Source organism: Chiloscyllium plagiosum, unplaced genomic scaffold, assembly GCF_037043375.1.
Source record: "Chiloscyllium plagiosum isolate Xiang-an unplaced genomic scaffold, Cpla_swu_hap1 HiC_scaffold_3, whole genome shotgun sequence".
NCBI classification, from domain to species: Eukaryota; Metazoa; Chordata; class Chondrichthyes; order Orectolobiformes; family Hemiscylliidae; genus Chiloscyllium; species Chiloscyllium plagiosum.
In genome coordinates, this window is record NW_028270141.1 from 136,101,689 (window position 1) to 136,160,217 (window position 58,529).

Consider the following 58,529-nt stretch of genomic DNA (forward strand, 5'->3'; position numbering starts at 1 on the left):
CAAATTATTCCGATTCTAAATTCAAATTTTCATTCCTGCCTAACCCTGATTTTCACCACCTTGCTTTAGAAGAAACCTCAAACCACTGCCTTACGAGTCTTCAAGGCTCGGCTATCACCACCTTTTCAGAACGAGAGTTCCAAAACCTCTCAAGGCTCAGAGAGGAATGTTTTTAAAAATCACCTCGTCCATATGAGTGATACTCAGACTGCTGTTGCTGCTGCCCAGGTCATGTTGCTGATCCTCCTATGATGTGGAGGAGCCGCTGTTGGACAGCGTTGGACAAATCCCACAACGCCAGGTTATAGTCCAACAAGTCTATCTGGAAGTACTAGCTTTCGGAGCACTGCTCCTTTGTCAGGGCAAGTAATTGCTGGGGAAAAGGCAATTATGATGCAATTGAGCAAGATTTAGGATGGGGAAGGAAACTGCAGGGGATGGGCACAATTGAAATGTGGAGCTTATTCAAGGAACAGCTACTACGTGTCCTTGGAGGAAGGGTGCATGAGTAACACCCTGCCAAAAGTCAATAATGAGTTCCTTGGTTTTGCTGGCATTGAGAGCTAGGTTGTTCTCAGTGCACCATTTTTCCAGCTCTTCCACCTCCTGTTTGTAGTCTGTTTCATCGCCACCTGAGATTCGACCAAGCATGGCAGTGTCATCAGCGATCTTGTAAATGGCATTCGTCTGGTATCTGGTGACAATCATGGGTATGTAGTGAGTACAGTAGTGGGCTGAGTATGCACCCATGGGGGGCTCCAGTGTTGAATGTTAGTGACAATGAAATACTGATCCCAATCTTCACTGATTGGTCGGTGGGTCAGGAAACTGAGGATCCAGTTACAGAGAGTGGGGCTTAGTCTGAGATCACTAAGTTTAGTAATCAGTCTCAAGGGGATAAGTGTTGAAGGCTGAACTGTAGTCAATGAGTAGGATTCTTATGTAGCTGTTCTTGGTATCAAAATGTTCTAGGGAGGAGTGAAGGGCAAGTGATATGGCATCTGACGTGGATCTGTTAGTCTGATAGGCAAATTGGAGTGGCTCAAGAGTAGTGGGGAGGCTGGAGTTGATTAATGCCATGACCAGCCTTTCAAAGCACTTCATGACCACCAAAGTTAGGGCCACTGAGCAGTAGGTATTGAGACATAGAGTCAGAGATGTACAGCATGGGAACAGACCCTTCGGTCCAACCCGTCTATGCTGACCAGATATCCCAACCCAATCTAGTCCCACCTGCCAGCACCCAGCCCATATCCCTCCAAATCCTTCCTATTCATATACCCATCCAAATGCCTCTTAAATGTGGCAATTGTACTAGCCTCCACCACTTCCTCTGGCAGCTCATTCCATACACGTACCACCCTCTGTGTGAAAAAGTTACCCCTTGGGTCTCTTTTATATCTTTCCCCTCTCACCCTAAACCTATGCCCTCTAGTTCTGGATTCCACAACCCCAGGGAAAAGACTTTGCCTATTTACCAAGCTGCATGAGCCTTGAGGTACATTTAAAAGACATTTGAAAAGGTACATGAATAGGAAACATTTGGAGGGTTGTGGGTCAAATGCAGGCAAGAGGGACCAGTTTAGTTAGGGAAACATGGTCAGCATGGACAAGTTGGACCAAAGGGTCTGTTTCCATGCTGTATGACCCTTATGACTCCACAATCAAAGAAGGTAAATCTCTTGTCAAGAGGAAGGCGGCAACTTATGTTACGATGAGACGTGAAGATTCAGTTATGGCACTTGAGTGTTACAAGTTAGCCAGGAAAGACCTAAAGAGTTAGTTAAGAGCAGCCAGGGAGGCACATGAGAAGTCATGGGGAGATGGGATCAAGGAAAACCCTAAAACTTTTGATAGGTATATCAGGAATAAAAGAATGACAACAGTGAGATTAGGGCCAATCAAGGATAGTAGTAGGAAGTTGTGCATAGAGTCTGAGGAGATATGGGAAGCGCTAAATCAATATTTTTAGTTTGTATTCACACTGGAAAAAGACAATGTTGTTGAGTAGAATATGGAGATACAGGCTACTAAATTAGACTGGATTGAGGTTCTGGTTAGCTATTTTCACACTTTCCAGAACTGCTAAGTCCCTTGGGTTGGATGGATTTATCCTAGGATTCTCTGGGAAACCAGGGAGGAGATTGCAGAGCCTTTGGCTTTGATCTTTGTCATCATTGCCTACAGGAATAGTGCCAGAAAATTGGAGGATTGCAAATGTTATCCACATGTTCAAGGAGGGGAGTAGAGACAACCCTGGTAATTATAAACCAGTGAGCCTTACTTCAGTTGTGGAAAAGGTTATAAGAGAAAGGATTTATAATCATCTAAAGAGGAATAAGTTGATTAGGGATAGTCAACACTGTTTTGAGAAGGGTAGGTCATGCCTCTCAAACTTTAGAGTTCTACGAGATGGTGACCAAACAGATATACAAAGCAGTTAATGTGGTGTATAATGGTCTTCAGTAAGGCATTTGATAAGGTTCCCCACAGTAGGCTATTGCACATAGAGGCATGGGATTGAGGGTAATTTAGCATTTTGTTACAGAAATTGGCTGGCTGAAAGATGATACAGGATGGTGGTTGATGGGAAATATTCAGCCTGGTGTTCAGTTACTAGTGTGTACTGCAATTTTGGGGCCACCGCTGTTTGTCATTTTTATAAACAACCTGGATGAGGGTGTAGAAGGATGGGTTTGTAAATTTGCGCATGACAGGAAGGTCGGTGGAGTTGTGGATAATGCTGAAGTATATTGCAGGATACAGAGGGACATAGCTAAACTGCAGAGCTGGGCTGAGAGATGGCAAAAGAAGTTTAATGTGGAAAAGTGTGAGGTGATTCACTTTGGAAGGAGCAACAGGAATAAAGAATATTGGGCTATTGGTGTCCTTGTCATAGATCCCTGAAAGTTGCCACCCAGGTTAGTAGTGTTGTTAAGAAGGCATACTGTGCGTTAGCTTTTATTGATAGAGGGATTGAGTTTTGGAGCCAAGAGGTTATGCTGCAGCTGTACAAAACTCTGGTGCGGCCGAACTTGCGTATTGCATACGATTCTGGTCACTGCATTATAGGAAGGATGTGGAAGCTTTGGGAAGGGTGCACAGCAGACTTACTAGAATGTTGCCAGGTATGGAGGGAACGTCTTACGAGAAAAGGCTGAGGGACTTAACCTTCTTTTCTCTAACAAAAACAGCCTTGAGAGGTGACTTAATTGAGACATACAAGATAATCAGAGGGTTAGATAGGGTAGACAGTGAGAGCCTTTATCCTCGGATGGTGAGGGCTAGCATGAGGGGACGTCGCTTTAAATTAAGGAGTGATAATTTCAGACAGATGTCAGAGGTAGTTTCTTTATGCAGAGAGTAGTAGGGGTGTGGAACATACTGCCTGCAACAGTAGTAGACTTGCCAACTTTAAGGGCATTTACATTGGATAAACACATGGATGAAAATGAGAGTGTAGGATAGATAGACTTCAGATTGTTGCAATGACCATTGAGGGCCAAAGTGCCTGCACTGCGCTGTAATGTTCTAATTCCGGGGATAGACTGGCCACCATAACCCAGATAGTTATGGAGATGTATAGCATGGAAACAGACCCTTCAGTCCAACCCATCCATGCCAACCAGATATCCCAACACAATCTAGTCCCACCTACCCACACCCAGCCCATACCCCTCCAAATTCACTTCCTATTCTTTTATATGTTGCAACTGTACCAGCCTCCACAACTTCCTCTGGCAGCTCATTCCAAACATGTACCACCCTCTGCGTCAAAAGTTACCCATTAGGCCTCATATCATTTCCCTCACCCTAAACCTATGCCCTCTAGTTCTGGACTCCCCTGCCTGAGGGAAAAGACTTTGTCCATTTATCCTATCCATGCCCCTCATGATTTTGTAAACCTCTAGACAGTTACCTGGACTATACATCCTCACTCCCTGCTTTCTGTAAAGACTCTATTCTGTTTTCCCAGTTCCTCTGTCTCTGTTGCATTTGTTCCGATGATGCCAACTTGATAAGGGAGCCTCCAAAATGTCCACCTTCTTCCTCAACCAAGGATTCCATAGTACTGTTGTTGATCAGGCTTTCAGCTGTGACCAACCCATATCTCTCATTTCAGCCCTCATGCCCTCCCTTCCTGCAACGGTGAGATTCCCCTTTGTCCTTACCTACCATCCCACCAGCATCCACATCCAGAGGATCATTAGCTGCCATTTCCATCACCTCCAGCAAGATACCATGACCAAGACACACACTTCCCTCCCCTGAACAGCCTTCCAGAGGGACAATTCCTTCTGAGCCCTGGTCCACTCTTCTTTCACCCCCAACACCTCCCTACTCCAGCCCCATGGAACCACCTTCTGCAACCACAGAATGTGTAACACCTGTCTGTTTACTTTCTCCCATCTCAGTATCCAAGGGCCCAAACACAGCTTCCAGATGAAGTGCTTTACCTGCACGTCACACAATCTACTCTATTGCATTCATTGCTCAGAATATGGTCTCCTCTACCTTGGGAAAACTAAGCATAGACAGGGTGACCACTTCGCAGAACACTTTTGGTCTGTTTCCAAAAAAGACCCTAAACTTGTTAGGAAGGGGATTTACCCTGTGTCATAATTTAAACCAGCAACACAGAAAAGATTTACCCCGTGCAGTAATCTGTGAAAATTTGAGGCAAAGAACTATCTCTAAAGTCACTATTTTAAAAAATAAAGTTAATTTTTATTTTAAGTCTGAGAATAATTAACTAACAACTATTTGCAAGTCATTGAACTAAACCTATCGTTTACCTCTTCTCCTCCCCACCCCCCCAAAAAAACAACACTGGTCCAATAAAACCCCCAATTAAGATTTGCAGACAAGTTCAAATTTCAAGACCAGCCAGCTGTCAAATCTTCCCTTTGTATCTTCCTCTGTAAATTTGTTCTCCAGGTCGGTGTCAATGTTCTTTTTCTGTGCAAACCCCTTCTCCAGACAGATACTTCTGAGTTTTTACTAGCAGCCTACATTTGTTGGTCTTTTGGCGGTTCTCTCTCAACAGTTAAAACCAGAAAAAAAACTTATACCCCAAAACATCAGATCATTTTATTGGTTTTAATACTGTCAAAATACCAAATTCAAAATTGATTGGAATTTGGTATCTTGTGGCATAATTTAGACTGATTGGCCGAATTTGAATTTGTTTTTGTCTTGTAGTAGCCCAACCAGTGCTAGCTGTTCTGACCAAGCGTTACTTGTTCTGGACTCTCTGCCTCTCGAAATCCTTGCTAGCTTTTCAACTCTCTAAGGTACAGTACCCCTTACACCTTCATAACACTTCCAATTGCCTGCTACTTCAACACACCACCCTGTTCTCTGGCCAGTATCTGTCTCAGACTTGCTGCAGTGGTCCAGCAAAGCTCAGCACAAGCAGGAGGAATAGCACCTCATTTTCCACTTGGACCCTGCAGTTTTCCAGACTCTATATATAGTTCAATGTCTTTAGGGCTTGAGCTCTCCCATGTTGAAACTTTATTGCTGGAACAGCACAGCAGGTCAGGCAGCATCCAGGGAACAGGAGATTCGACGTTTCGGGCACAGGCCCTTCTTCAGGAATGAAGAAGGGCCTGTGCCCGAAACGTCGAATCTCCTGTTCCCTGGATGCTGCCTGACCTGCTGTGCTGTTCCAGCAATAACGTTTCAACTTTGATCTCCAGCATCTGCAGACCTCACTTTCTCCTCTCTCCCATGTGCTCAACCTAACCCCCCCCACACACCAGGCCTTGTTATCACGTTGCCTACTATTACACACTACCCATTGTTAGCCACCAACAGAACCCATTAACAGCCATTCACCCTCCTAGCCAGATTGTTATCCCCTCTGTCTGTCTAACTGCTCTTCTCTCTTTGGGAGGGTAAAACACCACCTATCGTTTACTCCTTATTGCCTCCCCCCACCCTATTTTCTGCATATAAACGGACATTTTCCTAGCTACCATAGGTTCTGAGGAAGTGTCGCTGGACTGAAAATGTTAAATGATTTCTCTGCACAAATGCTGCCAGATCTACTGAGCTTTTCCAGCGATTTCTATTTTTGTTTCAAATAAAGAGTGAACCTGGAGATCTGAAACAAAAGCAGAAATTGCTGGTGAAATTCAGCAGGCCTGGCAGCAGTTCCAATTAAGAGACACCAGCCGTGAAATGTTAACTCTGCTTTCTCCCCGCAGATGCTGCCAGACCTGCTGAGTTTTGCCAGCAATTTCTATGTTTGCTGCCAATCTGTGAATTTCACTGTCCTTTTTTTAAATTGATAAGATTCATATACATTCAGCATAGAGGGGAGAAACAATGAAACAATATTAGTCTGCTTAAAGCTTGCACACTATAAGAAAGCAGTTGAGAAATCATAAGGTGAATTGGCCAAGCTAAATTGCCCATAGTGTTCAGGGATGTGTAGGTTAGGTGCATTAGTCAGGGGTAAATGTAGAGTAATAGGGTAGCAGAAATAATGGCCTGTTTCCACACTGTAGGGATTCTATGATTCTAACCTGTATTAGAACCTACAGGGTGGATCCAGTGAAAGGAATAAGAATAGGAAGCATCAGGATAAATGTTATATTTTAAAAAATATAAATTATGCCAAAAAAGGTGGGAATAGGACATAAGTTATAAATCAGGGTTAATTTAGTATAAGTATCAGAGAAACATTCTTACCCAATGAAAAACATTTAAAATAATCTACCAAGCAATGTAGTGGAGGCAAACCACTCAAGTTATTTAAAATCCAGTTAGATACCCCTGAGTTTTCCTGTTATTGTAAAGGTCATAAAATTCAAAATGTAAACATTTTTCACTTATAAAGAACAACAGGTTAGAATTTTGTTCATTTGAATTTAATGGCTAATGTTCGCCATGATCTACACTTTTTTGGTCATAGTTTACAGGAGCAACCTAACTGAATTAACAAGTTAGGGGATAGGTCATTTTCTATGTACCAATCAATTGTCTGAAACCTTTTAGCTAATGGCCATGGAACAATTACTCATGATATCTGATGACTATTGTCTCCTTGCCACCTTAATCAGAGAGTTAGTTTTCCATTCTCTAAGAACGAATATTTATTTTCAAACAATACATTCAGGTCATAAAAACCAAAAGAACTGCAGATGCTATAAATCAGAAACAAACAAATTGCTGGAAAAGCTCAGCAGGTCTAGCAGCAGCTGTAGAGAGGAAGGATCACTCAACCAAAAACATTAACTGATTTCTCTCCACCCCTGCTGAGCTTTTCCACTGACAAGGTATGTTTGGCACCAGATAAACTGTTGACACTATTTCAATGGGTATTATGACCTTTTGTAATTTTTCACTTTTTCATCCATGAGAGCTTTGAAAATTTAGCTACTGCTGTACTAGCTGTTAAATGAAATCTTGTGCTGTACAGTAAATACTAGGTATATTCGGTTTTTCAATCATATTCAATCATCTGCACCAAGAAGGATATGTTCCTCCCTTCACTATGGGGCTGTTAATGATCATTTCTACAAACTGTTGTATTGCATTTGAGTATTGTTAAATTTGGGCTTGATGACATACATTCATGTTAGCACCTTTAATGTAATAAAACATCCCAACTCACTTCACAGGATTTCATTAAACAAAATTTGACCCTAAGCTATGCAAGGAGATACGAAACCAGGTGAGAAAAAGATAAGTTGAAAATACCATATTAAAAGGTTGTGGAGCAATTTAGAGGGGGGGAGTTCCAGACATCAGATATTAGGTGGCGAAAGGCACAGCTGGGGAAATGGAAGGTTTGCTCCTTGGAGTTGCAGAGTCAGAAGAATGTCCACATGGGTACAAATCAAGGCAAATGTTTATACATATCTCAATTTATTTCAGTTATACATACCAGGAAAATTCTAACTTGGATCTACATAGTTAGCTGACTCAGGATAATAGTGAACGTGTAAAGTAGCATATGTTCCTGGCTCATGGAACAGAAAAAGAACAGGTTGCCCACTAACCAGTATTGAATGGAAGATGCTATATAGAAGTTGAATTTTATTGTAAATTCTACAATGTTCAAGTGGATATTTTTTATAGTTCTTTAATCAATTTTTTAAAGTATAACTTTTGGGAACAAAAATGTAGTCTCATAACTCAGTAGAAACTGGTGTATAGTGAAAAGTTTATTTCAATTGCACTTTCTAAAATTTTCAATTTGAAATATCTTGTCGTTAGAGTATACATTCCATGTTGGCACATAGCCCAAGTACAAAGGGTCCCCAAGTTATGAACTTTCATGCTTATACTTACGAACACCGTCCAATACAGGGGTATTATTTTTAAAGCCTTGACATTTAACCAATTCCTATATTGACAAATGGCTGCAGTACATTGTCCTGCATAGTGTTCTGACTTGCATACAAATCAAATTGCAAACAGACTCTAGACCTATTCACAGCTCAGAGACTGTTAATATTAAGGCCATCATAACTGTATAGAGTCACCCAGGAGTGAAACATGATGTGTGAAGACATGTTGAATATTATAGAATTCGCAACAAAATTCAAGTGGAATTGTATTTAAGCTTGTATTGAAATTGTAATCTATAAAATTTATAAATTTTGGTGAAAATAAGTTCTGTTAGAAGTCTGAATGGATGCAAATCTTGCATTGTGATCATTCTCAGTTCCTTAGCTGTTTGATGACATTTATGCATTTTGTTGCAACAATATTCTTATAGGATTAGGATGACTTGGCTGTCAAATGTTACTTTCTAAGTATTATTAAGAATAATTAACAATTAGGGCGATAAAAAAATAAAGACGAGATAATCAGCAATTCTGTTTATTTTCATGATATTGTTTTGAAGTTAGATATGGAGAAACATGCACTAATAGCAACATGTCATCACAATAATCTGCCTGTGATGAGTGGTGAAGGATAACACTACAGTGCACTCTCCAGAAGCTAGCAAGTATTCTGGGAGAAAAACACCTTAAAAATGGAACAGCACTCGACAAATACCCTGGGAAAACAACCAGTTTGTCCCACATAGTTAACATATTAAATAGTAACATACCTCCTTCCTCAGTGCACTGAATCTTTCTCAGTTATGAAATAGAATGATAAATAGAAGAACAAAATATTTGATCAATTTTAAAAAATCATGCATTTGGCAGGTAACCATAAAATAATTGCAGCAAGATAACCATTCAGATGGTGAACTGGCAGGGAAATAAATTGAAAAACATATATAATAATCGGTATCTCAACTTACAGAACAAAAAAAATAGAAAAGCAAATTTCAGATAGGACGACAATTTCGGTGATGTACATATATAATGAGTCAAGACAAAATGCATTTAGTGCATGCTACCATTTTCCAATCTGTCATATTAATGCTCATAGCTCTATTCAGGCCGCATATGGGCTGCAAACAGAATGAACTAAACTTTTTAATAGTGCATAAAAACTAGTTCTGAGGAAGGGTCACTGGACCCGAAACATTAACTCTTGATTTCTCTCCATTGATGCTGCCAGACCTGCTGAGCTTTTCCAGCAACTTCTGTTTTTGTGTTTGTAATAGTGCATTTCATTCTGCACAGCTCCCAACACAATCCCAACTAAGAAAAAAAATGCAAAAGGAAATGATTCTTTACCCTTCATAAAATTAGCATTTTAAAAATACTATTGGTTTGCCCCACCCCAAAAACTCCTCTCAGAGGATTAAGTGTCTGCAAATATAATAAAAACAATAAGCAGAATCCTTTGCTTTCTTCACATCCATAACATCAGCTATATTTCAAAAAGAAGCTGAGTATATAATCAGAACGAAAGCAGTTCATGGCCGCTTTCTTTCCTGGTTTCTGAAGTACTTAGCGTTCACAACTGGTAAACATACTAGTTACATGGTATGAAATGTACAGTGAGTTGGTTTGTGCCAGGTCACAGTGATATCCATCTTTATGCACCATTATACAAGTGATATTAGCAGAATACAGCAGATTATGAAAGTTTGCTACACATTAAGGATGGTGCCAAAATTTTAATCAAGTCAAAGTACCGTTCAATACTTTAATAACCTTTTCAGGATGCAGATCAATACTTCTAATCGCATAACCATGATGCACAATCCCTGCTATCCATACGTAATAAACAGAGCATATTCTTGCAGCATTTCTGCAGAGTTTAAAGCAACATGTATCAGTTTACAGCAATTCCCATTGTCATGGTCTGATTGTAATTTTCCAAAAGGCATCTTAATGCTGTACATTAAGTAAGCTGTTGATTTATAGAAGTAACCAATCTTAATAGCTCCACAGTTTTCATAATTATCCTTCACCATGGATGCGATGGTCTTTTAATAGACTTCTAAGGACTATGGATTGAGTTTGTATGCATGATTCACAGTGTTCAGCTGATACTGATACATACAGCTAATCGGATTATGAAATGTAGTGAAGTGGAAGAACGAGCATGAAAATTCTATTAACTTCCCAATTTAACGAAGACAGATTGTTGGCTCGGTTTCTGCGGTGAGTCACTTAATGGGAAGACTGAGGAAATGGCTACATCTACTATGCCTTGACAAAGTTCAGCATAGAGTTTCCTGAAAATAGCAAAACATGGTTTAATAAAATATTTCATAACCTAATTACAGTTACCAAAACAAAATGTTACAGATATAGCAAATATGAAATAAACACAAAATACTGAAAATAATCAGGATGGACAGCATCTGTAGAGAGAGAGTCATTGACTCAAACATTAACTGTCTCCCCCAGATGCCGATTGATGCACTGAGCATGGCCAACATTTTATTGACCTACAGAAAACTTAATTATCTGCATAATGTTTGTTGTGCTTGAAGCAGTTTGTCAAATTAGTTGTTCATATTCCCCATCATTGTTTTATAAAATTGCAATGATTATATAAGCATGATGAAACAGAGGAATTAACTAATCATTAGTAGTATGGGTATAGTCTCACTACTAATTTGATGTCTACATCAGACTGCTTCAGATACTATGATAGAACAGTATAACTTGGGTTGGTGATTAGATTCAATGAAGTAATAGCTGTAGAATGGCCTGATGGGCAGTCTCACAAAACCTGGGCTTCACAATGCATGCAGTGAACCCTAAACCTGATATTTCATTTCTAAGAAAAGGTCCACTTAGCCTCTCAAGAAAAAAATCCTGATTTGGAATATCATGTGAAAACTAACACTACCATGGCACAAAGTGAGATGACATGGATAAGTATCACTTTCCTCCAAAAGCAAAAACTTTCCACCCAGGAAATCATGCTTTGTGCATTCATTTCAATAGATTATTTCCTGGTAGACACAATACACAAAGGGTTAAAGTTAGTTGCTGAGAGTTAGCATATTAAGCTCTATATTAACAGTGACTACACTTTAAAATTACTGATTGGCCATAAAGCACTTTAGCATCTCCTGAGGGCATGAAAGGTACTATGCAGTACAAATTCCTTTCTTTCTACATAGAATAAACTTAACTGTCTGGCTGTATTCAAACCTCAGGATGAGGCAGAGAGATGAGCAATTCAGTACAGTACATCTACAAACAATGCTATTTATCAGAGGGTGACATTCACCAATCAGCAGTCTGTCGAAGATCATGCGTGGTTTGATTTCTTTCATCATGCTTGAAATGGAACCCATCTAACTGATCATTCAGAACACATGGCACAGGTCAATCAATCAACACTATTCGCGCACTCTGTAATTGACAATGTGAAAAGCTGTCACTCTAGTTGAGTAAATTATAGATTTAAAATCTTTCAGCATATCTAAAGAAAGAAATATTCTATATGATACATTCCAAGGCTCATTTGCCCTAACTAAATACTTAGAAGCCATCAGGTGCTTAAAAAAAGGGGAAATTTTACATTGAGAGAAGTGACCCTTGGACAAAGGAAATCCAACTCAACTTATGTTTACAACACAGGTTAAGAACTGGAGGAAGTCCTGATGTGTGCACATCCAAAGAGTTACATAGAAAGTTTAAAGTACCGATTGCTGGTCTTACTCTGCCAAGATTGCTCCTGGATTCCAAGGACAGTAGAATAAGGCACCCAGGATCACACAAACCTGGGCTATTTGCCATATACTTACCCTGGCTCTTAATATATATTTTTTCACTGTAAAGCCTGCATGGGAACATAGCTTTCAAATCAAATTACTACTAGTGACTGTTTACAATGAGCTTGTGATCATCTTCTGAAAAGGGAGAATCAATTGTGAGATGAAGTAAGGTGGCAGTAGGTTTGTAAGGAGTGTAAACATCAGGATTGATCTTTTGGATCGAATATCCTATTTCTATTCTATAAATACTAATAACATCTCACATTTCTTCTTGAACTTCACGCAATAACCTTATTAAATTTTAAAAACAACAGGCTTTTAATTTCAACATGCATGGCACACTGGAGGAAAATGTGTCACAACAGCGCCGCCAGTGTGGAAAAAAGTTGGCAGAAACAAAATGTAGTGTTTTTAATTGGATGATTTAGGGCATATCATGAACCTTGTTTTCAAAAATACATTTGACAAAAGGATCACACAAAGTACAGCACAGAAACAGACCATAAAGCCCCATAGTTTATCCTCCTTGGAAGCTCTTCCTAACCCTCCTTATCCAATTCTTTTAGCATAATGGAATGGAGGAGAAAATGCTGTAGTAGTTAGTATCACTGGACTAGTAATACAGAGGTCCAGATTGATGCTCTAGGACATGAGGTCAAATCCTAACTTGACAACTGCTGAAATTTAAATAAATAAGATCTGGAATTGAAAGTCAATCTCAGTAAATGGTTACCATGTCAACTATAATGAATTGTTGTAAAACCCATTGAGCCTGCATGTGAATCCAGATGCACAGTAATGTGGTTGATTCTACTACTCTGAAACAGTCCAGCAATTTAAGGGTAATTAGGGATGGACAAAATACACTGACCTTGCCAATGACACCCATATCGCAGGGAAAAAATAAAGGAAAAACAAACCGTCCATTTATCAGAATTAAAACATTTATCTTGAAGTGCTTTAGAGTATTAAGGTTTCTTTAGAATAACCTAGAAAATGACTACTTAATTATTCAAAGCTCGATACTGAAATATCCATAAGCACAATAGAATTAAGCCATGTATCTAGCATCAACAAGCAGCAAACTTACTGAGCACAGGCAGGAGCTCCATTCACTTCAATTAGCCAAACCTTGAGATCTTCATCAACCATAAAATCAAACCCAAACAGTTGAAAGCTATGGTATGGAAGCAGCTTAGTGCCAATTGCAGGTTCTATACACATAAGGCAGCTTCTAAAGATAAAACAAAGACAAGAGTTGAAGGTTTCACAAGTTAAAAAAAATCATCAAAATCAAGCAAGAATGAAAACTAGAAAACAGATGAATTTTTAAAACTATCAAATAGCCCATTTGACTTGTTAATCACACATTTTACATCCTTTAGTTTTCCCACCCATAGAGAGTTAATTTGGCAAGTTCTTATCCAGTTCTAGGGTTGCTAACCTTGCAGGGTAGCACTGGACTCTTCAAAAAATTCAAGGGCAATGCTGAAAGCCACAGAGAAACACGCAGCATTAAAGTAAAATTGATATTTCTACTTCTTATGAACACTTCCATTTGACAATTATAAAAATATTGGAAATGGAGACAAGGTCTTGTGAGTAGCAAGGCTAATCTAACAAAGTAATAAATCCAATAAACTGGATAAGAAATTCCTCTTCCAGTTGGAGTGGAATGTCAGTGTGTTGAGGATCAACCAATTGTAGACACATGGGAGAGGGTAGTTCAAGCCAGAGGCATGTAGTGATATCTCCAGGAATGCACACAACTAAAATGGCCATAGCCAATCACACCGTACACCACCAGAAAAGAAACACAGGTGGGTGAAGTTACCAACCACATCAGTGGCAAATTGTTCAACAGAGTTTAAACTGTAATGCAGTTAATTCAATTTATCTGGATTTTCAAAATGCCTTTAATAATAATGTCCCATAATATACTGACCTGATTAACTAGTTTTTGTGGTGTCAGGGGACAAGCGGAAGAATAGATTTCTTGCTGCTTTCATTAGAGGAAGAGGAGAATGGGAGCAAAGCAAAATTATTAAAAATGGCAGACGGTGAGCTGTGCTGCTCCACAAGGATCAGTGCTGCACCCACTGGCTGTCCATAATTTCCATCAACAATTTGGACTTTGACATTGAAAATTTCTAATTTTGTGGATGACAGCAAATTGCATGGGATAGTCATTAACAAAGAACTATGACAAGTTAAAGGTGGATATCAATAAACTTGCAAAAATGGGCAAATCGTTGCAAAATTACATTCAAAACAGACGAATGAGGTAAATTCTGGTAGGCAGAATAGAGGTTTCACACTACTTGGAAGGTGCAACTGAAGAGTTGCAAAAATGACTGTAAAAATACATCACTTTCTCAATGTTGCAACACAGGTTATAAGCCATTTTTAAAAAAAACAAGCACGAAGATTTATTTCTAAAAGGAGAAAAGTAGAAGCTAAACCTGTATCAAACTCTGGATAGGCCACACTACATGTAATTCTGAACTTTGTAAAAAATCTGTTCATGGAATTTGAGCAATGCTGGTTTGGCCAGCCTTTACTGCCCATCCCAATTTCCCTACAGTGGACAGTGAACAGCATTCCTGAACCACTGCAGTCTTTAGGTTGTAGTGGCAAACAATGTTGTTAGGAAGAAAGTTCCAGAATTTAGGCCCAGCAACAGTGAAGAAATGGCAATACAGTTCCAAGTCAGGGTGCTGTAAGCCTTTAAAAAGGGAACTTGTAGGTGGTAGTATACTTTGCATCAGCTATTCCTGTCCTTCTAAGTGGTTGAAGTCAGGGTTTGTAAGGTACTGTTGAAGGAGCCTTGGTGAATTACTGTACTGCATTGAGTAGATAGTAGACCCTGCTGCCATTGCTCATTGTTGAGCGTCAAAGGGGCTGCTTTGCCCCGGATGGGTTCAAGATACTTGACAGTATTCTTAATCAAGCGTCATTGCAGAAAGACAAGAAAGTTGAGTTTAGGGTGATCAGATCACTCTCTAAATGGTGGAGCAGACTCGATGGGCCGAATTGCCCAATTGTGCTCTCAGGACTTATTGGAGCTTCACTCATCCAGCCAAGTGGAATGAATTTCATCAGACTACATTGCTAGTTCCAAAGAAAAGTCATATGAGATTCAAAATATTACAATGCTTTCTTTCTCTCCCAAGATGTGTTTGTCTGTCTGTGTGTGTGGTCAACAACAGTAATGCCATAGAATGTCAAATGGTGATGGTTAAATCATTTTTTACTAGAGAGGGTCATTCACTGGCACTTACATTGTGCAAAGCTCACTTGTCATTTCTCAGCCCAGCTATGGACTTTGCATTTAGACATGGACAGATTCAGTTTTTGAAGAGTCACTTATGGCACTGAAAATTGTGCAATCAGCAGCAAACCTCCTCATGAAGGCAGGAAAGTCATTAATGAAGCAGCTGAAGATGGTTTGGCACCTAAAACGCTACCCTGAGAAGGTCCTGCAATGTGGTCCTGTTCAAAAGGAAACAGGCATAAGAGAGGTGTAGACAGGATTTTGTTGAAATGTGTGGGTATTATACCATACAGAGAAAACTAAGATATTAAAGTAAATACTGGTTTCCACAGATTGGTGAATCAGTAACAAGAGGATATATTGAAGCATTTTAAGAACAAAAATCAAGAATGTTTCCCTCTGAGGGTTCTATTGATACGGAATATTTTATCAAAGTAGTATTGATACAGCAAACACAAAAGGATAACGGAAGGGCAATTGAGTACAATCTACATGATGTACTGCAGAAACTTATCAGTCTCCTTCAATTTCACCGACGCCTAGAGTTTCTGACACCTAGAAGGATAAGGGAAGTAGATGCACAAGAAAGGCACCCACCAAGTCACATCATCCTGACTTGGAGCTACATCGTCATTCCTTTACTACCACTGAGTAAAAGTCCTTAAACACTTTTTTTAAACAAGCTGTTGGTGTAAACTTTCCAGAAGTTTGACACCATCCAGGGCCAAGTAGCTCACTTAATTGGCATCCCATCCACCACCCTCAACATTCACTCCCTTCACCACCAATAGTGGCAGTGCCACATTTCATCTACAAGATGCAGTGCAGTAATTCACCAAGGATCCTTCGACAGCAGATTCCAAACCCACAACCTCCACCACCTAGAAGGGCAAGAGTAGCAGATGCCAACATATAAGTAAGAAAAAAGGAACATTTGACCCTTGAATCCTGCTACCACCATTCATTAGAACAAAGAACAAAGAAAATTTATAGCCCAGGAACAGGCCCTTCAAGCCTGAGCCGATCCAAATGTACTGTCTAAACCTGTCGGTCAATTCCTAAGCATTTGTAACCCTCTGCTCCCCACCTACTCATGCATCTGTCCAGACTCATCTTAAAATGAATCTACCATGCCTTCCTCTACCACCTCTGCTGGCAATGCGTTCCAAATGCCTACCACCCTCTGAAGTACTAGCCGCGTGTATCCCCCTTAAACTTTCCATCTCTCACCTTGAAAGCATGACCTCTGGTTATTGAATCCTTCACCCTGGGGAAAAAGCTTGTCTTTATCCACCCTGTCCAGACCCTTCACGATTTTGTAAACCTCAAATCAGGTCCCCCCTCAATCTCCTTTTTTCTAGTGAAAATAAATCTAACCTACTCAACCTCTCTTTGTAGCTAGCACCTTCCATACCAGGCAACATCCTCGTAAACCTTCTCTGCACTGTCTCCAAAGCGTCCACATCCTTTTGGTAATGTGGCGACCAGAACTGTACACAATATTCTAAATGCAGCCGAACCAATGTCTTGTACAGTTGTAACATGACTTGCCAGCTCGTACTCAATACCCCGTCCAATGAAGGCAAGCATACTATATGCCTTCTTGACCACTCTATCCACCTGTACAGCAACCTTCAGGGTACAATGCACTTCCAGATCTCTCTGCCCATCAACTTTTTGCAAGGCTCTTCCATTCATTGTATAATTTGCTCTAGAATTAGACTTGCCTAAATGCATCACCTCACATTTGTCTGGATTGAAAGCCATCTGCCACTTTTCCACCCAACTGTCCAGTCTATTTATATCCTCCTGTATTTGGACAGTCCCTTATGTTTTCTGCTATTCCACCAATCTTTGTGTCATCTGCAAACTTGCTGATCATACCAACAGTGTCTCTTCTAGATCATTTATGTATATTACAAACAACAGTGGCCCCAATACTGAGCCCTGTGGAACACCATTGGTCACCTTTCTCCATTTCGAGAAACTCCCTTCAACTACTACTACTTCTCCTGTTGTTCAACCAGTTCTTTATCCACCGAGCGAGAACACCTTGCACACCATGTGACTTCACGTTCTCCATTAGTCTACAATGGGGAACCTTATCAAACACCTTACTAAAGTCAATGTATATGATATCAACAGCCCTTCCTTCATCTAATAACTTGGTCACTTCCTCAAAGAACTCTATTAAGTTGGTAAGGCACGATCTCCCCTGCACAAAACCATGTTGCCTATCACTGATAGGATCTGTTTATATTTAGAAAAGAATGAGTTTATCTCCGAGTACCCTCTCCAGCAACTTCCCCACCATCACTGGTCTGTAGTTACCCGGAATATCCCTACTACCCTTCTTGTATAGGGGGACAAGATGAGCAACCCTCCAGTCCTCCGGCACCTCGCCTGTATTTAAGGATGCCACAAAGATATCTGTCAGCTATTTCCTCTCTCGCCTCCCTCAGTAATCTGGGATAGATCCCATCCGGTTCTGGGGATTTGTCCACCTTAATAACCTCTAGCCTACCCAACACATTTTCCCTACTTATGGCAACGTGATCCAGACTAATCAAACTTCTATCTCTAACCTCAAGATTCATCGTGTTCCTCTCCTCAGTGAGCACTGGGTGAGATTCTGAATGATTACTTTGCATAATTCTCTCAGGTTCGGCACACAGCTTTCCTTCATTATCTTTTAGTGGACCAATCCTTTCTCTAGTTACCCGCTTGCTTCTTATACATGAATAAAATGCTTTGGGATTTTCCTTAATTCAGGGTTGCTAAAGCTATTACATGACCTCTTTTAGCCCGCTTGATTCCTTGTTTAAGACTTGTCCTACTCTTCAGATATTCCTCCAGGCCTGTTCTGTTCTTAGCTGCCTAGACCTTATGTACGTTTCCCTTTTCCTCTTGACTTGTCGTAGAATTTCTCCTGTCATCCACGATTCACGAATCTTGCCCTTCCTATCCTTTGCCTTCAACGGAACATGCCTATCCTGCACTACTGTTAACCTATCTTTGAAAGCCTCCTACATCTCAAATGTGGACTTCCCTTCAAATAGCTGTGTCCAATCCACATTTCCCAGCTCCTGCCTAATTTTGATACAATTGGCTTTGACCCAGTTTAGCACTCTTCCCGGAGGACCACTCTCTTCTCTATCTACAAGTATTCTAAAACTTACAGAATTATGGTCACTGTTCCCAAAGAAATCCTCCACCGCAACTTCTACCACTTGTCCTGGCTCGTTCCCCAGTACCAGGTCCAATATGTCCCCTTCCCTCATCAGATTATTGACAAACTGCTCTAGAAAACTCTCCTGGACTCTTTGTACAAATTCTATCCCATCCAGACCTCTGACGCTAAGTGTATCCCAGTCAACATTGGGAAAATTAAAAATCTCCCATCACCACTACCCTATTGCCTCTACATCTATTCATAATCTGTTTACCTATTTGTTCTTCTACCTCACGCTCACTGTAGGGAAGCCTGTAATACAGCCCCAACAATGTAACTGCACCCTTCTTACTTCTCAGCTCTACCTCACTACCCAAGACTGCCATAGTGTCCTCCTTTAGCACAGCCGTGATATCATCCCTGACCAGCAATGCAACTCCACCCCCTCCCTTACTTCCCTCCCTGTCTTGTCTGAAGCGTTTATAACCTGGAACATTTAGTTGCCAATCAGCATGCCCTTCCTTCAACCAAGTCTCTGTGACGGCAGTAATGTCATACTCCCAGGCACCAATCCAAGCCCTAAATTCATCTGCCTTACACACTATACTCCTTGCATTAAAATAGATGCATTTCAGGCCACCAGTTCTTTTGCGCTTACCTGCTCTCTGCCTATTCTTCCCTTTATTAATGTTACCTTTATAATTCTTACAGTCTCCAGCTCACTGCCTACTTGTTTTTTCTTCTGGTTCCCAGTCCCCTGCCACATTAGTTTAAAATCTCCCCAACAGCAGTAGCAAAATCTCCCCCACGGACATTGGTTCAAGTCTGGTTCAGATGTAGACCGTCCCTTTTGTAATAATCCCACGGTCCCAATGTCCAACAAATCTGAACCCCTCCCTCCTACACCATCTCTGAAGCCACGTGTTCATCCTGCCTATTTTTTCATTCCTACACTGGTTAGCACGTGGCACTGGTAGTAATCCCGAAATCACTGCCTTTGAGGTCCTCCCCTTTAAGTTCTTTCCTAGCTCCCTGAATTCTTCTTTCAGGACCTCATCTCGCTTTCTACTAATATTGTTGGTGCCTATATGCACCAAGACAACTGGCTGTTCACCCTCCCCTTTTAGAATGCTCTGCAGCCGATCGGTGACATCCCTGACCTGAACACCTGGGAGGCAACATACCACCCGGGAGTCCTGTTTTTGGCCACAGCTCCGCCTATCTACTCCCCTCACAATAGAATCCCCTATGTCTATGGCCCTACGAGTCTTTTTCCCGCCCTTCTGAACAGCAGTGCCTGCCATGGTGCCATGATCTTGACAACTGCTGCCCTCCCCTGGTGAGCCATCTCCCCCAAAAGTATCCAAAACGGTACACCTGTTTTGGACGGAGATGACCGCAGGAAACACTTGCACTGCCTTCCTACTCTTTTTCTGTCTTTTGGTCACCCATTCACTGTTTCCCTCAGCAATCCTAACCTGTGGTGTGACCAACTCACTAAACGTGCTATCCACGACCTCCTCAGCATCGCGAATGCTCCAAAGTGAGTCCATCCGCAGCTCCAGAGCCATCATGCAGTCAAACAACAGGTGCATCTCTGGCAAAATAAAGATTGTGGTTGATCTGTTTAGAACCTCAACTCTGTATTCCTGCGTATCCCAGAGGATCTTTCATTGCCCTTGATGCATGGGAACACTATCACCTGCAAGTTCCCTCTAAGCCGTACATCACCTTGACTTGCAACAATATCACAACTCCTTCACTGTGTCTGGGTCAAAATCCTGGAGTTCCCTTTCTAATCATATTGTGGGTGCATCTACATCCTGTGGACTGCAGCAGTTCAAAAAGGCAACTCATCACCATCTCAAGGACATTTAGGGATCTGTAACAAATGCTGGTCTTGCCAGCAATGGCCACACACTGTAGAAGAATAAATAAAAAAGGTTTGGAATAGAGAATTCCAACTGAAGAACTAACACTGGGGGCATCAGTGCTGAAATTTCTATGCTCATAATATAAACTGCATAGTCCAAGGGAAGCAAAATCAACATACCTCATTCATGTAACTTTTATGGAAGGAATTCAGACAGTATGCATACTATTGATAAACTACTCTTGCCCAAGTAATCAGAAACTTTGACAGGCTAGGTAATCATTCTTCATCCCAACATTACAGTCGAGAAGGAAATATTCCTCCCTCAAAGGATTAACTATGCAAACCTGTATTAAGAATTACCTCATGTTCTAAGTTTATTAATCTGATAGTTACAGGAAACTGATAAAGATTTTATTTTTCCCATTACCTCCTGCTGCTCAAATACTTCCTATACTAAAGTCATTGAGCAAGCATCTTTAACTAGTGCCTATGCCAAATGACCATTTCTTCACAACTCAACCTTGACAATGAACATAATAACAATAAGAATGACTGACTGTTAGGAGCGTCAAAACTTGTTTGCATCTAACAAAAGCACAAACAGCTCATTAATGATGTAGGGGAGAAATATGCTGTTACTTCCATTTCTGAGTCCATATTATATCTGACATACTGCTGGGAATTGATGACATAGTAGAAGAATCTTACTTACAATTTCCAGCAAATTTGACAATTTCAAAGCAAAATAAACTTATTGCCAATCAATAAGTGTTAAATTGATAACTTCAGTGAGTTATTAGCTTCTAACACAAATAATTGATACATTTTTAGGGTTAGTATTGCAGAAAATGAATGGCCCACCAGGACTTTATTTAAACTGAAGATGCAAGCAGTTCTTAGGAGACAATTTAGCAGTGATCATGTAACAAGCCAGAGATCTTATAGTCTGTGTGATGCAGATACACACAGAGCAGTGCAATTACTCATCACATTCAAAAATGGAGATAGCTTTACTTGGAGTTGTCTAAAATGAATTAAATTCTATTTGAGATATTTACAAACTTCTCCAGTGCATCAGTGCCTGGTGTGATGGACGTGTAATTTGCAACCAGCTACTAAACAGAAAAAGCAATTTATCATAACCAGCCATCTCTGAATATTTTCTCAATGAACAAACTGAGCTCAGGAAGTTGTGCCAAAAACAATAGGGGGCAGGAAAACCTGCTTACAACCAATGACAAACAATAACTACAGTGCAACAATAAACAGCCCAGTGCCCCTGCCTCTAGTCTTCCTGCAGAGAATATACACTGGTTATTAATTTAAAATCAATAGAACACCAATTAAATAAAGATAAATGAGCCCAAATAAAAGTCAAAACAGAAATTCAAAACAGTTCAAAATGCACCTTATGATTTGCTTGATTTGTGGTAAAATAGTGTTTTCCAAGTTAACATTGTGAGTGTTCATTAAATACTGATTGAAATCTTCAAAGAACATTTCATTGCCTTCTTCATATTTCCCATAATTCTTGGAGTATTCTTTCTGAATACAATGATTTGTCAGATGACTGGTTTTGTCTTGAAAATCAGTGCTATTGTATGGATCAGAGGAAGTCCGCAATACACCTTCCTTGTAGAGGTAAATATTATACTGGTGATCAAGAAGTACCCAGCTTCTGGAAGTACAAAGAAAGAAACATATAGTAAGTTATTTTTATCAGAGCAGAGGCCTGTAATACAAAACAAGCTACCCACCATTCATATAGAACATAGAACAATACAGCACAGAACAGGCCCTTCGGCCCACGATGTTGTGCCGAACATTTGTCCTAGCTTAAGCACCCATCCATGTAACTATCCAATTGCCGCTTAAAGGTCGCCAATTATTCCGACGCTGCCACTCCCACAGGCAGCGCATTCCATGCCCCCACCACTCTCTGGGTAAAGAACCTACCCCTGATATCCCCCCTATACCTTCCACCCTTCACCTTAAATTTATGTCCCCTTGTACCTGGGGAAAAAGTCTCTGACTGTCTACTCTATCTATTCCTCTGATCATCTTAAACCTCTATCAAGTCACCCCTCATCCTTCGCCGTTCCAATGAGAAAAGGTCTAGCACTCTCAACCTATCCTCGTACGACCTATTCTCCATTCCAAGCAACATCCTGGTATATCTCCTCTGAACCCTCTCCAAAGCTTCCACATCTTTCCTAAAGTGAGGCGACCAGAACTGCACACAGTACACCAAATGTGGCCTAACCAAGGTCCTGTACAGCTGCAACATCACTTCACGACTCTTGAATTCAATCCCTCTGCTAATGAACGCTAATGCACCATAGACCTTCTTACAAGCTCTATCCACCCGAGTGGCAACTTTCAAAGATCTATGAACATAGACCCCAAGATCCCTCTGCTCCTCCACCTTACTAAGAACCCTACCATTAACCCTGTATTCCGCATTCTTATTAGTCCTTCCAAAATGAACTTCACACTTGACAGGGTTGAACTCCATCTGCCACTCCTCAGCCCAGCTCTGCATCATATCCAAGTCCCTTTGCAGCCGACAACAGCCCTCCTCACTATCCACAACTCCACCAATCTTCGTAAAATCTGCAAATTTACTGACCCACTCTTCGACTCCCTCTTCCAAGTCATTAATAAAAATTACAAACAGCAGAAGACCCAGAACTGGTCCCTGCGGAACTCCACTTGTAACTGGGCTCCAGGCTGAATATTTACCATCTACTACCACTCTCTGACTTCGACCGGTTAGCCAGTTTTCTATCCAACTGGCCAAATTTCCCTCTATCCTATGCCTCCTGACTTTCCGCATAAGCCTACCATGGGGAACCTTATCAAATGCCTTACTAAAATCCATGTACACTACATCCACTGCTCTATCCTCATCCACATGCTTGGTCACCTCCTCAAAGAATTCAATAAGACTTGTAAGGCAAGACCTACCCTTCACAAATCCGTGCTGGCTGTCCCTAATCAAGCAGTGTCTTTCCAGATACTCATAAATCCTATCCCTCAGTACCCTTTCCATTACTTTGCCTACCACCGAAGTAAGACTAACTGGCCTGTAATTCCCGGGGTTATCCCTATTCACTTTTTTGAACAGGGGCACAACATTTGCCACTCTCCAGTCCCCTGGTACCACCCCCGTTGACAGTGAAGACGAAAAGATCATTGCCAATGGTTCTGCAATTTCCTCTCTTGCTTCCCACATAATCTTAAGATATATCCCGTCAGGCCCAGGGGACTTGTCTATCCTCAAGTTGTTCAAAATGTCCAACACATCTTCCTTCCTAACAAGTATCTCTTCTAGCTTACCAATCCGTTTCACACACTCGTCTTCAACAATACGGTTCCCTCTTGTTTGTAAATACTGAAGAAAAGTACTCATTCAAGACCTCTCCTATCTCTTCTGACTGACAATGCCACTCTAATGCATATCAATCTATTGTTTTACCAGTCTTCAACCTCTTCAGAAAGAAGATTTTATACAGCAACTTCCATGACCTAATCACAAAAGTACGTTCCAGCCAATGGAATACTTTGAAGGGTTGTATTGTGCCAACCAATTTTGTACACAGAAAGAGGAATGAGAATAGGTATTAGGGTGACTAAGGAGTGGGCCAGCATGTCACAATAGGAACGGAAGCATGGGTTAAGGTGACTAAGGAGTGGGCCAGCATGTCACAATAGGAATGATTCCCACAGAATAAAATCAAATGACTACGGATGCTGGGGATTTGAAAACAAACAAAAACAGAAATTGCTGGAGAAACTCAGCAGGTTTGGCAGCATTTGTGGAGAGAAAAGACTTAGTAGTAGTTGCCTTTTCCCTAGGATGGGTGATTTCAAGAATGGGGGAACATTTTTGAGGAGAGAGTGTGTTCCCCCATATGATTATGTTTAGCACAGACTGGATGGACCAAACGGTCTGTTTTTGTGCTGTATTAACTCTGACTCTGAAACAGAGTTAATGTTTTGAGTCCAGTAACCCTTCTTCAGAACAGAGAAGGGGATAGTCTGTAAAGAGAGAGAGACTGGAGTGTCATGACGACAAGGGAACCTTATCATGGTGCTAGGAAGAATTGAGAGCAGAGGTGCCTGAAGTGGGCTGGTTATGTTGCAGGACCTTATCAACCAGGTAGGGGAGATCTTTGTTAACAGAAAAGGGAAGACATATTGGAAGCACTGATATGAAATGTTGCATCATTGCCACAAATGTGTTGAGACCACACCAGGAATAGTGTGCAGTTTTGGTATCCTTATTGGAGGAAAGATGTTCTTGCTCTAGAGGAACTGCAACATCTGCTTGCTTTACTTCAATGGCTGATGTGCAAGGACACCCAGATCTCATTGCACATTCCTATTAATTTTACCTGTGAAGGTCATTAAACCTTCTAGGAAAAGTAATGATAAAGTCACTATAGTCATAGGGTCACTCTCTCATTTGACAGAGAGACTCTGGTTTCCTCCCACAGTCCAAAGATGCGCAAGTCAGATGAATTGGCCGTGCTAAATTGCCCATAGTGTTAGATGCATTAGTCAGAGGGAAATGGATTTGGGTGGGTTACTCTTCGGAGGGTCGATGTGGATGTGGCCAAAGGGCCTGTTTCCATGCTGTAGGGAATCAAATCGAATCGAATTTAAAATCTAAACTTGTAGTTGTTTAACCACAGGATCACCATTAATTAGGTGAAGGAAGAAGTTAAGAAGTAGAATCGTTCATGGTAACCTCAGCTGGTGTGCAAACTGAATTAGCATGCTATTGGCATCACACTGCATTGCAAACTGTCTTATCAACTGAGCTAACTAATGCCCTGAACCTTCTAGTACACATTCTCTATATTAATTCCTTTGAACATTTCTCAGTCCTCTGATCTGATGTCAATACCTGCATGGCTGCATCATCCTTTTCTGTTCTGAAAATCAAAGGAAAGTATATAGTATTTGCTCCAAATCCTCCCCTTTCAATTTTTGTCTACTGTCACTTAAGATCACCTTCCACCTTTTCTCTTTCCACGTCAACAAAGCCATGGGAGCCCCATGATTAAGAACAGACTGCTAAATGGTGCAAGGATTTATCAACTCACTGTCTCATCCACTAGATGGCAGATAAGAACATAGAACATAGAAGAATACAGCGCAGTACAGGCCCTTGGGCCCTCGATGTTGCGCCGATCCAAGCCCACCTAAACTACACTAACCCACTATCCTCCATATACCTATCCAATGCCCTCTTAAATGCCCATAAAGAGGGAGAGTCCACCACTGTTACTGGCAGGGCATTCCATGAACTAACGACTCGAAAGGGGCCAATGCACGTGACACTGCTGTAATCTTATTTCCATTAATCAATCCACCCTAACATATGACATTATATCATGAATATGCAACAAACAAGAGTAGTTCCTCCAAAAAAAAAATACAAGTTACAAATATTAATCATCACCATTTATGTGAATTGCAATTTCAATCTATATTTTTCAACAGGAATGTGATGAAAAACTCCCCATTTGCCGAGATGAGTGCAGCCCCAATACCACAAGAAGCTTGACACCGTCCAGGACAAAGCATCCTGCTTGACTAATACTACATTCACAAGCATCCACTCCCTCCACCACCAACGCTCAGTAGCGGCAGTGGCATATACTATCTGTAAGATACATGGCAGAAATTCACCAAAGATCCTCAGAGAGCACCTTCCAAACCCACAACCACTTCCAACTAGAAGGACAAGGGCAGCAGATATATGGGAACATTGTCACCTTCAATGTTCCCCTCCAAGCCACTCACAAGCCTGTCTTGGAAGTATATAGCCATTCCTTCACAGTTGCTGGGTCAAAATCCTGGAATGCCCTCCCTAAGGGCATTGTGGATCAAGCCACAGCAGGTGGACTGCTGCTGTTTAAGAAGGCAGCTCAATACCACCTACCTTCTCAAGGGCAACTGGTGATGGGCAATAAATGGTGGCCAGCCAGCAATGCCCATATCCCACAAATGAATAAACTTTAAAAAACTAAAAGACACCAGTCTGACGATCAATACTGATCCTGCGAATTTTTATTTTTCAGTTTTTCAAATAACTTACATGGTGAATAAAGGGCTACTTTAAAATTGTATGTACATAGGGAGCACAAACTGGGGCAAAGCAGACTCTATCTCTCATTGAAGACAAGGTTCATGTTGGAAACTCAAACATGCATCTGTACTACCACTTAATAAAACAGAATGCTTGATGAGAATTTGGTACATAATTAAAAATGGCTTGTTCGAGTTGTGCATATGTTTTTAAATCCACTTTAAGTAGAGTAAATACACATTCAATGAAAGGAAAGATCACTATAATCCCACCTGGTCCATAGGGCTACTCTCTTAGTAGAAAGGGACAATTGCTTTTTCAAACTAAGAATTACCATGCTTCAGGTGAGGGAGGGGGGGGGAAAAAAAACAGTCCAACATGGTAACTTTATCCAGTGCAGGAATTGACCTCTGCGTTGCAAATCAGTGAATCCAGCCAGCTAAACTAACCATCTCCACTGCCACTTAACTTACTACAGGTCAAAGATCATTAGGTACATCAGATATCATGGTGAATGCAGTACAGTCATAGTGCAGTACAGTCATAGCATGGAGACAGGCCTTTTGGCCCAAACAGGTCCTTGCCGACCAAAATGTTCATCAACACTAATCCCATTTCCCAGCACTTGGATAGGAAAGGTTTAGAAGGATATGGGCCATGTATTTGTCCAAATGCATTTTAAACATTGTTAGTGTACCTGGCTCAACCACTTCTGCTGGAAGCTCATTCCATATGCATACCACCCTCTGTATAAAATAGTTGTCCTCAGGTTTCATTTTATTGTTTCCCTCTAGCCCTCGACTGCCCAACCCTGAGAAAAAGACTGACTGCATTCACCCTCTCATGATCTTATACACTCCTACAAGATAACCCCTCATCTCTTATGCTCTAAAGAAAAATGTTCTAGCTTGTCCAACCACAGACCATTGAGTCCTCAGACCATATAACTTGGACCATTAAGTCCTGGCAACATCCTTGTAAACTTCTTCTGCACTTTTTCCAGTTTAATGATATCCTTCATATAAAGGTGACTAAAACTGGACACAATACTCCAAGTGTAGACTTACCAACATCCTGTACAACTACAACATAACTTTCCAATTCCTATACTCAATGGCCTGACTGATGAAGGTCAGTGTGCCAGAAGCCCTCTTCACTGCCCTATCTACCGGTGACTTCACTTTTAGAGGACTGTACACCTGAACTCCAAGGTCCCTCTGTTCCACTACGCTCCTTAAGGCCCAAACATTTACCATGAAACTCCTACCTTACTTTAACTTTCTAAACTGTAAGACTGCACACTTATCTATATTAAAATCTGTTTGCCATTTCTTGGCCCGCTTCCCATCAAGGTCCTGCTAAAATTTCTGATAACCTTCCACAATACCGCCTATTTTAGTGCCATCTGCAAACTTACTAATTATGCCTTGTATATTCTCATCCAAATCATTGTTATAGATAACAAACAGCAATGGGCCCGGCCTTCCAATAGTCGTCGCCTCCTGTCCAAGAACATTCCCCTCACTATTACCCTCTGCTTCCGACCATCAAGCCAATTGTGTATCCAATTTGCTAGCTCTCACTGGATTCCACGTGATCTGACCTTCTAGAGCAGCCTACCATATCAAAGGCCTTACTCAAATCTACATAAACTATCACCCTGCCCTTGTCAACCTTCCAGTCACACAAAGTCAGACAGCCATGGAGATGTACAGCATGGAAACAGACCCTTCAGTCCAACCCGTCCATGCCGACCAGATATCCCAACCCAATCGAGTCCCACCTGCCAGCTCCCGGCCCATATCCCTCCAAACTCTTCCTATTCATATACCCAAATGCCTTTTAAATGATGCAATTGTATCAGCCTCCACCACTTCCTCTGGTAGCTCATTCCATACACGTACCACTCTCTGCATGAAAAAGTTGCCCCTTACGTCTCTTATATCTTTCCCCTCTCACCCTAAATCTATGCCCTCTAGTTCTGCACATACTCAACCCACGGAAAAGACTTTGTCTATTTATCCTATCCATGCCCCTCAATGTTGTAAACCTTTATAACGTCACCCCTCAGCCTCTGACACTCCAGGGAAAACAGCCACAGCGAGTTCAGCCTCTCCCTATAGCTCAAATCCTCCAACCCTGGCAACATCCTTATAAATCTTTTCTGAATCCTTTCAAATTTCACAACATCTTTCCAATAGGAAGGAGACCAGAATTGCACGCAATATTCCAACAGTGGCCTAACCAATGACCTGTACAGCTGCAACATGACCTCCCAACTCCTGTACTCAATACTCTGACCAATAAAGGAAAGCATACCATACGCCTTCTTCACTATCCTATCTACCTGCGACTCCACTTTCAAGGAGCTATGAACCTATACTCCAAGGTCTCTATGTTCAGCAACACTCCCTAGGACCTTACCACTAAATGTATAAGTCCTGCTAAGATTTGCTTTCCCAAAATGCAGCATCTCGCATTTATCTCGATTAAATGCCATCTGCCACTTCTCAGCCCATTGGCCTATCTGATCAAGATCCTGTTGTAATCTGAGGTAACCTTCTTCGCTGTCCACTACACCTCCAATTTTGGTGTCATCCGCAAACTTACTAACCGTACCTCTTATGCTCGCATCCAAATCATTTATGTAAATGACAAAAAGTAGAGGACACAGCACCAATCCTTGTGCCACTCCACTGGTCACAGGCCTCCAGTCTGAAAAACAACCCTCCACCACCACCCTCTGTCTTCTACCTTTGAGCCAGTTCTGTATCCAAATGGCTAGTTCTCCCTGTATTCCACGAGATCTAACCTTGCTAACCAGTATCCCAAGGGGAATCTTGTTGAACGCCTTACTGAAGTAACATAGATCACATCTACTACTCTGCCCTCATCAACCCTCTTTGTTACTTCCTCAAAAAACTCAATCAAGTTTATGAAACATGATTTCCCACGCACAAAGCCATGCTGGCTATCCCTAATCAGTCCTGCCTTTCCAAATACATGTACATCCTGTCCCTCAGGATTTCCTCCAACAACTTGCCCACCACTGACGTCAGGCTCACTGGTCTATAGTTCCCTGGCTTGTCCTTACCACCCTTCTTAACAGTGGCACGTTTGCCAACCTCCAGTCTTCCAGCACCTCACCTGTGACTATTAATGATACAAATATCACAGCAAGAGGCCCAGCAATCACTTCTCTACCTACCCACAGAGTTCTAGGGTACACCTGATCAGGTCCTGGGGATTTATCCACGTTTATGCGTTTCAAGACATCCAGCACTTCCTCCTCTGTAATATGGACATTTTTCAAGGCGTCACCATCTATTTCCCTATATTTTCTATCTTCCATATCCTTTTCCCATAGTAAATACTGATGCAAAATACTGTCACCACATCAAAAGAAATTTGCAAGGTATGATCTCCCACGCATAAAGTCATGCTGGCTATTCCTATCAAACCCTATCTTTCCAAATGCACGTACAGAGGAACCTAGATTATCCGAAAGACACGGGCGGGCAGTATTTTGTTCGGTTAATCAAATTCCAGATAATCAAATGCCAGATAACAGTGTAGCCAAGCTTTGGACCTCACGATCTTGCCAAATAATTCTGTATTCGGATAATCGAATGCCAGATAATCGAGGTTCCTCTGTATATCTTGTCTCTCAGAATCTTCTCAAGTAACTTACATACCACAAATGTTAGACTTACTGATCTACAGCTCCCAGGTTTTTCTTTGCAGCCCTTCTTGAATAATGGCACAATATTTGCCACCCTCTGGTCTTCTGGGACCTCACCCATGGCTAACGACAATGTAAAAATATCAGCCAGGATCCCTGTAATTTCTTCTACAGTGTCTTGCAATGTTCTTGGATATATCTGGTCAGACCAGGAGATCTATCCATCTTCACAAATTCTAATATATTCTACACCTCATCTATTGTGATATTTACTGTCTCTAAGATATGACCACTAACTTCCCCAAGTTGCCAAATCTTCACGTCTTTCTCCACGGTAAACAGAGAAGAAATATTCATTGAGGACCTCAGCTATCTCCTGCGGTTCTACACATACATGTCCAGTTTGGTCCTTGAGGGGTCCTATTCTCTCTCTAGTTATTCTTTTTCCTTTAACATACTTAAAGAACTTCTTTGGATTCACCTTAATCAAAAGGAAAATAAATCATTTACAAATGGGAAGACTATTATGGTTGGACAGAGACCCCAGAACAAGAGCCAGCAAAAGGAATCAGAAGTACAATACCTGTACTAAAGAACCTGTACAATACCTGTACTAAAGAACCTGTACAATACCTGTACTAAAGAACCTGTACAATACCTGTACTAAAGAACCTGTACAATACCTGTACTAAAGAACCTGTACAATACCTGTACTAAAGAACCTGTACAATACCTGTACTAAAGAACCTGTACAATACCTGTACTAAAGAACTTCTTGATGCACTGGACCTTTAATCACACAACGTTTTCACAACTTCCAGGCAGCTGAATTATTATGATGCATTATCCCTCAAATTTTGCAGCAAAAAAATACTTAGGACTGAATACTGCATGATATAAAATCGTCTAATCTTAATTTCTACTGCATGATTTGTGCGGCCATGTTCCATTTAAAAAGGAGGCTGAAAATTCTGGTAACATAACTATAGTTAGAATAATAGAATCATAAAGTGCAGAATAGGCCCTTTAGCCCATTGAGTCTGTACTGCCAAAAATATACCACTATCTACCCTACTCCCACTCCCCCCACAATAGGCCCATAATTTTGAATGTTATGGCACTTCAAGTGCTCATCCACATACTTTTCATGGCTGTCAGGTTTCCTGACTCAACTACTCTCCCAGTTGTGCACACTGACACTTCTAGCATCCTTTGGATGAAAAGGTTTTCTCTCAAATCCTGTCTAAATCACCTGCCTTTCACTTGAAGATTATGCTCCCCTGTTATTGTTCCTTCCACTAAGGGAAACAGTTGCTTTCTATTCATCCCATCCAGATCACTCAATCTTATATACTTCTTTCAGATCCCCCTGCAACCTTTTCTGCTCCAAAGAAAATAGACCAAGCTTATTCAGCCTCTCTTCATAGTGAAAGTACTCCATTCCTGGCAACATCCTGGTGAATCCCCTTTGCATCTCACAATAATAGTTCACTCTGAAACAGCAAGCTTCCTTGTCACAGGACGATGTCTATTCACCACTATAAAACCATTGAAACAGAGGAAAAAGTACTGGAAAGGTTCGTATCAGCAGAGGATTGAAGAAACAAATGACTTGCACAATATTGTGACTTTGAAATACAAGCTATTAAGAACTTCCATGTAAATACTGGAAGGTAGTTTCTCACCTCCTACACCTTCTCCTTCAGAAGAAAAGAAAGACTATTACTTAAATGGAGAGAGACTCCAAAAATGCAGTGCAGAGGGATCTGGGTGTTTTTGTACATGGGACACAAAGTTAGCACAGATGTGCAGCAATTAATTAAGGCCCAAATGGAAATCTGACTTTTATTATTAGGGGGCTGGAATGTAAAAATATGAAAATCTGGTTATAACTGTCCAGGGTGTTGGTGAGGCTACACCTGGAATACTACATGTAGTTTTGGGCCACATATTTAATAAAGGATGTATTGGTTTTGGAGACTGTTTAAAAAGAAATTCACTAGGCTGAATCCTGAGATGCAAGGGTTATCTTGATCAAGAACAGCGTAACAGCTTAGGCCTTTATTTATTAGGGTTTAGAAGAATAAGGGGTGATCTTATTGAAGCATTCAAGATTCTAGGGTAGCTTGACAGATGTTGAGAAGATGTTTCCATTAATGGTGGAATGTCAAATTAGGGGACAGAGTTACAAAATAAGGAGATACTCATTTATAACGGAGGTGCAAAGGAATTTCTTCTCCCAGAGGATAGTGAACAACTGTAATTCCTTATCCCAGACAGGACAATGGCCAAATCATTGAAAGTTCTTAAAAAAGGATGCAGACGGATCTTTGAAATATCAGGGAGTTTACAGCTTTGAGGAGTTGACATGAAAGAGGAGTTGCGGCCCTTTGCAGATCAACCATGCATGATCTTATTGAACAGCAGCAGGCTTGAAATGCCAAATAGCCTACTCTTGTTCCTATTTATTATCTTCTTATATTATTATTTGACATGCAGAGTCAAAGAAATGGGAAAGAAAGAAAACTGGAACAAAAGATTTCACACCCCATAAACAAAAACAAACAAAGCCTTCTTTACCTGATGTCAAATTTGCGATGTCCTGGTTCTAAAAGTAAAGGTTTCTCGAGGTATTTCTGAATCACATGAACTTGACCTTGATTATCAATGTAATCCATCAATTCATTAGCGTCAGAGGAAATAAAAATTCCAGTACCTGTAAGAGATAGCAATGTACAAATTCAATTAGAAACATATGCTGAATGTAGAGTCAGGATGTTGCAATTAAGTAAAGAAAGTGGTTTAGTTATTTAGATCTTCGATAATGACCCTCTGATCATTCAAGACACTTCATGTGCAAATAAGTGCACACATGATACACAACTTGTACAAAGTCAGACTGTGCCTCCAGTTGAATATCTCTTCTAACAGCCCTTATAACAATGCAGCATTCCATCATAGATATAATCTGGACTGACACCACAGTGTATGTTAAAACTGGAGATGTCCCATAGCTACACAGTGAATAGAATGATGCATTACTTCTTCATGACATGCTTTTTATGAGAAACAGAGTAAGGGGAATACCTACTATAACTTGACATGTATTATCTTAAATAAAACACACACAGAAGATAGCAAGATGCTTCAGTGGTATGTTGAAATACCACTAAATCGCTCAATTGTATTCCAACTCAAAAAGTCTAAAAATAGAAGATAAAATCCTGAAGGCTAAGTATTTAACTACACTTATTTAAAATGCAAGCGCTATACAAGTCAGAGTTTCATAGTCAGATGCAATTAGCTAACCTCATCTATAATTAGACCTGGTACATCAGGACCTGGTAGAGGGAAATATCGATCACAGTCTTATCCTTGATCAACAATTAGAGACTCTTACTCATTACTGTGAATGCTGAACAACATTTGTAAAAGACCTTCCAGACAATAAAACAGAAGTCCCAAGTCACTTCACAGTTGGAGGTCAAGCCCAAGGACAAACAGAATGCAGCAAAAAGCAATAAGCAATGTTAAATGTGAAACATTTTTGAAGGCATAGTGATGTAGTCAGCGAGACTGCAGGCAGAATTCTATAGTGAGGATAAATGGATAAATGGGACACTATATTAAAGAGAGGAGAAAGGACATTGGAAAAGGGTTTGGGAAGAATAGAGGATCCAAGCATGGAGTGGGATACTTGAATCAAAACATTTAAATCAATTTCTTACCATAGTACAACTACAACAAAGAGTTTTGCATATTACCTGCTGCACAGCCTTGCTCTTTCAGGATGCTTCTAATATCCACTAGCCTTCTTAGTGAGAGGCTTCGAGTACAGGAGCAGGGATGCCTTGCTGAAATCATACAAGGGCTTGGTAAGGCCAAACTGGAGTACCGTGGGCAGTTTTGGTCTCCTTATCTGAGGAAGGATGTTCTAGCTATGGAGAGAGGTTTTCCCAGACTGATTCCTGGGATGACATTTAATAACAGACTAGATCAGTTAGGATTATATTCACTCGAGTTTAGAAGAATGAAAGGGATCATATAGAAACCTATAAAATCGGAAAAGACCAGATGGTAAACACAGGATGATCCTGATGACTGGGTAGTCTAGAACTAGAGATCATAGTTTAAGTAATATATGATAGGCCTTTTAGGACTGAGATGAGGAAAAAACATTTTCACCCAGAGGGTGATGAGCCTGTGGAATTCATGCCACAGAAAGTAATTGAGGCTAAAACATTGAATATTTTCAAAAGGAGATAGATATAGTTCCTAAGGTTAGAGGGATCAAAGGGTTTGGGGAAAGAATGAGAACACAGTAGTATCAGCCATGATCATATTGAATAGCAGAGCAGGCTTGAACAGCCAAATGACCTACTCCTGCTCCTAGTTTCAATATTTCGTTACCTGGTGGGCAGCCAGCCACATTTAACAACTCCTGGCCATCTCACAGCAAAACCAGCAACAGAGAGCAAGGGACTCCTGGGTTCCCCAGGAACATAGTCCCCTGTAATAGGAAATCATTGCAAGTTGATGAGCAACGAGGCATCTTAAATCAGGAACTAGGGTGGACCTGACAGGATCAAAGTGGTGAATGGCTTGTGAACAAGCTTGATTACACAGTCATACAGCATGGAAACACACCCTTCAGTCCAACTTGTCCATGATGACCACGTTTCCCAAACTAAACTAGTTCCACTTATCCGCATTTGACCCACGTCCCTCTAAATGTTTCCTATTCATACAGCTTTCCAAATGCCTTTTAAAAGTTGTAACTGTACTTACATCTACCACTTCTTCTGGCAGTTCATTCCACATACAAACCACCCTCTGTTATGGCAGAAGATTTGCTCGAGGGATCCAGGGCTTCTCCTGATTCACAAGCAATAGTATCAAAAGCACTTACCTTTCATACATTTGAAGAATTAGCATGCAGGTATCAAAGGTAATTCATACCTTTAGCACCTGCTGAAGATTTAGCTATCCACACGTTGCTTTCTCCATTTTCCCTTCTCTTGTGGTAGGATGCCAAAAATGCTTCCCGATCGTCTGTCCTCACGTTATTTCTTTGTGCTTTAATGCCATTTTTCACAGGTATCAGCGTAGTGTGAAGACCCATGGGATAGATCACATAAGATTCTGGAAACCAGGTGCACGATTCCATCAGTTCTGGGATTGTCTTGATGAGTCTAATTTAGGAGGAGTATGACACTTAATTTGAAAAGCAAACCACAAACAAAAGTAAACTTCCTTTTAAACAAAGAAAAGTTACAGCACAGGAGCAGGCCCTTTCGTCCTCCAAGCCTACGCCGATCCAGATCCGCTCTCTAAACCTGTCGCTTATTCTCCAAGGATCTGTATGCCTCTGCTCCCTGTCCAGTCACGTATCTGTCGAGATACATCTTAAATGATGCTATCATGCCCTCCTCTACCACCTCCGCTGGCAACACATTCCAGGTACCCACCACCTCTATGTAAAGAACTTTTCCCCTCTCACCTTGAACTTGTGACCCCTAGTAATTGAGTTCCCCACTCCAGGGGAAAAAAAAACCTTCTTGCTATACACCTGTCTATACCTCATGATTTTGTAGACCTCAATCAGGTCTCCACTCAGCCTGTCTTTCTAATGAAAATAATCTTAAAATATACTCAACTCCTTTTCATAGCTAGTGTCTTCCATACCAGGCAACATCCTGGTGAACCCCCTCTGCACTCTCTCCAAAGCATCCACATCCTGCTGGAAATGTGGCAACCAGAACTGCACACAGTTATCCAAATGTTGCCAAACAAAGTCCTATACAACTGTAACATGACCTACCAACTCGTACTCAATACCACGTCTGATGAAGGAAAGTATGCCATATGTCTATTTGACCACTATCAAACTGTGTTGCCACCTTCAAGGTACAATGGACCTTAACACCAAGATCTCTCTGTACATCAATTTTCCCAGGGCTTTTCCATTTACCATATAGTTCGTTCTTGAATTAGATCTTCCAAAATGCATCATCTCGCATTTGCCCGGATTGAACTCCGCCATTTCTCCACCAAACTCTCCAATTTATCTGTATTCTGGTGCATTACCTGACAGCCCCCTTCACTGTCAGCAACTCCACCAATCTTAGTGTCAACTGCAAACTTGCTAATGACCACCTTTACCTTCGAGATCATTAATGTATATCACAAACAACAATGGCCCTAGCACAGATCCCTGTGGAACACTACTGGTCAGTTCTCCATTTTGAGAAACTCCCTTCCACTACTACCATGTCTCCTGCTGCCCAGCCAGTTCTCTATCCATCTAGATAGTACATGCTTGACCCCATGCAACTTCACTTTCTTCATCAGCTTACCATGGGGAACCTTTTCAAATGCCTTACTGAAGTCTATATATACACATCTACAGCCCTTCCCTCAATCAATTTTGTCACTTCCTCAAAGAATTCTATTAAGTTGGTAAGACATTACCTTCCCTGCATAAAACCATGCTGCCTATCACTGATAAGCCCATTTTCTTCCAAATGTAAATAAGATCCTATCCCTCAGTATCTTCTCCAGCAGCTTCTCTACCACCGATGTCAGGCTCACCAGTCTATAATTACCTGGATTATCCTTGCTATCCTTAAACAAGGGGATAGAATTAGCAATTCTTCAGTCCTCCGGAAACTCACCCCAGTTCAAGGATGCTGCAAAGGCCCCAGTACTTCCTCTCTCGCTTCAGTCATCACCTAGAATAGATCCCATCTGGACCTGGGGACTTGTCCACCTTAATGCCTTTTAGAATACTCAACATTTCCTCCCTCTTTATGCTGACTTGACCTATCCCTAACCTCAACATCCGTCATGTCCCTCTCCTCGGTGAGTACTGACACAAAGTACTCAGTAAGAATCTCACCCATTTTCTCTAACTCCACCATAACTTTCCCCCTTTGTTCTCTAGTTACCCTCTTGCTCCTTATATATAAATAAAAGGCTTTGTGATTTTCCTGAACCCTGGTTTTTTAAAGAGATCTCATGACCCCTTTTAGAACTCTTATTTTCTTGTTTCAGATTAGTCCTACTTTCCCAAAATTCTTCCAAAGCTTTGTCTGTTTTCAGTCACCAGACCTTATGTATGCTTCCTTTTTCCTCTTAGCTAGTCTCACAATTTCACCTGTCATCCATGGTCCCCTAATGCTGCCATTTCTATCCCTCATTTTCATAGGGACATGTCTGTTCTGCACTCTAATCAACTTCACTTTAAAAGCCTCCCACATATCAAATGTGGATTTACTCTCAAACAGCTGCTCCCAATCAACATTCCATATCTCCTGCCGAATTTTGCTATAGTTGGCCTTCCCCCAATTTAGCATTCTTCATTTAGAACCACTCATCTCTGTCCATGAGCATTCTAAAACTTATGTAATCCCCTAATGAAACTTCAACCACCTGGCCAAGCTCATTCCCCAACATCAGGTCCTGTATATGCCCCCTTCCTGAGTTGGACTACTTACATCTTGCTCTACAAAACTGTCCTGGATGCTCCTTTCAAATTCAGCTTCATCTACACCTCTAACACTAAGTGAATCCCAGTTAATGTTGAGAAAATTAAAATCTTCCAACACCACCATCCTGTTACTCCTATATCTTTACATAAACGATCTTCAGATTTGTACCTCTATCTCACGCTCACTGTGGCAAAGCCTGTAGTACAGCTCCAATATTGTTACCGCACCCTTCCTATTTTGAGCTCTGCTCATATTACCTCACTGTTCGAATCCTCCACAGTGCCCTCCTTCAGGACAGCTGTGATATTCTCTGACCAGTAATGCAAATCCTCCTCTACCCCTTTTACCTCCCACTCTATCCTCCCTGAAGCATCTATATTCTGGGATAATTAGTTGCCAATCTTGTCCTTCCCTCAACCAAGTCTCAGTAATAGCAATATCATACTCCCAGGTGGTATTCCAAACCCTAAGTTCATCTGCCTTATCTACTACATTTCTCACATTAAAACAAATGCACCACAGATGACCTGTCCCTTTGCATTCAACATCTGCTTCCTGGTAAAAACAATGAGTGCAGATGCTAGAAACCAGATTCTGGATTAGTGGTGCTGGAAGAGCACAGCAGTTCAGGCAGCATCCAAGGAGCAGCGAAATCAACGTTTCAGGCAAAAGCCCTTCATCCTGCCTACTCTTCCCTTTGGTCACACTGACTTCATTATCTAGTTCCTTACAGGCTTTAGTTACTACCTCTTTCCTGTCCACTAACCACCTCATTTGGTTCCCATCCCCTTGCCACATTAGTTTATACCCTCCCCAACAGCATTAGCAAAAGCACCCCATAGGACATTGGTTCCAGTCCTGCCCAGGTGTAGACGGTCCAATTTGTAACAGTCCCACCTTCCTCAGAACCGATCGAAATGTCCCAAAAATCAGAACCTCCCTCCTGCACCATCTCTCAATCCACTCAATTCATCCTGCCTATTCTTTCATTTCTACTCTTACTAGAATGTGGCACTGGTAGCAATCCTGAGATTACTACCTCTGAGGTCCTACTTTTTAACTTGGCTCCTAACTCCCTAAATTCTGCTTGTAAGACCTCATCCCACTTATTACCTAGGTCATTAGTGCCTATATGCACCATGACAGCTGGCTGTTCACACTCCTCCTTCGGAATGTCCTGCAGCCAATCGGAGACATCCCTGACCCGTGCACCTGGGAGGCAACATGCCACTCAGGATCTCATTTTTGACCACAAAACCGCCTATCTATTCCCTTACAATTGAATCCCCTATGTCTACAGCCTTTCCATTCTTTTCCCACCCTTCTGTACAGCAGAGCCAGCCACAGTGCCATGAACCTAGCTACTGCTGCCTTCCCCCTAATGAGCCATCCCCCCCCCCAACAGTATCTAAACTGTATAGCTGCTTTGGAGGGAGATGACTGCAGGTGACACCTGCACAGCCTTCCTGCTCTCTCTGCTGTTTGGTCACCCATTCCCTTTCTCCCTCAGCAATCCTAATCTTCGGTATGACCAATTCGCTAGGTGTGCTAATCATGACCTCCTCAGCAACTCGGTTGCTCCAAAGTGAGTCCATCTGCAGCTCCAGAGTAGTCACGTGATCTAACAAGAGTTGCAGCTGGACACTTCCTGCATGTGAAGGAGCCAGGGACATCAGCCACGTCCCTGAGCTCCCACATTGAGCAAGAGGAACATAACGAGTATAAAATAGAAACTTTAAACAAACCCTTGCGCACAAACACAAACAAACTCTTAACAGTCAAAATCAACTGTCTTTATTCAATATATTAATTCATGTCAACTGGTGCTTCCTTACAGACGAGTTTGCATGCTTTACAAGCAATAATGATTTTGATACTTACCTCCCTTCCTTTTGAAAAAGGTGAGATGATGTACATTTTGGAAAATAAAAACCACTGAGTAAGTTGTTAATTTAAGAAACTCTGAAGATATGTTACTTATTGTGTACAAACTCAAGAGTTCATGGCCCTGGAAAACCAACCAAAAGTGCAGAACTCAAATTCCACCGTGAGAAGGTGCAGGACAGAACTCAATAAATTTGGTGTTTTGTGAACTAATATCAAAAAAATGACCAAAGAAGATGTCAAAAATTACCTGACTGATGCAATAAAATTCATCTCAAAGAAATGCACCATCCTAGTAAATCTAGTCCACACATCATTCCAGTCCTCAATTAACGATTGAGTCTTAGGGTGGCACAGCGGCTAGTTCTGCTGCCTCACAACACCAAACCCCGGGGTTCGATTCTAGCCTTGGGTGACTATGTGAAGCTTGCACATTCTCCCTAGGTGAATTAGCCATGGTAAATGCCAAGTTACAGGGATAGGGGAGGGGCCTGGATTTGGGTGGGATGCTCTTTGGTGGGCCAGTAAAGAACTTGATGGGTCAAATGGCAGCACAGTGGCACAGTGGTTAGCACTGCTGCCTCACAGCACCAGAGACCCGGGTTCAATTCCCGCTTCAGGCGACTGACTATGTGGAGTCTGCACATTCTCCCAGTGTCTGCGAGGGTTTCCTCCCACAGTCCAAAAATGTGCAGGTTAGGTGAATTGGCCATGCTAAATTGCCCGTAGTGTTAGGTGAAGGGGTAAATGTAGGGGAATGGGTCTGGATGGGTTGCGCTTCGGTGGGTCGGTGTGGACTTGTTGGGCTGAAGGGCCTGTTTCCATACCAAGTAATCTAAAATGGCCTTTTTCTGCACTATAGGAATTCTATGATTCTAAACTTGTCTGAAGTTGTCTTCAAAGATGTCCCACTACTACCTCTTTTAACCATGCAAGCATCATATGTCCTCATAGAAGAATACAGAGGGACACATACACACAAAAAGCTTTCCAACATTCACTGGATAGCACCCAGGAGAAGGAATATGGTCCCACAGCCACATGGGCAATTATAACAAATTCACAGTTGTTCGAGCTAACACAGCACAAAACAAATACAATACAGACCATAAAGGACACAGTCATGTTCATATTGGAGGATGCAATGAACAGGGTCACTGGGGTGGGCAAAAGTAAAATGTTAAACACTACGGCAAGAACAGAGGTCTCAACAGTTATGTTCTTATAATTAGGTTTTTGTGCACAGTACCAAAACAACTCAAAGTCACAAATGCTACGTTCCTATGACGAGAATGAAGTATCTCTCCTCATCCTTTCTGTGCTGCCTGCAGTCTTGGACTGCAACCATTTTCATCCAACATCTTTTCATTGTCATGCAGCTGGGTTGGAATGCACTTTCCTGGTTAAATTCTGATCTAATCACAGTCAAAGACTCACAGGTAATGACTTCTTTTTCTGCTCCTGCACCAGTACCGCTGATGTCCTCCTATTTCTCATCTAAATGTTGCTCCTTAGAGATGTCGTCCAAAAAACACTTCAGTTTTCACATGTGCGCTGGTGAGGCACAGATCTACCGCACCACCACCTCTCTCAACAGTTGCCCTGTTGCTACGTTATTTGCAACCATTGTCATTATTGATCCCAAGGTGAGCTTCCAAACCCATATTCACACTACCATCAATAATGTTTTTTTTCCTATCTCCATAATATCAATTGAAGTAATCCCTGGCCCAACCTCATCCAGGTCTCTGAGCCCAGACTTGATTATTCTAATACACTCCTGATTGGTGTCTCACATTCCACCCAACATTAAATTGAGTTCATCCAAAATTTTACAGTCCATCTTCTTACTTGCATCAAGTCCCGTTCTCCTATTACCCTTTGCTTACTGACCTACATCGGCTCCCAGTCCAGTAATACTTAAAATTCCCAATCTTATTTTGAAATTCATCCATGGTCTTAACTTCCCCCATTTTTACCTTCTCCTCCAGCTCCAAAACCCTCAAAAGATATCTGTGCTCATCTAATTCTGGCCTCAAGTATCCTTAATTTTAACTGTTTTCGCCTTCATGAGCACTGGCCCCAAGCCTTAGAATTCCTTTGAACTTTTGTAACTCTGCACCCCACTTTCCTCCTTCAAGATTTGCCTTATAAACTTCCTCTTTAACCTAGCTAGCAGTTACCTTTCCCAGTTATCCCTTACGTGGATGCGTGGTTAATTTTGCTTCATAAAGCACTTGAAAAGTGGCCTGTGATGTTTCATTAAATTAAGAGTGCTACATATTGTTCTTAAATTACTGGCCAGGTTCCATTATACACTTCATATGGCAAAAAGCTTGCAAAGCTTAACAAGACAAAGAACTACAAATGACTTATTACAGATCTTCAAAGGCCTTTATGCCAACAGCTTCAGTAGTACTCATGATCAGTCTAACAATATCCTCAGCTCTTGAAAAAGGTTTGTAAACAGGAAAAGGCATTGTACTTTATGGAGTTGCTCTGAACATTATTAAATTGGTGTTGCACAAAATGAATGCATCAAGTTACATCTGCTGAGTTGACTCGAGTTATGTGATCCTCAAAACAACTAGGTAACTTATTTTTAAATTTTAAACAACAGACAAAAGAAAGTACCTTTCAAATTGATGAACAACCGTTAACACTGCTAACCTTATAGAGTCAGAGTCATAGAGATATACCCCAGGAAAAAGACTTTGCTTATTTACCCTATCTATGCCCCTCATGATTTTGAAAACCTCTATAAGGTCACCCCTTAGCCTCAGACACTCAAAGGAAAACAGTCCCAACCTGTTCAGCGTCTCCCTGGAGCTCAAATCCTCCAACCCTGGCAACATCCCTGTAAATCTTTTCTGCAAAATGTCCAGATTAAAGAGGAGGAAGTGCTGGATGTCTTGAAACGGTTAAAAGGTGGAAAACTCCCCAGGACCTGATCAGGTGTACCCGAGAACTCTGTGGGAAGCTAGAGAAGTGATTGCTGGGCCTCTGGCTGAGATATTTGTATCATCGATAATCACAGATGAGGTGCTGGAAGACTGGAGGTTGGCAAACGTGGTGCCACTGTTTAAGAAGGACGGTAAAGACAAGCCAGGGAACTATAGACCGGTGAGCCTGACCTCAGTAGTGGGCAAGTTGTCGGAGGGAATCCTGAGGGACAGGATGTACATGTAATGGAAAGACAAGAACTGATTCGGGACAGTCAACATGGCTTTGTGCATGGGAAATCACGTCTCACAAACTTGATTGAGTTTTTTGAAGTAACAAAGAAGATTGATGAGAGCAGAGCAGTAGATGTGATCTATACGGACTTCAGTAAGGCGTTCAACAAGGTTCCCCATGGGAGAGTGATTAGCAAGGTTAGATCTCATGGAATACAGGAAGAACTAGCCACTTGGATACAGAACTGGCTCAAAGGTAGAAGACAGAGGGTGGTGGTGGAGGGTTGTTTTTCAGACTGGAGGCCTGTGACCAGTGGAGTGCCACAAGAATTGGTTCTGGGCCCTCTACTTTTTGTCATTTACATAAATGATTTGGATGCAAGCATAAGTAATACAGTTAGTAAGTTTGCAGATGACACCAAAATTGGAGGTGTAGTGGACAGCGAAGAGGATTACCTCAGATTACAACAGGATCTGGACCAGATGGGCCAATGGGCTGAGAAGTGGCAGATGGAGTTTAATTCAGATAAATGCGAGGTGCTGCATTTTGGGAAAGCAAATCTTAGCAGGACTTATACACTTAATGGTAAGGTCCTAGGCAGTGTTGCTGAACAAAGACCTTGGAGTGCAGGTTCACAGCTCCTTGAAAGCGGAGTCGCAGGTAGATAGGACAGTGAAGGTGGCATTTGGTATGCTTTCCTTTATTGGTCAGAGTATTGAGTACAGGAGTTGGGAGGTCATGTTGCGGCTGTACAGGACATTGGTTAGGCCACTGTTGGAGTATTGCATGCAATTCTGGTCTCCTTCCTATCGGAAAGACGTTGTGAAACTTGAAAGGGTTCAGTAAAGATTTACAAGGATGTTGCCAGGGTTGGAGGATTTGAGCTATAGGGGGAGGCTGAACAGGCTGGGGCTGTTTTCTCTGGAGCGTCTGAAGCTGAGGGGTGACCTTTTAGAGATTTACAAAATTATGAGGGGCATAGATAGGATAAATAGACAAAGTCTTTTCCCTGGAGTCGGGGAGTCCAGAACTAGAGGGCATAGGTTTAGGATGAGAGGGGAAAGATATAAAAGAGACCTAAGGGGCAACGTTTTCACGCAGAGGGTGGTACGTGAATGGAATGAGCTGCCAGATGATGTGGTGGAGGCTACTACAATTGCAGCATTTAAGAGGCATTTGGATGGGTATATGAATAGGAAGGGTTTGGAGGGATATGGGTCGGGCGCTGGCAGGTGGGACTAGATTGGGTTGGGATATCTGGTCGGCATGGACGGGTTGGACCGAAGGGTCGGTTTCCATGCTGTGCATCTCTATGACTCTATGAATCCTTTCAAGTTTCACAACATCTTTCTGATAGGAAGGAGACCAATTTTGTTTCCATCTTATTCACTGATAGGATATGGTTATGATTGCCTTTGAGAAGATGGGGGTCAGCTTCTTGAACCACTGCAGTCTATGTACTTTCGGAAGATTTACAATGCCACTAACCTAGAAGCTATATACAACACAATCATGGGGTGAAATTAGAATTAACAATGTTGACAAATATTTTTGTTAAAACTTGGAGGAAGCACAGAGTGAAAAGGGTACAGAATGTGGGAGGGAAACTTCAATGTTCACCACCACTGCTCCAGCACGATTGAGCGAGTTGGTCGAGGCTGAAAGGACAAACCTGCTGAACTGGGTCTGCGGCAGATGGTGAGGGAACCAAGAGGGTAAAAATACTTGACCACATCCTTGCCAAGTTGTTTGCCATAAACACATCTGTGTAAACATGAATATTCACACTGAGACCACCTTATGCTATGCATAATGGGACAGACTTCAAACAGACCCAGTAACTCAAGACTGGCCATCCATGAGGCGCTGTGGGCCATCAACAAACAGCAGAATCAAAGCAATCTCAACCTCATTGCCCAGCATATCCCCATTCTACCATTACCATCAAGTCAGGGGAGAAAGTGAGGTCTGCAGATACTGGAGATCAGAGATGGAAATGTGTTGCTGGAAAAGCGCAGCAGGTCAGGCAGCATCTAGGGAACAGGAGAATCGACGTTTCGGGCATTAGCCTTCTTTCCTGAAGAAGGGCTAATGCCCGAAACGTCGATTCTCCTGTTCCCTAGATGCTGCCTGACCTGCTGCGCTTTTCCAGCAACACATTTCCATCAAGTCAGGGGACCAACCCTGGAACAGTGAATACAGGAGAATGTGCCAGGAACACCAGCAGCACACATGCCAAAAAACAAATGAGGTATCAACTTGGTAAAGCTACAAAAATGGACTATTTGCATCTCAAACAGCATAAGGAGCAAGTCGTAGACAGAACTAAGCAATTTCACAACGAACTGATCAGATCTAAGCTCCACAGTGCTGCTACATACAGTTGCGAATTGAGGAGGACAATTAAACAATTCAATGGAGGTAGCTCCATACATATCACATCTTTAACGATGAGGAAGCTCAGCACATCAGTGCAAGAGATAAAGCTAAAGCATTCACAATAATCTTCAGCCAGAAGCACCGAGTGGATAATCCAGCTTGGCCCCATCCCCAGCATCACAGATACCAATCTTCAGCCAATTCTATTCACTCCCCTTAATATCAAGAAAATGTTGAAGGCACTGGATACTGCAAAAACCATGGGTCCTGACAACATTCTGGCAATGGTACTAATGACTTGTGCTCCAGGAATTGCTGCACAACCATCAGGTTCCTACATTGTTCCAATATAGCTACAACACTGGTGTCTACCCCACCACGAGGAAGTTCTCCAGGTATGCCCTGTACACAAAAAGCAGGACAAATCTAACCCGGTCAATTACTGCCCCATCAGGCTACTCCTCTTCATCTGTGCTATCAAACAGGACCTGCTCAGTGATACCACGAGGCTCCTGACCTCATTACAGCATTAGTTCAAACGTGAACAGAAGAACTGAAACCCAGGCCACATTTCAGGGAGTGTGGCAACAAGGAGCCCTAGCAAAACTGGAATCAGTGGAAATCACTGGAAAAAACTGGAATCAGTGGAAATCACGGGAAAACTCTCCGCTGATTAGAGTCATACGCACATAGAAAGTTGGTGGTTGCCGGTCAGTCATCTCAGCAGGAGTTCATCAGGGTACTGTCCCAAGTCCAGCTATCTTCAACGGCTTCATCAACAACCTTCCCTTCAAAAAAGTGGGAATATTTGCTGCTGACTGCTCAATCTTCAGTATCATCCCCAACTCGTCAGATACTAAAGTAGTCAATGTCCAAATAGGGCAAGGCCTGGGCAATATCCAGGCTTGGGCTGAAAAGTGCGAATTCACATTTGCACAAATGCCAGGCAATGACCATTTCCAGTGACACAGGCTAGCCATTACTCCTTGATAGTCAATGCAATACCATCACTGAATGCCACAATATCAACATTTTGGAGGTTACTATTGACCAGAACTGAACTGGACTAGCCATATACATACAATGGCAACAAGAGCATTTCAGATGCAAGGAACCCAGCAATGAGTAACTCACCCAGACTTCCCAAAGCCTGTCTACCATCAACAAGGCACAAGTCAGGAGCAATATTGCCTGTAAGCTACATCCACGCCAACATTCCGTGCAAGGTGATCAGCATCCTGACGCAAATCACAGCAGGAAGTCTCTGCCATGCTCAGACCACAGAGGACTGCAGAGAAGAAAAGAAAATTAGAGGGAATGCTGGTCAGGAATGTAATAGAATACTCCCCATTGGCCAGGATGAGTGCAGCTTCAATATTCGAGAAGCTTGACACTATTGAGGACAAAGCAACCCACTTGACTGACACCACATCCACAAACATCCATCCCTTCCACTCCTTGACACACAGGAGCAGCTGCGTGTATCATCTACAAGGTGCACTGCATAACTCACTGAAGTACCTAAGACAGTACCTTTCAAAACAATGACCACTTCCATCTAGAAGGACAAGGGCAATAGATACATGGGAACGTCACCACTTGCAAGTTCCCTACCAAAACCCCACTCACCATTCTGACTAGAAAACTTAATGTCATTCCTTCACTGTCGCAGGGTCAAAATCCTGGAACTCCTCCCCACCACCACCACATCATTCTGGGAATTGTGGGTCTATCTACATGGACTGCAATGGTTCAAGAAAGTAGCTCATGATCACCTTCTCAAGGGCAACTAGGGTTAGGCAACAAATGTTGGCCCAGCCAGTGATGCCACATACCATTAGCAATTAAAATAAAATTTTCATCAATGCCCTCCAATCTAGAAATGAAGTATACACTCAATAAATGTTTCAAGAGTGTTCTGTAAATTGTGTACACAGTACAGTAGCTTTATTTAAATCTAGCAATGTACTTACTTGACTAACGAAGCCTTGCGGCACAGTTTGTCAGCACCCCTGTAATAGTTTACAAGCTGTGCAAGTCCTGGTTCATGACCTGCAAATAAGCAAAGGTACTATTATTAGAATGTGCATAGTTGCACTTGGCGACACACAAAACTCAGAACTCATGTTTATTTAAAAGGGACCATTTTGGATCTGTTGTTCAATGTGAAACACGTCTTTGTATGACGTTAAAATCAACAAAGCTAGGAAGCCGCACTCTCATTTTCGGCTCACTATCCCAAACTAAGCACAGATGGAGCCATCACAATGTAACTGGCTTTTGAGGAGCCTAGGATGGTAGATTGCAAATACTAGCAATCAGAAACAGAAAATGTTGTAATTACACAAGTCAGTAAATATCCCTAAACAGACAAGTTAATCAGAGAGTCATACATCACAGAAACAGACCCTTCAGTTCAATTCATCCACACTGACGAGACGTCCCAATCTAAGCGAGCTCCATTTGCCAGCATTTGGTCCATATCCCTGTAAACCCATCCCTTTCAAATACCTATTCAGATGCTTTTTAAATGCTGTAATTGTACCAGCCTCCACCTCTACTTCTGGCAGCTCATTCCATATACGAACCAGCCTCTGCTTGAAAATGTTGCACCTTAGGTCCCTTTTAAATCTTTCCCCTCTCACCTTAAATCTCTGCCCTCTCATTTTGTACTCCCCATCCCAGGGAAAAGACATTGGCTATTCGGCCTGTCCATGCCCTTCATGATTTCATAAACCCTTATAAAGTCACCCCTCAGCCTCTAACGCTCCGGGGAAAAAAAACCACAGCTTCTCCCTATAACTCAAACCCTCCAGCCCTACAACATCCCCGTAAATCTTTTCTGCATCCTCTCAAATTTAACATCATTCCTACAGAAGGGTAACCAGAATTATACATTGTATTCTAAAAGTGGCATCAATGTTCTGCACATCTGCAACTTTCAGCTATACCTTATTCCAAAATGGAAACAAAGAAAAGAAGCTAATGACTGAATGATTTGAGATGCATAAAAGAAAATTGTATAGTGAAATACATGTGGAAACTAAAAACAAAATGGCCTGTACTACTTTGGTACATTTAACGAGTTTCGAGAAGATTTGTAGCTCAGGTTGAGGTCCTGGATGTAGGTTTGCTCACTGAGATGCAAGGTTAGTTTTGCAGACGTTTCGTCACCATACTAGGCAACATCTTCAGTGAGCCTCCAGATGAAGCCCTACTGATGATCCTGCTTTCTATTTATATGTTTGGGTTTCTTTGGGATGGTGATGTCATTTCTTGTTCTTTTTCTTTGGTGGGTTTTTTTTTTGTAATACCATGCAAGAACTGTAACAAACACTACATTGGACAAACAGGCAGAAAACTGGCCACCAGTATACATGAACATCAACTGGGCACAAAACAACATGACCCTCTCTCACTAGTATCCTTACATACAGATAAGGAAGGTCACCACTTCGACTAGGACAAGCCAAACAGACACACACAAGAGAATTCCTAGAAGCATGGCATTCCAACTGGAACACTATCAACAAACATTGACTTGGATCCCATTTACCACCCCCTGAGAAAAAGAACAGGAAATGACATCACCATAGGAAATGACATCACCAGCCCAAAGAAACCCACACATATAAATAGAAAGCAGGAATCAGTAGGGTTTCATCTGGAGGCTCACTGAAGATATTGCCTAGTATGGTGACGAAATGTCTGCCATTGAACCTTGCAGCTCAGTGAGCAAACCTACATCCACATTTAACAACCTCAGGACATCCCAAAAAAATTCACTGCCAATGAAATTTTTAAAAAGTGGCTCTATATTAATATAGGAGGCATGGCAACTGTATCACTGTTTGGGAGACCTTGCTGTAGACATTGTAATATGATAAGATGATCTGTTGTTTCTAATATTGATTGAGATATAAGTTGTTGTTCAAAGATAGGACAGAACTTTCTCTTATGCTTTGAATAGTACCCTGGGGTTTTTGTATTCAACTGAGCCTGTAGGCTGGGCCCCAGTTTAATATTTTCAATATCTATATTATATTTTATGATCTCATTCACGCATATACAAAGTATTATACTTAGAAAATGAAAAATTCCAAGTACTGCACTGACTTAAATTAGATGTTCTTTCTTGATTTAATGGTTAGAAATAGTTTGCACTATGCATCCCGAGTTATAACAGAAATGTCAAGATTGCCATAGTTGAGCCTGCCACAATCAAGAACCAAATGACTCCAAAGGGTTACTGCAGAGCACACAATGTTTCAGGAGGGGTCAGAGACAGGGTGGAAACGGTACAGCTATAATCTATTCACCAGACATTTGGCGAATCTATGCTATCTGAAAAGAAATCTCAATTCAAAAGCTAGGAGACATTGTTTTCTTAAATGATTTTCTTTTAGTTGGAAAAAGAAAATTTAAAATGAGAAATTCCATGTTATAGGGGTGGATTTGGGCCTTACTTGATTTCCTATCAAAAGAATGACTTAAGACGGCTATAAAACGACGATAAGAGCAGAGGTACGCCATTCTGCCCATCAAGACTATGCCCATTCAGTGAGTTCATGACTGATCTGATATCAACTTCCCTTTCCTGCCTTTTACTCATAACCCTGGATTCCCTTACTGATTAAAAATCTCTCTCATCCTTGAATATACTTAATGACCCAGTCTCAACAGTACTCAGTGATAAAGAATTCCAGAGTCACAACCCTCAGAAGAAATTCCTCCACATCTGTTTTAAATGTGCGATTCCTATTCTAACAATATGCCCTCTAGTACTGGACTCTCCAATAAGGGGAAACAACCTTCCAGCATCTACTCTCTCAAGTCATCTAAGAACCTTGTATGCTTCAACAAGGTCAGCTCTCTTTATGTATTTCAAGAAGTACAGGCCCAACCTATCCAACCTCTTCTCAGTCACTCGCTCCATATCTGCTTGAAGCATAGTGAAACTTCTCTGGATACCTCTAATGATAGTATATCGCTCCTCTGATAAATGGTCAAAAACTGTTCATAGTATTCCAACTGTTGTCTGACCAGTGCCATATACACTTTTGGAAAAACTCTCCCACTTTTAGAACTCTATTCCCTTTGAACTAAAGGCCATTCTATTTGCTTTCACTATTACCTGCTGAACTTGAATGCTAACTAGTGATTCATGGATGGGGACTTTCAAATCGCTGTTCTGTAAATTTCTGCAGTCTTTCCCCATTTTAATAATATTCAACTCTTCTATTCTTTCTGCCACGGTGAAAATCTTAACTTCCCCACATTACAGACCGCCTGCCTGTTTTGTGCCCATTCACTTGACTGGTCTATAACCATCTACAGGCTTTGCATCATCTTCAATACTTACCTTCCCATCTGTGTGTCATCCACAAACTTGGCTATAGTATATTCAATTTCCTCAAAAAGTCATAAACATATTGTAAATAACTGTTACCCCAGCATTGATTCCTTGGCACTCCGATAGTGAAAGGGTGTCAACCTGAACATGCCCTCCTTATCCCGACTATGCCTTCTAATATGCTGTGGTTCTGTTCACCAAGCTGGAAGTTTTTGTTGCAAACGTTTCGTCCCCTGGCTAGGCGACATCATCAGTGCTTGGGAGCCTCCTGCGAAGCGCTTCTTTGATGTTTCCTCCGGTGTTTATAGTGGTCTGTCCCTGCCGCTTCCGGTTGTCAGTTTCAGCTGTCCGCTGTAGTGGTTGGTATATTGGGTCCAGGTCGATGTGTTTGTTGATGGAGTTTGTGGATGAATGCCATGCCTCTAGGAATTCCCTGGCTGTTCTCTGTCTGGCTTGCCCTATGATAGTAGTGTTATCCCAGTCGAATTCATGTTGCTTGTTGTCTGCGTGTGTGGCTACTAAAGATAGCTGGTCGTGTCGTTTCGTGGCTAGTTGATGTTCATGTATGCGGATTGTTACCTGTCTTCCTGTTTGTCCTATATAGTGTTTTGTGCAGTCCTTGCATGGTATTTTGTACACTACATTAGTTTTGCTCATGTTGGGTATCGGGTCCTTCGTTCTGGTGACTTGTTGTCTGAGCGTGGCTGTTGGTTTGTGTGCCGTTATGAGTCCTAGGGATCGCAGTAGTACCAACCACTACAGCGGACAGCTGAAATGGACAACCGGAAGCGGTAGGGACAGACCACTATAAACACCGGAGGAAACATCAAAGGAGCGCTTCGCAGGAGGCTCTCAAGCACTGATGATGTCGCCTAGCCAGGGGACGAAACGTTTGCAACAAAAACTTCCAGCTCGGCGAACAGAACCACAACAACGAGCACCCGAGCTACAAATCTTCGCACAAACTTTGATGCCTTCTAATAGTTAGCCGAACCTCTATCCATGCTAATATACTACCTCCATCAATGGCTCTTCCGTTAAGTTGTCGGATATGTAGCACCTTATAAAGAATGTTTTGAAAATCTAAATTATATTCCATCCAGTTTCCCTTTTATCTATCCTGTTTGCTGTTTCCCCACAGAATACCAGTAAGTTTGTCAGGTATGATTTTTTCCCTTCATGAAGCTATGCTGACTCAGCTTGATCATTGCTAAAATGCTCTGCTATTACATCTTACATTATAAACCCGAGTTTTCCCAGTACAGATGGTAAGCTACTTACATGCAGTAAAGCTTGGGTTGCTGACCCATTCTGTCAATGCTGCATTAGTCAACTGATAGAAAGAACATAACCACACCCTTCAGTTCTTTTTTACTTCCTTGGATGAGCAACTTTCTTCTCTCCCACCCTTTCCACTACAGAGTTGACACCAGATATTGCTCAGGAGATGAAAATCTAAGTCCTATCATTCCAAATGGAGTGCAATGCAACATCAGTTGTCTGCCCCACCCAGTCGAGTTTGTCAGTACTGTTGCTTAGTCACCAATCACCAATAAAGAATCTGATGTCACTGAGTCTGCAGAGCACAGCTACACTAACATAACATTTATGGGAAAATGCTGGATAGCCCTGACCAGCATCTTGGTGCACTGCGATTCACACATTGCAATATTTAAACATCCGCAAATACCAATTCACATGCAGCAGGACAAAAAAAAAGAGGTTACTGAAGCTGTCTGCAAGAGAAATGACAAATAACTACACACAGACCCTCCCAATTTTCCAGCATCTCAGACAGAAGCACACATTCTGCATTATGTATCTGCTGGGCTATCTTGTGTTTTACAGTGCAAGTATGAATGCTCATTGAGCTTATTCGAAGAATGTAGCCCATCTTTCTCTGATATTTGCAGCTTTTTATAATAAACTTTCATTCCTCACAACTCTGTTAGGTTTAATTTCTCAATTACACAATCCATAATCAAAATTCAAGACCTTGTAAACATGAACTTGTGAAAACTAAGAATGAAATATGCTATTTAGTGGGGGCAAGGGGTGTCAAAACAAAGCAGCACACCAGCCTTCTATAAACTCTGGTGGTGATGTTGCTTTAGGTGATCTGAATATACATGGTCTGGAAAGGGACAATTTTACCAATTGAATCTGTCATTTAATAGTGGAAGGGGATATTGTGTCACTGCAAAAGCCTGAATGCACCAAAGAGGATACATGAAGAGCTGACACTCGGGCACAGCACTGACATGTAAGTTTACCTGCTCACCCCTACACCCAGTGAGTGGCAAAGCTTTCAGCAAGGAGACAAAAAATAGTCAAAAGAAAGGGCAAATAAAACATGGGTAATGCTCAAAATGTTTATACATTTTTAGACGGAAAGATGTTGCTTGAAATTAGTGTTTCCGATAGCCCATGAAGCAACAGTTCAAGAAGTATCACAGCATTATTTGCTGCAATTGTACAGCAGAGATAGAGTTAAGAACAATTGTAAAACTGTTCCAAATTATTTTCAGATTTTTAAAGTACAAGAAGAAATCTGACTTTTCTTCCAAGGTAAATCAAATAAAATATTTTACTAGATGTTTCAGGAAAAAAGTCCAGGGCCAGAAAATTTATTATCTGAAAGCATGACATTTGGTGCAATGAAGGTTTAAATCCCCTGGGTTGGATACAATGTATTGAATATATCGAATAAACATTAAGGCCACCTCACGGAGATGTGCTGGAGATAGCAGGACACCGCCCAGATCTGCAGTGCAAACCTGCACTGGTCTCGAGATAACAAATCACAAGTCCCTTCATTTTAAAAACATAGCACCTCTTTTTAAAACAAACGAAAAATATTTTTCCAAACAGTCTAAACGGAAAGATGCCCCCGCATCCACTTTCGTGAGCAAGTCTTACCCAGGGTACCAAAAGGCAGCTTGTTCCTCTCCCCCAGCATCAGGTTGAACCTGGGGTTGTCCCTCTTGAGTCTTCGCCATTGTCCCGTGGAGATGAGCACTTTGCCCACTTCTGCATAGATGGAGCTGTTCCGATCCCGGACCACAAAGGTGTACATAATGGGCACGGGGAAAGAGACAGGGCACTGGCACGACCGCCCAACCTGACCGCCCTCACACCGGGCATTAAGTTAGTTAACCCCCGCTAAGCAGTGACCCTCTGTCGGGCACCGTCGCCCGGTGGCCCTGAGGTCAGAGGCACTCCCCTTGCGGCACCACCCGCTGCGGGTGGTGAGCCCCTTGGGTTCGGGCAGTGGGAGGAGTAGCTCCGATTCCTCCGGGGGGGTGGGGGTGGGGAAGGGGGGGGGGGGGGGTCTTCTCTTTAGTCTGTTTACACCTCTTTGTTCGCTGAGCTACGGCCTACTCTCGACACTCAGCCCCGGCACGTTGGCGTCGGCCGTGCGCCAGCAACCGCTGGGCCCATTCCCCCACGCCTGGGACACTTGTTTCTGACCCGACTTGGTTCAGGCGAACGCCTCTGCCTCTACTTTTTCTCTTCCTCCCGATTTCATTCTTCTCGAAGCAGCTGATGCCTCGAATCGACGTAAGTGGGAGGGAAGAGGTGCGGCCACGGCCCTGCACCCCTGGCATTCTGGGAATTGTAGTTTTATCGTCCCAGACGAACAGAAACTACAACTCCCAGAATCCAACAGCGTCTGGATTTTTCTGGGAGGGAGGGGATTATGTTCAAGTTTATGTTAAAAACCACACCATAACAGGTTATACGCCAACAGGTTTATTTGGGAGTACCATCTTTCGGAGCACAGCTCCTTCATCAGATAGTCGTGGAGCAGGATCATAATTTATAGCAAAAGACCACTGTGTCAAACAACTGATACGATGTACCTGTATTAAACAAACAATTGGTTGTTCAATATATCGAATCCGATTATCCGAACAAAATACTCCCCACCCGTGTCATTCGGATAATTGAGGCTCCTCTGTACGTGTATATGGAACTTGGCACAGGATTTCTAACTGGTGCACCATTAAATGCAAATTGTGACTTGCTCAATATGCTGCAGAAATTGCTTTTTGGCAGCACTGGTAAAGTTGTCAAGGGTGCCCTAATCTTCCAGAAATAAGGATTACTCTCTAGAAGATGCCAACACTGGTTGCAGCAGGCGACAGGAAAAACATCACAGTAACGTTTTACTAAACAAAAAACTGAAAGAACTGCAGATGCGGGAAGTCTGGAACAAAACAGAAATTGCACAAAAGTTCTGAAGAAGGGTCACTGCACCTGAAACATTGATTTCTCTCCACAGACGCTACCAGACCTGCTGAGATTTTCCAGCAATTTATGTTTTTGGTGAACATTAAATTTGGGGTTGTGTTTTAACCAGCACTGCAACAGGAATTCTTACTCTTCACAGCACAAAGCAACATCCTGCAGATGCTGAAAACTAGAAATAAAAATTGAATTAAATTTATTGTCACACATACAGAGGCACATTGAAAAGCTTTGTCTTGCGAGCAATACAGGCAGATCAGAGAGTTAAATAGCATAGATAAGTAAATAATAGGTAAACAGCGGCAAAAACAAAAACACAGGTACAGGCGAAAGTTAAGAGTTTGTGAGTCCATTCAGTATTCTAACAATAGTAGGGTAGAAACTGTTTCGAAACCGGCTGATGCGTGTGTTCAGGCTTCTGTACCTTCTCCCCAATGGTAGAGGTTGTAGAAAAACATTGCCAGGATAGAATTGATCTTTGAGAATGCTGGCAGCCTTTTCTTTACAGCGGGACTGGTAGATGAATTCTGTAGATGGGAGATTGGCCTTTGTGATTGTCCAGGCAAGTTCACGACTCTCTGTAACCATCTCCGATCTTGAATGGTTCAGTTGCCATACCAGGTAGTTATACATTTGGACAGAATGCTCTCGATGGCGCACCTATAAACGTTGGCAAGGGTGTTCGCCGTCATGCCAAATTTCCTCAGCTGCCTGAGGAAGAAGAGACATTGTTGGACCTTTGTAACCAGTGCGTCCACATGAAGAGTCCCAAGAAAGCTTCTTGTGGATAACAACTCCCAGGAGCTTGACACTCTCCACTCATTTCACCTCCGTGCTGTTAATGTGTAGCGGGGTGGGGGCATGAGTAACATCCTGCCGGAAGTCAATAATGAGTTCCTTGGTTTTGCTGGCATTGACAGCTAGGTTGTCCTTAGAGCACCATTTTTCTAGGTCTTCCACCTCCCGTCTGTAGTCTGTTTCGTCAACATGAGATTTGACTGAGCTTGGTGGTGTCATCAGCGAACATGTAAATGGCATTCGTCTGGTATTTGGCAAAGTAGTCATGGGTATATAGTGAATACAGTAGGGGGCTGAGTATGCACCCCTGGGGGGCTCGTGTTGATTGTTAGTGACAATGAAATATTGTTCCCAATCTTCACTGATTGTGGCCTATGAGTCAGGAAATTGAGGATCCAGTTGCAGAGAGTGGGGCTTAGTGTGAGATCACGAAGTTTAGTAATCAGTCTCAAGGGGATAATAGTGTTGAAGTCTGAACTGTAGTCAATGAGTAGGATTCTCACGTAGCTGTTAATGTCAGGATGTTCTAGGGAGGAGTGAAGGGCAAGTGATATGACATCTGACGTGGATCTGTTGGTCTGATAGGCAAATTGGAGTGGGTCAAGAGTAGTGGGGAGGCTGGAGTTGATTTATGCCATGACCAGCCTTTCAAAGCACTTCATGACCACTGAAGTTAGGGCCACTGGGCAGTCATCATTGAGCCGTGCTGCATGAGCCTTCTCAGGCACAGGGATGATGTTGGCCCTCTTGAAACAGGCAGGGACAGTGGCCTGCTGCAGGGAGAAATTGAAAATGTCCGAGAAGACCTCTGCCAGTTGAGCTGTGCATGCTCTGAGTGCACAGCCTGGTAGTCTGTCTGGTCCCATCGCTTTCCTTGAATTCACATGAAGGAAAACTGATCTGACCTCTAATGGAATGACTGTTGGGATAAATTCATCAGGACCTGTCAGAATAAGTCTTACCTCTCCGCCGAAATTCTGCTCAAAGCGAGCATAGAAGGCATTGAGACATGATGTCATTCAGTCCTTGCCATAGTCGGCGGATGTCTGTCTGGCTCTCTAGTTTGGATTGGTATTGGTCCTTGGCCGACTTAATGGCTCTGCGAAGGTCATACTTGGATTCCTTATATTTGAGTGGGTCTCCTGATCTGACGACCTGAAGCCTAATTTTTAGCAGGTTCTGTATGCAGTAAATGCTGGAAGGTCAACATCAGTTAGCACTACGGACGGGTCAGATTTTTGTAGTGTCCATGGAGACAGAGAGGAATATGATCAGATCCAGAAGTCATGCCCGATCTTCAACTGATCCTATTTTTACTGATAGGTGAAAGGGAGTGGGGTGTGACTGTCAGTTAACAGAAACTATAGGTTTCTGCAAGGCCATTTAAACTCAAATGGTGTGGTCAAACATGTATGTTCTGCAAGTGAAAAGGAACTTAATCCTCTATGGGAATCACAAACCCATGACGCAGTGAAAAGTCCATGAATTGGCAAATAAAGTATTTAGAACTGTCAATCTCCTTAGTTATTTAAATCTCCAATCCTATAAAAGTCAAAAATACAACTTGTGTGTTGGAGTTGAACACAGAAGCATAGAGATGTACAGCATGCCAACAGACCCTTCAATTCAACACATCTATGCTGACCACATATCCTAGATAAAGCTAGTTCCATTCACCAGCATTTGGTCTTATCCCTCTAAACCCTTCCTATTCATATACCTTTTAAGTGTTGGAATTGTACCAGCCTTCACCACCTCCTCTGGCAGCTCATTCCATACACGCACCACCCTCTGCATGACAAGGTTGACCCTAAGGTCCCTTTTATATCTTTCCCCTCTCACCTTGAACCTATGCCTTCTAGTTTTTGACACTTCCACCATGGGGGGGAAGACCTATTTACCCTATCCATGCCTCTCATGATTTTATAAACCTCTATAAGGTCACCCCTCAGCCTCCGACACTTCAGGGAAAATAGCCTCAGCCTATTCACCCTTTCCCTTTAGCTCAAACTCTCCAACCCTGGTAACATCCTTATAAATCTTGTCTGAACCCTTTCAAGTTTCACAACATCCTTCCTAGAGCAGGAAGACTAGAATTGCATACAGTATTCTAGAAGTGGCCTAAGCAATGTCCTCAATATGACCTCCCAAATCCTATACTGAATGCACTGACCAGTAAAGGCAAGTACACCAAATGCCTTCTTCACTATCCTATCTACCTGCAACTCTACTTTCAAAGAACCATGAACCTGCACCTCAAGGTCTCTTTGTTCAGTAACACTCTCCAGGACCTTACCATTAAGTGCATAAATCCTGCCCCAATTTGCCTTTCAAAAGCAGCACATTTATTTAAACTCCATCTGCCACTCTACAATCCATTGGCCCATCTGATCACGATCCCATTGTATTCTGAGATAACCTCCTTTGCTGTCCGCTTTGCCTCCAACTTTTTAATCATCTGCTATCTTATTAAGAATACAACCTATGCTCACAGCCAAATCATATATATATAAATGACAAAAAGCAGTGGACCCAGCACCAATCCTTGTGGCATACCACTGGTCACAGGCCTCCAGTCTGAAAAGCAATCTACCACCACCATCCTCTACCTTCTACCTTTCAGCCAGTTCTGTATCCAAATGGTTAGTTCTCCCTGTATTCCAGTCTACCATGAGCAAGGTTAGAGCACAAGCAAAGGGATGTTGGAGTATAAGTCCATAGCTCCCTGAAACTGGCAAGAGGTGAATGAGGTGGTTTAAAAAAAAAGGCTTATGGCATGATTGCCTTCTTTGGTTGGGACATTGAGTTTAAAAGTTAGCAAGTCATGTTGCAGCTATGTAAGACTTCATTTAGGCCACATTTGAAGTATTATGTGCAGTTCTGGTCACCACACTACAGGATGTGGACGCCTTGGAGAAGGTGCAAAATAGATTTAACAGAACGTTGCATGGATTGGAGTTTCACTGTAAGGATTAGATAAACTGGATTGA

At 41.9% G+C, this 58,529-nt stretch overlaps 1 protein-coding gene across 3 annotated transcripts; it reads right to left on the reverse strand.

Moving 5' to 3' along the window:
- Nucleotides 1-8,159: 8,159 nt before the first annotated feature.
- Nucleotides 8,160-54,047, reverse strand: ttl (tubulin tyrosine ligase). 3 transcript variants are annotated; one of them, XR_015754568.1, is made up of 9 exons: nucleotides 53,410-54,047; nucleotides 47,111-47,189; nucleotides 35,167-35,399; nucleotides 33,972-34,061; nucleotides 32,788-32,923; nucleotides 21,834-22,103; nucleotides 13,194-13,337; nucleotides 11,614-11,738; nucleotides 10,466-10,603 (listed from the first exon to the last, which is right to left on the reverse strand). XR_015754568.1 is itself a non-coding variant. In XM_087983638.1 (8 exons), exons 1-8 carry the CDS (start codon nucleotides 53,564-53,566, stop codon nucleotides 10,483-10,485), a joined length of 1,230 nt encoding a protein of 409 aa, XP_087839764.1. In that variant the 5' UTR covers nucleotides 53,567-54,042; the 3' UTR covers nucleotides 8,160-10,482. The 3 variants fall into 3 exon arrangements, 2 of the variants coding, with proteins under 2 accessions (XP_087839764.1, XP_043543132.2); XM_087983638.1 differs by lacking the exon at nucleotides 11,614-11,738 and having other exon boundaries at nucleotides 8,160-10,603; nucleotides 53,410-54,042; XM_043687197.2 differs by lacking the exons at nucleotides 11,614-11,738; nucleotides 33,972-34,061 and having other exon boundaries at nucleotides 8,160-10,603; nucleotides 53,410-54,036.
- Nucleotides 54,048-58,529: the final 4,482 nt, after the last annotated feature.

Bases quoted from the DNA above. Each gene is read 5' to 3' on its own strand.
- ttl (XM_087983638.1), bottom strand. From the start codon at position 53,566: ATGTACACCTTTGTGGTCCGGGATCGGAACAGCTCCATCTATGCAGAA. The intron at 35,400-47,110 runs GTAAGTACATTG...CTCCTAAATTAG, and splicing joins CGCAAGGCTTCGTTAGTCAA to ACTCATCAAGACAATCCCAG. The intron at 13,338-21,833 runs GTGCATTTTGAA...TTTTATCTTTAG, and splicing joins CAAATCAAGCAAATCATAAG to AAGCTGCCTTATGTGTATAG.